This window comes from Vicia villosa, linkage group LG5 (assembly GCF_029867415.1).
Source record: "Vicia villosa cultivar HV-30 ecotype Madison, WI linkage group LG5, Vvil1.0, whole genome shotgun sequence".
Lineage (NCBI taxonomy): Eukaryota > Viridiplantae > Streptophyta > Magnoliopsida > Fabales > Fabaceae > Vicia > Vicia villosa.
Window position 1 is genome coordinate 138,674,626 of NC_081184.1, and position 72,089 is coordinate 138,746,714.

The 72,089-nt window shown below is 32.9% G+C and overlaps 3 protein-coding genes, 1 long non-coding RNA gene and 2 pseudogenes across 8 annotated transcripts in view; 5 read left to right on the forward strand and 1 right to left on the reverse strand.

Moving 5' to 3' along the window:
• The first annotated feature begins 9,830 nt into the window (after positions 1-9,830).
• LOC131607512 (uncharacterized) lies at positions 9,831-10,391 on the forward strand. The gene is made up of 3 exons (XR_009285325.1): positions 9,831-9,959; positions 10,054-10,113; positions 10,210-10,391. It is a non-coding gene; the product is annotated as an uncharacterized LOC131607512 (long non-coding RNA).
• A 5,093-nt stretch (positions 10,392-15,484) lies between these two features.
• Positions 15,485-16,596, forward strand: LOC131605563 (GDSL esterase/lipase At3g27950-like; annotated as a pseudogene).
• Positions 16,597-29,101: 12,505 nt separating this feature from the next.
• LOC131607513 (berberine bridge enzyme-like 17) lies at positions 29,102-30,822 on the forward strand. Its single transcript, XM_058879514.1, has one exon. It carries the CDS (start codon positions 29,152-29,154, stop codon positions 30,721-30,723), a length of 1,572 nt encoding a protein of 523 aa, XP_058735497.1. The 5' UTR covers positions 29,102-29,151; the 3' UTR covers positions 30,724-30,822.
• Positions 30,823-42,539: 11,717 nt separating this feature from the next.
• LOC131602738 (dihydrolipoyllysine-residue acetyltransferase component 1 of pyruvate dehydrogenase complex, mitochondrial-like) lies at positions 42,540-47,698 on the reverse strand. Of its 5 annotated transcripts, none has more exons than XM_058874915.1 (8): positions 47,470-47,698; positions 47,123-47,204; positions 46,278-47,016; positions 44,602-44,648; positions 44,463-44,507; positions 44,256-44,329; positions 43,230-43,299; positions 42,540-43,096 (listed from the first exon to the last, which is right to left on the reverse strand). In XM_058874915.1, exons 4-8 carry the CDS (start codon positions 44,623-44,625, stop codon positions 42,974-42,976), a joined length of 336 nt encoding a protein of 111 aa, XP_058730898.1. In that variant the 5' UTR covers positions 44,626-44,648; positions 46,278-47,016; positions 47,123-47,204; positions 47,470-47,698; the 3' UTR covers positions 42,540-42,973. The 5 variants fall into 5 exon arrangements, with proteins under 5 accessions (XP_058730898.1, XP_058730899.1, XP_058730900.1 ...); XM_058874916.1 differs by having other exon boundaries at positions 46,909-47,016; positions 47,470-47,695; XM_058874914.1 differs by having other exon boundaries at positions 42,542-43,096; positions 46,947-47,016; positions 47,470-47,682.
• A 1,524-nt stretch (positions 47,699-49,222) lies between these two features.
• LOC131607514 (uncharacterized) lies at positions 49,223-52,350 on the forward strand (annotated as a pseudogene).
• An 18,017-nt stretch (positions 52,351-70,367) lies between these two features.
• The window catches only part of LOC131602739 (berberine bridge enzyme-like 17), a 1,806-nt gene continuing 84 nt past the window's right edge, over positions 70,368-72,089 (forward strand). Inside the window, exon 1 of the mRNA XM_058874918.1 lies at positions 70,368-72,089. This exon is cut by the window's right edge and continues 84 nt beyond it. Within this exon, the coding sequence (XP_058730901.1) occupies positions 70,469-72,046 (1,578 nt within the window). The 5' untranslated portion in view covers positions 70,368-70,468 and the 3' untranslated portion in view covers positions 72,047-72,089.

A 72,089-nucleotide genomic window follows, 5' to 3' on the forward strand; every position in this document is an offset into this window, starting at 1 on the left:
AAAAATTGAAATTTTTATGATTTTACTTAATGAAAGTTTTATTCCGTGGTTTCTGATTTGTCAGCTTAAGGTTACAAATAATTTAGGGGTTTTATTCTATGGTTTGATACACACTAATCTATCAGCTTTCATCATATACTAAATTTAAATAAAACTAAAACAAAAATAAAGAAAATGCTTCATATATAAAAATTATAACTTACAGTAAATTATATATTGGAGAACTCCAAGTCTTTCCCATATTCATTTATTATTAAGGACGTTTATACGTTAACCATCCAAAACCCCAAAATTAAAACCTAAAACGACCTTAAGTAATGCTTCTCAACAACAACAACAACAACAACAACTTGCCACAACAACAGTAATGAAGAACAACAATAACAAGAACAAGAATGCAAGTAATGGAGAACAATAGCAACAACAAGATCAACAAGAACAACAACAATGGAGAATAACAAGAACAAGAACAACAAAAATAATAGTAATGAAGAAAAACAAGAACCACAATAAAGGAGAACAACAAGAACAACAATAACAATAATAACATACCGGTGAGAGAGTTTTTTTGTTCTCTATGACTCCTTGGAGAAGAAGTATTCTTTTGTTACGACTCAAAATTTAATGTACGTAGACACTTAAGGAATTAAAAAGATACTGAGTATTTATCTCGGATAATCTAAAAAACTGAGTTAACAAAGCATCTCGTAAAATCTATAAAAAAATAAAGGCGCCTGTTTGGTTGTAGAAAAATAAAAAATAGGGAGTTTTTATCTCAGTTTTACAGAAAATCGAGGAAACATATCCGTCGTAAAATCTAATATAAATAAAGACAAATTTTTGATTTCATATAAAACATTAAATAAAAGAAGTTGGGAATCGAACCTCAAACCCTGATCATATATTTATGTTGGTTTTATTTAAATTTGAGGTAACTGATTTATTATTATTATTTAAATAAAACAAGGTGCTCCTGTTACATGTACCCGCAGTTTTTTTATCGTACATGGTGAAAACTTCGTCATAAAAAGCGTTATTTGTTGTAGTGATTGAAGATTTTTTTGGTCTTCCAATCCATCCCACAAGAATGATGCATATAGGGGTGTAATCGGATCGGTTTGGACCGGTTTTTGGTCAAAAAAATGTCCTAACCAATAATATCTTCATCGGTTTGGTTTGGTTCGGTTTTTAACATTTTTAAAAAATGGAACCGAACCAAACTAATCGGTTTGGTTCGGCTTGGGTTGGTTTGGTTGATCGGTTTTTAATATTTTTTTGAAACATTATATTCATCAATGTATTTTTCAATATTGTATTTTTCGGTATATTTTATGCTATTATTTTTAAAATAATATATTTCATGTCATTTATTTCATGCTCTAATTTTTCAAATAACTTACAAGTTGCACTTAATCCATATATGAAACAATGACATAGTTTCATTGCATAATGAAATAAATTCACTATAAAAGTTGAATCTTGACATCGGAATGTTGGAAATATATTTGAAAGTTTAACAAATAGAACACAAAAAAACACACATCAATTAACATGTTTCCGCCTTAAATACACATAAAAACTATTTTGTAACAAGACTAGAAGGAGTTTTGTTTAAGAAGAAATCAAAAAGGTAAAAACAAATATGAAAAGTAATGAAGAGAAATTGAACCCGAAGAAGGATACCATAACATATCATAGTGGCGATAGTGAGTGCAACATTTGAGGTAGACAATTAGAGAAGTGGTTTAGTGAAAGTTGTAACTTATGATTTTTACTTTATATGTTTTGGAGTTTAGTTCTAAATGCGTGTTTTTCTTAAAGGAAGAAAGTGAAAACAAAGATGGAGAATGATTCGAAAGGTGCAAAGTTTAAGTTTAATGAAGGGTGAAATAAAGGATTTAGAGCGTAATTATTTCCATTGGTCCGATTCATCGGTTTGGCGGTTCCTAAAAACTAAAATCGAGAACTGAACCAAACCACATCAGTTTTTATTGGTTCGGTTCGGTTTTAGAACCGAACCATAAACAATCGGTTTTATTCCGGTTTGGTTTGGTTTGAATTGTCGGTTTAATTGGTTTTTTCTGATCCGCTTACACCCCTAGATGCATATGAGTTTGGAGTGGCTACATATAAGTTAGGTTTAGGATAACATTTGTTTTACGACTGTTTTTATGGTAAAATATGATTATTTTATCCTTCAATTATTAAGGAAATCGAAGGGATAGATTATTTAGTTTACACTTATAATTAAATTAAAGCATAAACTGTAATAGCTAGGATTTAAAGCGTGTCTTGAATTGTTTTTCTTCTCAACGTCATTAAAAATCGAGAAAATATGTTGTTTTTCTTTTTAAAAAAATAAAAAATGGTGTGTCTAGGCGTTATACCTCGATTTTTTTTACTGAGATGAAAGTTTTGTCATGAAATGTATCATTTATAGTAGTGGTAATTGGTCCAATTCCTTTTACTTCTGATTAGTTACAAGATAATATCAATGATAATCTATTGATCAATGTAATCTCCAAGAAATGTTTTGCGAGTAATCTTGTTCTAAAAATTGATTAAGGAAGGATTTTGATACACTCGAAATGTTTCATACAATACGGATGGCTCGAAATGTGTTTTGATTTAATAATTTAGTGGTTTCGTTGCATGTGGCCAAAATTACAATTCATTCGGAAATTGTGACCAATGCAAAAGCTAACGGTTCTACACGCTTTGATAGATCTCTCGATTTTGGTTTTTTCTTTACCCACCTCCCTATGAGGTCACTCCCAGCGAAAATCTCATTTTAGCCCTGCTTTGGAAATGCATTTCCGAAATATTTTTTTTTTTAAATTTTTTCAGACTTCCGAAGTGCATTTCCGAAAAAATCTCAAAAATTGGGATTTTGATTAATTCGGAGATGCATCTCCGAAAAAACAAAAAAAATCTAAAAATTCCAAAAATTAATTTTAGGATATGAATTAATTTATATATTATAAATTTGATATAATTTATGAGTAATAAATAATAATAATTATATATTTTGATATAATTTATTAGTTATGAATAATAATTATTATATATTTCTATTCTGATTCATATTTTAAAATTTAAAATAATTTTAATTAAAAAATTAAAATAATTTCACTTATAAAATGAGTTATAATTTTTTATTTATATATTTATAATAATCATTATGTATTTACAAAAAAAATTTAAAAAATGAGTGTTTTAATTTATATATTTATATAATAATTATAATAATTATTATATATTTATATATTTATATAATAATTATTATATATTAATTATAAATTTATTTATATATTTATATAATAATTATAAAAATTAAAAAATGAGTGTTTTAATTTATAATTATTATTATATATTTATATATTTATATATTAATTATTATATATTTATATATTATATATTTATATATTTCACTTACAAAATTAATAATTATTATTATATATTTATATATTTCTATTCTGATTCATAATTAAAAATGAGATAATTTTTTATTTAGTTTAAAAAATTTAAAAAAAAAATTTGTCTTAATTTTATTTCATGAATAAATTTTATATTTAATTCTATATAATTCAAAATTTACTTATGGAATTAAAATGTTTTTGATTTATATAAGTTAGTAAAATAATTTTTAACTTTCAAATAGTTTAGGATGTTTTGATTCACGTTGATTTTATTGATTCACCTTCATTTTATTGATTCACCTTGATTTTATACCTATTAATTGTATTGATTCACCTTGATTTTAATTTTTTTAATAATTATTAATTATTTCGGAAGTGTATATCCGAAACAGTCCAAGACCAATTTGGTCTTGGAATATTTCGGAAGTTCATTTCTGAATTCCTCCAAGGGGGTGCGTTCGGAGATGAACTTCCGAAAACACCACATTTTCTGAAGAGTAACTTTATTTCGGAGATGCATCTCCGAAATCAATATTTTATATTAAAAAAAACACGTTTTCGAAGATACATTTCCGAAAACACATTTTTTAACAAAAAAAAAATACCTTTTCAGAAATGAACTTCCGAAACAAGGGGTAGTATGGTAAATTCACCAGGGGTGGACAAGAAGGTTAGGAGGTGGGTGAAGAAATTTTCTCGATTTTTCCTAAGCATCGGTTAAATGCCATGAAAAATTCTGTCATTCATTAAGGATAATTTCTTGAAGAATAACTCGGTCTTCAATATTAGTGTTTTTCATAGTTTTATTTTTTATTTTTGCTCTTCGTTTTGTTTGGGATATATAAGTGAGGGTAGGGATAGGTATATAGCTGCTAACATAATTGAGATATTTAGTTATTCTCAATATGTCACAATGTGTTTAATTTAGAAAAAAAAATTATGCTATCAAAGTTATTTTCTGCATATTGATTTTTGAACCCACCTAAAAGAAATTAGATGATTTAAAAAATTAAGTAAAAAATGTAAAAAACTTATGACACATTAATGACACATGTAGCCAATAAATATTCATGTATGAGCCCTCAATGTGAGAAAAACTCCTAAACATCAACAATATGAATATATTCAAAATTGATGACTAAAAAATATAATTGATTAACAGTAAATGTGAATGAGTGGGATCAGACCGATTTGAATGCGCGTCCATGCAATTGGTGATTTGAACGAGCTGCCAAACGCATTGAAACAAATTATTATTTTTCTTAAATTTCAAACAAAAACGGAAGGATAAGGTGTCGATAATTTATAAGTCAAATGAAACGGAAGAATTTGAATGAGTCGCATATATATCAAATTGAAAGAGATGATTTTTTTTCTTCTAAATTTCAAACAAAAACGGAATGATATGGTGTTGATAGTTTATAAGTCAAGTCAAACTGAGGAATATGAATGAACCATACATACGTAGTACATTTTTTTTATCATTCATTGACTTTTTAATCATGCTAGTCGTGTATAGTTTTGTGAGTTAATATAAATTTAATTTTAAAGGAAAAAATTAAAAGATATTAAAATAGTTGATCAAAAATCTATGCTACATTTTTAATTTCCAGTTTTGTCTTTATATGTGAATATTACTCCAATTCTATATTGATATATTCAACATGTAACTGGCGACTTGAATAAGCTACCAAGCGTATTGAAATAAATTATTATTTTTCTTAAATTTCAAACATACACGGAAGGATATGGTGTCGATAATTTATAAGTCAAGTCAGATAGAAGAATTGGAATGAATGAGTATTAATAGAACGGAATTTCCTTAAAAAATAAATAAAAATGAAAACGATATTTTGATTCTAGAAAGTTGAATAAGCCATCATTCCCAATCAATTTCATCGGGACACAAAGCAAAACATCACATATTTTGTAATCGCTTTACATAAAATTTATTTTTGAAATATAATTTTTACAAAAAAATATAATATTGATTATGATGATCATATCATGTGAAAGAAGCATTCATGCTATGTTGATTATAATGGGTCATGAGCGGGAAATATTTATATTGGATCAAACACTCAATTAAAAGTTAAAGACACACTCAAACAAATAAGAAAAATACCACATATTCACTCAAAATATTAAGATAATAGGCACATAAACCCTCACATATAAATAGAAATCTCATTTGTTTTTCCATACAACTCACACTTATTTCTCAACAACCTCCAATTTAAGTATGAGTTAATCCATTATACTTCAATTCAAGCGGAAGTTCTTTTATCCTGATTATTGTTTTTTACCACCGTTGACAAACACCCTTACTCATAGTTGATAGGCACCATCGACAAGCGGAAATTCTAATCAAGCAAAAAAGAGAGAGTAACAAAAACTTGAATCAAGGGAGGAAGAAGACAAAAAGAGTGAAGAGTAATAATTTTATAAATGTGTCTAATCATTATAATTATAATGTTCGTTTTGAAGATGAAGTTGAAGACAAAGTAAAGATATGTAAGACTTCGGATGAAAGGAGGATTTGTTAGGTCAAATATTATATCATCCAAGTTCCACACCAGGTAATAGAAAGAAAATAAAATCTGAGTATTTATATAAATATAGATAGTTAATTTTAATTTTCTACACAACAAGAAAATGCAGTCTTTTTGGTGTGTTGAGATTTGGATAGTTGTGTGTCTAGAGATAGTTTTTTATTTTTCGTTCAAAATTAATTTTCTTAAAGGATTTGCAATTTTTCCATTCAAAAGGTAGCCACGAAAATGCGTTTGCATAGATTTGGATAACTTGACACTGTCAATTGCGGCTTCTGTCCACATGATGAAACCCAACACCTATTTTTTGGATGTGTTGAATTAGGGAATATTTGGCAACAAGTTCTCAATTGGGAAGCACTGCCAGCATACTCTGATGGAGTGGGATAATAAATTTACCTGGATAATAAGGCAATACAATGGAGTAGGATGGAAAACAACTTTGTTTAAGTTGGCCATCTCTGAAACTTTATATGAGATATGGAAAAACCGGAATGGTAACTATTTTGGCACCAATATTTATACTAGGAATATAGTGGACATCATTATATATATTGTTACTAATAGAGGATGGACTATTCCTAAGCTTAAACCACATATAGCTACCTTAATTGGATAGATTTGTCTGGCTGGATCCTAACGATCGCCGTGTATAGCTTGTTTTTTAAATTAATATAATTCATATTTGATTCAAAAATAATAATTTAGTTGAGAGTTTGCAATTCTTGCGTCCAAAAATTGTAATTGAGAGAGGGTTTGCAATTTTTGTACAAAAATAATAGTTGAAAGAGAGTTTTCAGTTTTTCTATTCAAATTTGTAATTTGGAGGATTTGCAAATTTTTCTTAAAAAATTGCAATTGTATGGGAGGGTTTATAATTTTGTCCTCGTAAAAATTACAACGTGAATTGTGTTTTTGTGAGTCTTATTTTTTAAAATTTTTTGTTTTTTGTTTTTTTGTGGGTATGCTTCCTAGTGTGCCAATATTTGTTTATTTATTATTTTTCCAACAAATTATATTTTGATCTTCGATAATATATATTTATGTTATAGGATGTCAAAATTAGTATTTCAGTTTATAAAAAATGAATTTTAAAAAACTTTTAGTATTTTGAAAAATATTTTGATAAAAATAATTTTTGAAAATACATAGAAGATAAAAGAATATCAAAAGATCAAGTCTCAAAAAGAAAGAAAAGTTCTCTTAACATCGAATATCAAGAGATATTTCATAGGATCAAGTATGCACTAAATTATTGGATGACAATGTTAGAAATAGACTTTGATCATGATGCAAAAAGGTACACGATGCAATTTATTTTTGAAGCATTGTTATATGCTTAGAAAAACATATTTCTCTTCATCCCTAAAAATCTCTAAAGCATCCATACATTAATACTTTGCGAGTAAAGTTGTTTTCAAACTCATTTTTCAATTTTCATATCAGTGTAACTTGTTACACTCTCTTGATAATCGTTTACAAGTTTGCTGAAATTCCTTTTGTTTCTCTACATAAACTTTCTCATTGAGATACCCATTCAAGAAGACATTTTTAATATCCATTTAATATAGTCTGAATCTAAAGATGCAGGAGACTCCCAACAATAATTCAATAGACTCAAGACGAGCAACTTGAGTAAATGTCTCATCAAAGTCTACTCATTCTATTTGTGTGTACCCTTGAGTAACTAAACGAGTATTGTTCCTTGTTACATTACCACTTTCATTGGATTTGTTCTTGTAAATCCATTTGGTACCAATGACATTCACATTTTCAGGTCTCGGAAAAAAGTTCCATATTGTGTTTCTTTTGAAATGACACAGTTCCTCTTACATAACATTAATCCAAAATTCATCAGTCAAGGCTTCCCAAATGTTCTTTGGTTCAATCTTGGAAATGAAATAAGAGTTGGAAATCATATATCTGGATCTCGTGGTGACTCTTTCATTCAGATTTCCTATGATATTTTCAATAGGTGATCTTTTTGAATTTTGATAAATGCTCTCTTGTTGATTTGAGGGTTTTCAGCATTTATGCTTCCAGATTCAATTTTAGACACCTTGTGTGGGACATCTGCTAGTACTGTAATCTATTGAGGAAATACATCATTGTCATATTTATCTTTAACTTCTTTACTATCTTCAAGAGTATCATCAATGATAATATTAATTGATTTATCATTATCTTGGTACATTTGTTATATACCATGTATGCTTTACTATTGGTGGAGTAACCTAGGAATATTCCTTCATCACTTTTGGGATCCATTTTTCTTCTTTGTTCCTGGTCTGCCAATTTGTAACACCTACTACCAAAGACATGAAAGTAATTAACATTGTGTTTTCTCCCTTTCTAAAGCTCACATTGAGTTTCTTTGGTTCTAGATCTTATGGTCACATGATTGTGAATGTGACAGGCTATGTTCATGGGTTCAGCCCAAAAATAGTAAGGTAGATTATTGGCATGCAACATAACTCTAGCCGACTCTTGCAAAGTTCTATCTTTGCATTCAATTACTCCATTATGCCAAAGTGTGATAGGTGTTGAGAATTCATGACTAATCCCTTCAAAGGAATAAAAATTAGAGAATTTGAAGTTCTCCAATTCCCTACCATGGTCATTCCTTATTTTTACTATCTCACTCCATTTTTTCAAGATGAAGGCGTACCTCCTTGAACACTTCAAAAGTGTCAAATTTTTCTTTAATAAAGTTGATCCAAGTGTATCTTGAAAAATCATCCACACACTCAAAGACATATCTCTTTCCATCCAGGCTTTCCACTTGCATTGGCCACATGAGGTCCATATGAAGTAAATCTAGAACTTTAGAGGTGGTAAGATGTTGTAGCTTCTCGTGGACGTTTTGGCCTAATTACCTATTTTGAAATCTCCACAGAGTTTGCCTTCTACAATTTTCAGCTTTAGTAATCCCTTCAAAGCTTCTTCATATGTGATATTGTTCATGCTCTTGAGGTTCAGATGAGCAAGTTTTTGGTTCCATAACTTGGTCGTATCTACCTTGGAATGTCCGAATCATTCTTCCCCCATCCCAAAGATCTCCCACAATTATACCACTACATAGTCTCTTAACACTACTAGAAATTTGGCCTACGGCCACGCTAAAATTTTCCACAGCTCAGAAACTGTGGCCACATATATGATTTGGCCATGGTTATCAAAGCGTAGACGTATGTTATAGAATATTGAATCCGAAGTGTAAAACTGTGGCCTGTACTTCAATTGCCACGGTTATATAACGGTAGATATTTTAAGCCGCAACTAAGAAACCGAGGCCTATAATTTTCAGTTCAAACTGTGGCCAAAACCTAAAAAAATATATCCCTCAAAAATTTCCCCCCCTTTTTTTTAATTTCCCTCTCATAATTATTTTCTTTTTAATTTTTTTATATTAAAAACATGTAAACGTTTTATGGTAAAATCCAAATCCCTCTTCTTAATTTTTTAGGGTTCCTGAGCACCGCTCTCAATTTCACAAACCCAAACCCAAACCTTAGCAGCTTCACATTTCTTCACATTTCCTGACCACTTTCAACCCTCACAATATTGAAAATGAAAAATAAGAGGGATTTAGGGTAAGAGTACTTGTGACTATCGGGCTTCACGTTCCCTCTTCTTCTTCTTCAACATGAACGGCGGCTGCCTACCACTCCGATCAAATCTCGCCGCTGTGATTCGTTCGCATATCGATTCCTCCGTCTCAGTCGATCCCTCTCTGTTCTCTCAATCTCAAAGCCTCTGATCTCATCCCCGATTCTGTTCTCGACATCACTCGCTCCTCATCTCTGCTTGCTCTCTCATCATGAACGGCTCGCGGCGGAGAAATTGTTGGTGAGTTAGTTAGATGGAGGTTTGAAATCGTTGAAATCGTTTAACCTAAATCCTCTTTTTCAATCATTCAGTTCTAGCGAGTAGGTTTCTTTCCGAATTCGCAGACGCTAATGGCGAAGCCAAGTACCTCAACATCCTGGTTAGTTAGTTAGTATATTCTTCATTTCGATTCATCTGTACTAAACCGACTGTTAACCCTAATTCATGTTTTTTTGTTCATTACGTTTTTTCAGCAAGATGTTGCGAACCACAAAGCTCGATCTGTTGAAATTGATCTCGACGACTTAATGAACGTTAGTTTTATTGACATTTTCACTGTATTGTAATTGTTAGTTTCTAAGGTTTAGCTATAGTTGGTGATTTTAAGTGATGTGTTTGTTGTTTTTCAGTATAAGGATCTAGATGAGGATTTTTTGACGCGAGTTACTGAGAATACGAGAAGATATGTAGGGATTTTTGCTGATGCGATCGACGAGCTCATGCCGGAGCCTACTGAGACGTTTGTGGATGATGATCATGATATTTTGATGACTCAGAGATCTGATGAAGGAACTGAAGGTGCTGATGGTTCTGACCCGCACCCGCACCGGAAGATGCCTCCTGAAATCAAACGCTTCTTGTAAGACTTCATGTTTTTTCGGGATATTCAAATTCTAGGGTTTTGTAATATTCTATGATTTTGTACTAATTTGTTACATTTTATTAGGGTTGATTTTTGGCTTTGGATTTTATATGTGTGACTTAATGATATATATGTGTGGGTTGTTTTTGCAGTGAGGTTTATATTAAGGCATCTTTAAAAGGACGACCATTTACAATTAGAGAGGTGAAGGATTCAAACATTGGCCAGCTTGTAAGATTAGCTGGTATAGTGTTGAATGCAGTATAGGGCAAGCAACGAAAAAAGATTTGGAAATATTGATCCGGGAATTATCGTCCTCAGAGATGGAGAGATGCCATTCAACAGTTTCTACGGTTTCGAGCTCGGGATTGAATGAGCAAAAAGTAAACAAAGATATAGACAGTAAAAGAATAAACACATTCTTAGAAGAGAAATAACTTATCAGGAATGTAAATATATTCACTCTTCACAAACATACACTTACCAACTCGTTATACTCAACCTACGATATTCATCTATGTCATCACATATCTCTCACATAAGCGTCCATCTCTGGAGCACAAATGAGATCATCTCACAACTAAGGTTATCTCTAACGCAAAGTCACGAGAACATCCGTATTCTCGCGTCGGCGATCTCTCGCGCGCCGCTCAAACACGAAAGCATTAAGAACAGATACAAACAGTGAATGCTAGCTCTAAATCCATCTCTAGAGTTCAGAGCCAACAGATTATCATCCTAGATAAGGATTCAAGAAGTTTATCTCTAAAGCACCCCAAATCCCCAGCATAGAGCAAAAATCCAGGATAACATCAACACAGATTTGTAAAGCAAGTTAAACATAACATTATAATCGGTAAATATACATAAGATTCAAGTAAATATACAAACAAAACCCAACCAAAGAGAAATACACAAAGAAGAAGAGAAATGAACCGAAAATCTCCCGGTTTGTCAGCTCCGTTCGACGCTCAATCCACCCCCGATCATCCAAATGCAACCTCCGAAGTTGTTTTCTAAGCTAATCTACCCTAAGAATGAAGGTTTGATGATTTGGGAACAATTACCCCAAAACATAACCTAAAAATGTGATTTTTACCCCTATTTAACGAGCTGCTATCTGTCATGGTCGCTCAGCGGAGGTACTCCCGCTTAGCGGCTGACAGCAAAAGTGAAATCTTGTTTTCGCCATAAGTTGTGAACCGTAACTCCGAATTACGCCCGGTTCGAAGCGTTGGAAAGCTTATTCAATGCTCTATCCAATAATGAATGAATGGAAACCAAAATGATGATTTTTATCATCCTTATTTTGAGCCTTATTCTTTGATGAATTGGTAGAATTTGCATTCTTGAAGCTTAGCCTTTGGTCTTTATTACTCAATGCTCCAAAGATGCATGAATACCTATAAAATGAATGGAAAACTATTAATTGGTATAAAAATGAATCAAAAACACAAGTATGCACATATTTACACAAAAGTTATGATTTTATTATAAAAATCATAAGAATAGAATCGATAAGTGCCACAAATATATACTCAAAATATCGACATTTTGTCACTTATCAAACTCTCCCCAACTTGAAACTTTGTTTGTCCTCAAACAATGTCAAATAAATCAAAGAATCAAAAGTAATAAACCAAAGAATTGTGAATCAATAAGTTTTGAAAACCAAAAGCAAATGTATGGCTCAATACAAAAACGTATAAACAAAGTAAATACTTACCACTATCCTACAACGACAACATGTAAACGAAACGCATCTTAAGTACAAAAAGCATACAAAACATTCTAACACAATACATGCTCACTTCATGAATCACACCTAGCAAAAATCCATCAATGGATGAAGAACACACAAAGGTGAGGGACTTTTAACACTCATCCAACAATCTCGCAAACAAAAGATTAAATTATGCATTCATCCAAAAATCACATTGAAGATACAAAAGCAAGAATCACAAGGACTTTTCAAGGTTGTAATGTGGCTTGGTTAACAAACAAGGGATAAGTCCTAAGGCTAATCGAAACAAAAACTTGCCTAAACCTAAGGGAGTGATCAATCCACCAAAGTCCTAAGCAACAAAATCTCGATTAAACTTCTTCCTTAACCACAAGTTTCTCAAGCCAATCACAATACTTATTAGCACAATTATTCGCTTTTCTTTTCTTTTTCTTTTTCAAAACTTTTTTTTTCTTTTTCTTTCTTTTCAACCTCATAGCAACAACCAAATAAGTAGAAACCATTTTCTCCCCAACTTGAATTCAACCACATCATCATGTGAATACTCCCTACTTTCTAAGGCAAGGTAAAAATTCATACCAAAAATCATGGTTGAGGGTTCAAGAAAACAAAGAATCAATCATCCATGCAAAAATGAGAACTAAACACTCAAAGATAAGCATTTAGCAAAAACAACATGGATATTGACAAAAAGGCTCAAAAGGGTTAACAAATGATCACACACACTCACAAGGTGAATTGACTATTTGGTTTTGGTAGTTATGCTCAAAATGAAACAAAATGCCTTGATCCTTTTCATGCTTTCATAAAATCAACATAAACAAAAGATTAAGCATAATAAAATCCAGTTAAAACAACGATTGTGGCATCCAGCATATGTAAACAATGGAAAGCTTCCTCACATTTATGGTTTGGGAACTAAAGTGATTCAATCAACAAGCAAGTAATGCCAAAGAATGAATGGTATGATAATTGTACAAATGAAAAGTTTCATAAACATGCTATGCTATAGAAAGCGATAAATGAGTACCTTGAATGATACGACTTCAAAAATAATATCCTACCATACATTCGCAAGTTGAAACACTCAAGCTTTGGAAAATCACCTCAAAAATCTTCGAATTACCGAACAAAATTTGAGTACAAACAATCACAAAAGAATTAGAAAAACAAAACTATTATATACTACTAATTAGCCTTGGTGAGAGTGGGAAAAAGGAGTGAACCAAGTGGAATAGGAACCCCACGGGTACAAAGCAAGAAAACCGAATTTTGCTGTCATCGCTTAGCGGAGCTTGGCTCGCTTAGCGGATGACAGAAAAACCACAAAAATCAGAACAGAATTAGGTGTTCCAGCCCTCTCTACTTCACCTAAACACCTCATAAACATAAAAATAACCAAAACTTTACAACCGTTGGGGTGCCTCCCAACAAGCGCTTGTTTTACGTCGTTAGCTCGACGCCTTTATTGGATCGGTGTTTGGAAAGTAGCCTCCTCTCGTCATGCCATGGTGACGTCTCACCGAACAAGCCTAAAGAAAGTGTCCTAACCAACCACTCAACAAACGTTACGGGTACAAATATATACAATGATTAAACGAACATAATGGAAAACACAAGTATGCAAATATGTACATGAACAAACACATATATACAAACATGAAACACTTATAACTATTAACATACACAAAGATTAAGTTGGTGAATGTTGGATGCACGATTTGAAAAGTGAAGATTTGTAAGTAAAGAGCTAATCCGAGATCAACATGTTTCACCAACATTCACCAACAAAAGTATACTTGTATGTAACATATACAAGTAAAACTATATGGTGAACATAAACAAGTAAACATGTACAAGTAAATATATACAAGTGAAACTATACAATATATACGTTATATACAAAGCTCAAAACCATGAAAACTATTGCGATGCAATTCAACAACCATCCCCGGCAACGGCGCCATTTTGTTGAATGCAGTATAGGGCAAGCAACGAAAAAAGATTTGGAAATATTGATCCGGGAATTATCGTCCTCAGAGATGGAGAGATGCCATTCAACAGTTTCTACGGTTTCGAGCTCGGGATTGAATGAGCAAAAAGTAAACAAAGATATAGACAGTAAAAGAATAAACACATTCTTAGAAGAGAAATAACTTATCAGGAATGTAAATATATTCACTCTTCACAAACATACACTTACCAACTCGTTATACTCAACCTACGATATTCATCTATGTCATCACATATCTCTCACATAAGCGTCCATCTCTGGAGCACAAATGAGATCATCTCACAACTAAGGTTATCTCTAACGCAAAGTCACGAGAACATCCGTATTCTCGCGTCGGCGATCTCTCGCGCGCCGCTCAAACACGAAAGCATTAAGAACAGATACAAACAGTGAATGCTAGCTCTAAATCCATCTCTAGAGTTCAGAGCCAACAGATTATCATCCTAGATAAGGATTCAAGAAGTTTATCTCTAAAGCACCCCAAATCCCCAGCATAGAGCAAAAATCCAGGATAACATCAACACAGATTTGTAAAGCAAGTTAAACATAACATTATAATCGGTAAATATACATAAGATTCAAGTAAATATACAAACAAAACCCAACCAAAGAGAAATACACAAAGAAGAAGAGAAATGAACCGAAAATCTCCCGGTTTGTCAGCTCCGTTCGACGCTCAATCCACCCCCGATCATCCAAATGCAACCTCCGAAGTTGTTTTCTAAGCTAATCTACCCTAAGAATGAAGGTTTGATGATTTGGGAACAATTACCCCAAAACATAACCTAAAAATGTGATTTTTACCCCTATTTAACGAACTGCTATCTGTCATGGTCGCTCAGCGGAGGTACTCCCGCTTAGCGGCTGACAGCAAAAGTGAAATCTTGTTTTCGCCATAAGTTGTGAACCGTAACTCCGAATTACGCCCGGTTCGAAGCGTTGGAAAGCTTATTCAATGCTCTATCCAATAATGAATGAATGGAAACCAAAATGATGATTTTTATCATCCTTATTTTGAGCCTTATTCTTTGATGAATTGGTAGAATTTGCATTCTTGAAGCTTAGCCTTTGGTCTTTATTACTCAATGCTCCAAAGATGCATGAATACCTATAAAATGAATGGAAAACTATTAATTGGTATAAAAATGAATCAAAAACACAAGTATGCACATATTTACACAAAAGTTATGATTTTATTATAAAAATCATAAGAATAGAATCGATAAGTGCCACAAATATATACTCAAAATATCGACATTTTGTCACTTATCATATAGTCACACGATGCTCGGATGTCAAACCATTGATGCAGGTTGTTGTGTACACCTGTGAGGATTGTGGCTTTGAAATTTACCAGGTAGTTCATTAGAGTATTGCAAGAACTGCTTTGATTAGATAGGCTTTGAAATTTACCAGGTAGTTGATTAGAGTATTGCAAGAACTACTTTGATTAGATAAGCTTTGAAATTTACCAGGTAGTTGATTAGCGATAGAATTAGAGTTTGGGCTAACTTATTTTTATAAAACCGGCTTGTAAGGTTGGGGTGCCACTCTATATAAATCCTTTGTGGGTAGTGTTGGACTTGGGTTTTTTTCCAATACATGAAGGTGCATCCTTCTTTTACTTTGGTGTTTCAATCTGTATGTAGCATTTACATTCATTCAAGTTTCATCTCAGAATAATATCTATGATTCAAAGAAATGTGTGTACCCTGCAATTTACAATTTTGGTGACTCAAATTCTGATACTGGAGCTGGATATGCAGTATTCACAGGTGTAAAACTTCCTAATGGCATAAGCTTTTTCGGAAGCCTCTCAGGAAGAGCTTCCGATGGTCGTCTCATCATTGATTTTATCAGTAAGTTGAAGCATTATCATCATAGATTCAGATTAGCATATATTAGCTTATTTACTGATTTAAGCACTTGTGTAAGAATGTTAGAGAATGTTGGATCTTTGCAGGTGAAGAATTGAAGCTACCATATCTAAGTGCTTACTTGAACTCAGTTGGATCGAATTACAGACATGGTGCAAACTTTGCAGTAGGAGGCGCGTCCATTCGTCCTGGCGGTTACAGTCCAATCAACCTTGGTATTCAAGTATCTCAGTTTGTTTTGTTCAAATCACACTCCAATATCCTCTTCAATCAACTCTCTAACAACAGTTAGTTTCTCATCACTTTGCATTCCCATTCTTGTTTATTACGTCTATTTTTTTTTGTCGGACAATAAACATACTTTCATTCTGTAGTGTTGATGTTGCAAAACTTACGAGTGAAAATTGAACCTATGCGATGTTATTTATAGGGACAGAACCGCCTTTTAGAAGCGGTCTTCCGAGGAATGAGGATTTAAAACACTTATCTCCTTTATTATTTAGCTTCAACAACTTTTAGCACAATGAAGTATGTATGCAAGATTATTTTCCACCTTTATTATTTGTTTGGTTATAGTTATACTTAAGCTATAAGATCAACCCTTATCCTGTATTTATAGATTTATTAACATTCCCACTCACTGCTACAGATTTTACAATCTGAGCATGTCTGCATCGAGGAACAGCTCTGTTCTGGAGACAATTTATAAATCTAACTCTCTTTCAATAATAATCTTTGTCTAGTATACACTTTACTTGGTTAAGGTAGTTCAAATATATTTGAAGCTTGTTAATTACTTTAAAGTGGATAGAGAGACTATAAATTATTTCTCACTAATAATACATTGTCTAAGTTTATTGTACTTTAGAGTTTATAGTGCCTCTAGGATATAATCATTAGAAGAGTGTTATTATTTACTACTTTCTTTGATCACTTATGCTACTTTTTGATAAAGCTTAGTGTTGAATTTTCTCATTTTCTAATTTCCATTATCAATACCCGTAAGATCTGTTCTAGAATGTCTTACTTATTCTTTCAAGCTAACATAAATTCGTTCAAGTTCGTCCACATGCCAATGAGTTAGATATACTTTTATACTTTACTTTCAATTTGTTCTCTGATTTTCTGTATTAACTATCTTGTGTTAACCTTTAATTTATAGTTTTAAGTTGACCTTTATATTTAGTCTATCCTTTCATAATATTAAGTATTTTATTTTGTTTATTAGTCCAAATTACCACAGGGATAAATACAACAAGGTTAGTTGTTTGTATTTTCTTTCGGCGTGGCACTTTGACGACTTCCATTTTTCAATCATACTTGTCTCACACTGTTCATTATTTTTCATCTTCCAGGATGATAATCGATATAATGCTGGAAGAGGTGAAATCGTCAGATGGATATTTCCCCCGTCTGCCATCTAGTAAAACAATCGGAGTCTTGCCAGAGGTAAAAATGCACAGAAGTGCAAACATTTAAAATAATTTTTCCAGTATAGGACTTTTCTTGAACTTCTAGTTTGATGTGTCCAACTACTCTGGTGTTATTGTATTTGATTAGATGGATTTTTCACAACTCAGTTGTATTCGGTTTTGCATTAGGAAAGGTATTTTGAGACTCCACGATTTTGTTGCTCGGAGAATTGAGCCTGAGATTAGGACTCACAATCTAGTTGCCATGATTTATACAATGTAAGATGCTACATTAGTTGCCATGATTTACACTGTGATGTTAATATAGTTGCTGAAGCCATAATTCACATTGTATCTGATAATATAAGTATCTTCTTGATGAGTACATCAACAATGGTACTCTAGCATTAAAGTTCTTAAATGATCCTTTTTTAGACATTCTAATTCTATGGTTTCTTTGATTTGCAGCTAACCCTTTTCTCAGGATTTGTCAGCTATCAGATGGTTAGAGATGCATAGTTTTGGTTTAGGTTTATTAGATGTATAATGTACTTAGTCAATCACGATGCTATTGTCATTGATGTGTAGATACTAAAATAATTTGTATTCATACAATTATAGTAATCAAGTTTTAAATTCTTCAAAATTGGTGTAAGTGATTGATATGTTGGTTTGAAAAAGAAAATCAGCCCTTTGGACAAGTTTGGTTTCACTATTGGAGTACTTAGAACTAATTCTAAAAAATTAGTATTATTGTTGAAATCATATATATATATATATATATATATATATATATATATATATATAATGACATTTATGTAATTGTACAGAAATAAACCGTGGCAAGATAAATGGTTTAGAATGCATAACATATAACAACGGTTTTAAATATGTGGTCATAACCAAACCGTGGCTATATCTTGAACCAAAACTGTATCGTAAACGTTAAATTGAAACCGTGGCTTTACCATATAGCCACAGTTCTGCAGTCATGGCAAATACAAACCGCGGCCTTAATCAAGCTACCTAAACCGTGGCCTAAAAAAGCCACGGTTGTAAAAAAGGCGTGGTCTATACCAAAAAACCGTGGACTTTACTTTAGGCCACGACCGTATACTCCACAGTTGGATTTCCGTGGCCAAACCGTGGCCTCAGCGTTACGCCACGGTTATTTTGCATATAGCCTCGGTTTTCTGGGCGTGGCAGGAGGCCTTTTTTTCTGTAGTGTAAGTACGAGAAATTGAAGAGATATAAGTGGTTTGAACCCTAGCATACCTCTAGACCTTTTTTAGGAGTTTCATCGAGGAATTTATCCCTATCTTTCGGTCGTGAGGTTTCAAATGATCTTTATTGGTGAGGATTAGCTAAAAATCCTATAATGAGACTTTTTTTTCCGTCCTTAGACGATTCTTTGTTGAGTTCTTCAGACGAGACTTTGTTGAGTCTCTTAAGGAAGACTTCGTTGAATATTTTCTTAACTATTTTACTTATATCCTCTGCCCATGCAAATTGTCAAATAAATCATTTAATAGAAAAAATAGAGCACGTGGTGAAGAGGAGAATTAAAATTTGACCAACCCTTGTCCTTCCATATCACCCAACCGATCAGGTTTCAAAAGAGATTTCAAAATGCATCGAGGATCGCCCTATCTTTGATGAACCTCCCTCTAAGATTTGCAGACAAGGGGAAAGCTTTTCTCAAGTTAATGGACATGGACAATTAACGAGAACTCAAGAAAATAGGACTATATGTGAGGCTCAATTAAGTGGGGATGGTTTCCACTCTTTATCATCCTTCTAGTGAGACTCTCTATTTGATTCGATCAAGTTTACTCATAGACGCCTCCCCATTCTAGAGGATTTCCCATCAATTATCAAAACCTTCATAGTAAATCATCTAAGGAGTTATCAAATGCAACATAGACACATTTGTTAAGGATTCTCCTAATTTTACGGGATCAACATGAGAACCATCCCAAATCTATAAAGGACTTGAATTCCAATTTACCAAGGATCAAGAAACCATTATTCAATGCCAAGAGACAGTAAAGAAATTGGTGAAAGAGAGAGATAATATGAAGGTCTCTTTGAATGACGCCCTCTGTCTATTAAGAAGTCTAAAGAAGAAGTATTTACTCTCAAAGACGACTTAGTGGAGATTATGATCTATACTTTGAGCAGGCGAAAGAACACGTGGCTTTTCTCTTTCTGGGCCTAGACTTAAGCCGAATGGATTTATTTAAGGTAGCTCGCACTACGCCAAATTTAAGCTGTAGCAGCGCAGCTACTAAAGCGCTTTTAGCAAAAGCGCTCTCGTAGGGCTCGCTAAAAACAAAATTAATAAACAAGGGAAAATGATGCAAAAAAAGCGCTCTGGTAGGGGGGGTTATGAGAGCGCTTTCAAAAAGCGCTCTGGTAGGGGGGGTATGAGAGCGCTTTTAAAAAGCGCTCTGGTAGGGGGGTTATGAAAGCGCTTTTAAAAGCGCTCTTATAGGGTGTGTGCTACGAAAGCGCTTTTGGGATAAAAGCGCTCTGGTAGGGGGTGTTATTAAAGCGCTTTTGAAAAGCGCTCTGGTAGCCCATTTAAAAAATTATATATTTTACAAACACACGCGTTTTGTTTCAGATCCAAAACACGCGAACCTTCTTCTTCCTTTCGTTGCTCCGCCGTCCTCACTCCCTCTCCAGCCTTCAACCGACTCCGCCGCCGCCTTCCTCACTCCATCTCCACCCTTCAACCGTCTCTTCTCTGTTCAGGTTAGGGTTTTGTGCCGGAAATTTTCCTTTTTTTCATTGTTTGCTTTCAAAAATACAAAATTTTATTTAGGGTTATAGTTAATATTATTGGGGCTTTTTTAATTTATCAGTGATTTAGGTTTTATCAGTGTGATTTAGAGTATTGAAGACAAAGTTTGTTAGGTTTTTATCAGTGATTTAGAGTATTAAAGACATGTATCAAGTAAGTAGAAGATGTTATTGATAATGAGACCTACAAGGGATTATATTTATTAGTGTGATTTAGAGTATTGAAGACAAAGTTTGTTAGGTTTTTATGCAGAAAAAAAAAAACTCAAGTAATTTGTTTTTGGAATAAAAGTTTCATTAGATCCGTGAAGTTAGTATTTACATCTATAGATGTATTATCTATAGTTTTATACACTTTTTAATTTAGTATGAATTGATTTAAAGGGCCTCCAGGATTGATCGCTTTTTACATGATCTTTTCTGGACATAAAGCATAGGACTTTTTGTTTTATTAGCCACTATTACGAGTTCCAATGTGGAACGTGTTGAGAACATTCATTTCTAGGGAACTTTTGAACTCTTTTAGCTTTCACATTCTAATTTTTTTTTCAATATAATGTATCTGGAAATTAACATTCTACTTTTAACTAGCCATAGATGACAATCATAAAATAAACTGAGCTATTAAACTTTTATAAATGACAAACTAATCATTTTAAATGACAATCTGAGCTATTAAACTTTTATAAAGCGCTTTTGTTAGGTTTTTATCAGTGATTTAGAGTATTGAAGACATGTATCAAGTAAGTAGAAGATGTTATTGATAATGAGACCTACAAGGGATATCTGTTTCATCAACTTTTACATGATTCAAGATTTTCTATATGTAGTTAGTAATAATCACGTTTTTCTATTGTAGGTTGAGCTTCAAACAGTGGATGGACTGGTAAAGGATAGAACACAATGTGCCCCTGCCGATTATGTTCCACAGAATATGAATCAAGTAATGTACCCCGAAGTCTTCTGTGGCAGGATCCTTCGGGGTACAGTTATTTGATTCATATTCTGTGACACAATACAACTTGGATAGAAATGAGGCGATGCAGGTTAAGTCCAACAAAACCTTCAAATTTCTAGTCCAACAACCCCTTCTCATTATTGCAACATTTATTGATTGAGTAAACATACACCCCTAGCTTACACCAACACCGTAATTTTCTACATACAAGGTATACAATTCATTTTTTATTAATTTATTCTATCTTAATTTCTGTGCACAAGTATCTATCTGTGTTAAAATATACGGTGTAATATACAAGTGTAGGAAAATAAGTGTAGATATAGCATAGCTCAAAGATGAAGGAAAACGCTGAAGGGTAAGTAGTAGTAACTAGTTGTCATGTATTATTTGTCATAGAAATTAATATTCAACTTTTATTTGTGTCTAATTTTTCCTGTCAATTGGTTGTGAACTTTACATTAATTGTTGTTGCAGAGAAACTTCTTATATTGCTAAGAGATAGTAGAAAGCTCACAAGGATACTGGGCTCTTTTGATCAATTTGGTAACAACTTCTCAAATTCTGTAATTGTTTGACATGCTGTTGGTTGAGTTTCTAATAGTGTTCCTATCAATAACATGTAGCTAATGTTGTTCTTGAGGGTGTCTGTGACAGGATTATTGTTAGTGATCTATATTGCTTTATCCCTCTGGGCTATATGACGTGGTTGTGTTAAATTTAAGGTAAACTTTATGTACAAAATTTGTTGAACTAATTTACAATAAATGATATTCCATTCCATGTATTCAAGTTAGATATATAAAGTCCTAAATATTAATAAATTAATTTGTATTTATTGATATATTTAATTTGATTATTCTTTTTACACGACATATATATATATATATATATATATATATATATATATATATATATATATATATACTCGTTCTACTCTTTACCTTCTTATTTTAGAGCCTTTATATAATAATAATCTTATTTTGATTATATTATTTTTATTTTGCAGATTGTGAAGATTTTCAGTCATTTGAAGATGTTCAGACTTTGCAGGACTAGGACCGATTTAGTTGATTTAGTTGTTTAGGGATGATTTTCTTATTGTTATAATGTCATGTGAATTGGTTTAGTTGTTTTCATGTTAGAAATATGTGAATCGGTGTATATATATTTTGGATTAATTACAATGGTATAATTATAATGCATGTTTAGTATATAATCGAAATCGCTTCTTTGTTGAAATAATGAGATTACTGAAATAATGGGATTACGATTGTAAATTATAGGTTTATGGGATAACAATGGTAAATTACAGGTTCATGAAATAATGCTGCCATAAATGCAGGTTTAGAAATTATAAAAATAATAGGTTTATAAAAAAAAGCATAAAAAATAAAATAAAAAACGCAACCTACGAAAGCGCTTTTGGAAAAGCGCTCTTATAGGGGGGCTATCAGAGCGCTTTTTCCAGAAAAGCGCTCTAATAGGGGGGGATACCAGAGCGCTTTTTCCAGAAAAACGCTCTTATAGGGGGGGTCTACCAGAGCGCTTTTAGAAGCGCTTTTGTTACCTATGCCAGCGCTGGCTTTCACAGCGCTTTAAAGCGCTTTTAAAGCCCAAAATAAGCGCTTTCGTAGGCCTTCCGTGTTGTAGTGTCGAGGAGGCCAGTTGGTGGATGAGGAGTACGTTCCGCCATATGGACCCTAGGAAAACAACACTCTCTTCCTTGGCGATCCTCTAGAGGACTAACGAATTTTGGATCTCATCCTTTTTTTTTATAATTTTTGTAATCTATTTCCCACATGTAGTTTCTATTTACTTGTACTCTCATAATTTGTTTACTCTATTATCTTATAAAAAATCTATCAATGTTTATTTTTTTCCCTATATGGGCGAAGGCCCCCTTTTGGAGATGACTTAATTATTTAGGAGGTGTCTGAGGGTTTCCCTCAAGCGGCTATGCTTGTTGTGTATGCTCCCTCGTATGTGTTGAAGCATTTTTACCAGCAAAAATCTTGTATGGGGCAATTGTTTTTCATAAGCTTTTGGATTTTTTTGTATGGGTTTAGAGATGGAAGGTTTCAATTTTCTTGTGCTTCTACTCTTTACAGAAACATGAAACTAGCCATATTTAAAATCACATTCCTTTACCAATTTAAACATAGGTATTTGGAGTAAATGAGAGTCTTTAATCCTAATTAAGGACCACAAGTCTACAACCGCTTTGGATCTAAACTCAACCCTTTAAAAAAATAAGGGACAAAGATTAGGCAAATTATACTGACTTAGGTAATGACTTGGTCTAAATATCACCATGGGTTGGTGTTCTTTTGTTTAAATTGTACTGATGTGATTGGATTTGATTTAGATGTATAATAATCTGCTTTGTTGTTTTGGACTGCATTGGTGCATAGTTTCCTTTTGCAAGTGTGCATGGCCATTCATGAATTATGGATATATGAGCTGATGCATAGTGCACTAAACTGATTTGGTTTTGGTGTGTCAATTGTGAGTTTTGTTTATAACTGAATAGAACTAATCTAGAACTGAACCGAACTAGTGTTGGTGTTAACTTGAAATCAAATTGTGTTTGATAGATTCTATATTGTGCATCTTGAGAATTTCCCTATTAAGTTTTAATTAATTGGTTGTTCAAATATATTTGGAGTCTAGTTTCATTTGTCACTCAATTCTAATTATAACAAGTGACATTATTCCACCAAATAATTGATGCTAAGTTTCATTTTGCAGGAGGATGAGGAAGATGATGCTGATGCTAATGATGATGCTCATGATCAGTAGCGTTAATTTATGTCTAGATTGTCTTATGTCTAGTTTGACTTATAAGTATATTTATTTTGGTACACCTTGGCATGTATAAGTAAACTCATTTGATTATATGACTGTGTTATCAGTATTGATGTATCACTATGAAGACTTATCAGTATTGTATCACTATGAAGACTTATTAATATTGTATCACTATGAAGACTTATCAGTATTGTATGACTATGGAGATTTATGAGTATTGTATCATATTTTGCATTTTATTGATTTTATTTTATAATAATGGTTAAATTATGTGGTTTGAAAAAAATAGTTTATGTGTTGTAACATGATTTTATTGTATCATGTTTTTATAAAGTATAGGTGTAAATAAAAGCAAGTTTCAATAAATAGGATAAAAAAAATTAGCGTCATCTATTTTAAAGGGACGTTAAGGCAATGGTTTTGAACGTCATACAATCATAAGCGAACACATGGCACACTGTAGCGATGCTAAAAGCTGGTGCTACAGGACACTCTAATATTTATGTGTGAAGGGGAAACTCAATCACATAATGCCACTTGTCAGCCATTAGAGTTGCTAAAAGTCAACGCTAAATTTATATTAGCATAGACCTATGGATCATGGGTAGTGTCTCTTTAGTGTTTACTAAGGCCGACACTAGATTAGCGTCGGCTTCACGCTACTGTTAGCTTCGAGGTTTGGAGAGACCGCCCCGACACCGACACCAGGCCGACACTAAAACCTGTTAGTGTCAGTTTTTTTGTTGTTACTGAGGGCTTCCGGCTGACGCTAAAATGCTGTTTTCTTTTAATGAAAGAATCTAGCCTATTCACTTCCTTTCTCAACATATTCATGTGAGAGTCAAGATTACCAAAAACCTCTTTATTATAAGATTTCAGGACTAATTTGAGGTCTGAGAGATTCTCAATAAAAACAAAAATATTTTCAACCATGAATCTCAAAATCACTACAGAAAAAAGCCACTAACTCAGAAAGACTATAATATGATAACCAATGGTTACTGAATCTAAAAGGTTTAGGGCCCCACAACTGATTGGAATACTTAGAGTGTGTTTGGATGAAGTACTTTAATGAGGGAAAGTAATTTTTTGAGGGAATTGAAAATGACTTAACCAAAATCCATTATTTGAATGAAAAATATGGAGAATTGTTAAAATGATGTAAATTTATAATGCATTTTATTTAAGTTAAATTTAAGGAATTTCAAATGACACCCAAAAGTAAATAATTTGAAATTGCTCCTTCACTCTATAATGCAAATGTTAAATTATTTATTATTACTTTTTCAAAATTTAAAAAATAGTCCTCATATTTTATAAAAATTTCAAATTCACCAACAAAAATTGCAAATAATCCCTTAATGATTTTCAACTTTTACAAATGAGTCCTTTCAAATTTTCAAAAATTGCAAATTGGTCCCTATTTTTTAATTTTTTTAATTTAGCCAATTTTTTTTAAAATTAATGAAAATGATCCTAAAAATTTATCAATGAATCATTTTAATATTTCATTCAAACAAATGAATTTAAAAATGAATGAATTTCAATTGAATCATTTGAATGACTCAAAATTTTGAATTCCTTAAAATTTCTCAATTACCTCATCCAAACACATTATTAAGGATGATTGGACAATAATCAGTGACATTCTACAGGAGAGCCCATTAAGATACCTCACCCTAGTGGTCCCACCATCCGGGTGCAGTTACCGTGCATAGATAAAAATCTATGCACCATGTATAGATTATTATGGACCCTTGGATCATTGGATCAAATTCTAGACATCAATTGTTATTACTCAATACTCACCACTCAATACTCAATATTCAATACTCAATACTGAATTAAAAACATGATCCAATGACTTATGTAGGCTTATGCATGGTGCATAAGTAAAATCCTTATGCATATTAGCCAAAGCCCCACCATCCTATAGAAATATGAATATGGTCAATCCTTCTAGCCCCCTATCATTAGGTTGGAACCAATTAAACTTCCCACCCTCCCGAAGAGAGGTAGGTCTTAAAGCTCCATTTTAAGAGATAAAATGTGAAAAATCTAAGTAATTCAATCTCCCTTATGCATTAGAAGAAACTCTAATGCCAACAAGAGAACACATGGAATACACATATTACAAAAATACACAAAATCAGTAGAACCCTACACCAAACAAAAACCTAAGAACGAAGGAAAATAAAGATCTTTCTTTCGAATTACACCATATCGAAGAAGACATCCACTACTCCCAATAGACAGACATAAACTTCACTCACAAAAAGAATTACCCCATAGGGTATATCCAAAGAATGGGATATCTCAATAAGCATAGTTTATTATATAGCTATAAAATTTTAAGAATTAGACATAATAAGATCCCCCGCCTTACTCTTCTTGTTCCACCTCCCTAGAGCCTCTACAATTAAAAATACGAACTAACATCACCGATAATTCCTTAACGTCCAAACTCGCGTCTGAGTCCTATCACACTTTTCTAAAGCAAGTAACATCTTAATCTTAATTTCTAATTCATCACTCTAAAATAATAATAATGTACACCGTAATGGTTTGGTCATCAACCATATCTAGATGTCACTCTTCTCTCTAAAACATCAGGAATCCCTACTAATAATGAAACTAGAGTCACAAAAAGAGGAAACATCAAAAATTAAGTGCCTTTAATACAAACTGATAAAGAAAAATCTCGTAAGCTCAAGCCACCATCCAATAAAAAGCGTAGGAGCGATATCTTGCAAAGAAAAATCAATAGAGGTACTAGGTTCAACAATGGCTAGTTTACGAATTTCTAATTATAATTCAATAAGATGTATCTAAATTTCGTGTAAAATAATTATGAAATAATCATTAATAATAACAATAATAATAATATACTTTTTTTGCAATTTAAAATTTATTGTTTGTAGTATTGTTGCCCAAACATTTTTATTATTAATACATCCATACACTACACTAGAGCTAGACATTGCATTATTGTGATTGATTTTGGCAAATTAGAATTTTAATTTTAACATTAAAGTATTTTTTTTATAGTAACATTAAGGGTGCGTTTGATTTGCAAAATGAAAAGTACTGGACAGAACAGTACTAGACAGTACAGAACAGTACAAGACAGTTTTATGTATTGTACTGTGTTTGATGATTAATGCACTAGACAATTTTTTTCTCAATTTTTCTTAATATGTTTATGCATCAGAGAAAATAATATGATTTTTACTATAATATTATTTATTGATATATAAAATATTAATATTTATGAATCAAAATATTAAATTATAAAAAGGAGGAAAAAAGAGATAAACGTTTTTACTTTGTTGTTTTAATATATTTATGAAGCAGATAAAATAATTTAATTTTTAACTATAATACTTTTTATTGTTATATAAAATATTGATATTTATGAATCAAAATATTAAATATTGAGAACGAAAGAAAAATGACAAATAATTTTTTTCTCTACTTTGTTTGATATGTCGATGAACGGAATAAAAATAATATAATGTTATTATAACAATATTGATTTATAAAATATTAATATTATATTTATGAATTAAAATATTAAATAATGAGAAAGAGGGTGAAAAAATATATGATATTTTGATATTTTTTTTAATAATCTGTACCTGGGACAAAAAGTTGTCCCATGGTTTAGTGAGGGAAAAGAAATCATAGTTTTGTCCTGTCCCTTATCATTTATTTTGTCCAGTACCATAATTAATTTATGCATCAAACAAGGTACAAAGAAAGTTGTCCTGTCCAATACCATATTTATTAACAAATCAAACGCACCTTAAGTGGTTAAATATTCAATAATTTATGTTTTTTAACTATAGAACTAGTATTGTACTCTTTCATACAATACTTAATGTTACATTTTGAAATTGTCGCATACACCCTTAGAGTGTGTTTGGATGGGGTAATTTAAAATTTTAAAGGAATTTAAATTTTAAAGTAAATCAAATGATTCAATTGAAATTCATTCATTTTTAAATTATTTTGTTTGGATGGAGTATAGAGATATTTCATTGTTAGATTTTTAGATTTTTTTTTATAAAATTTAAATTTTTGGATCATATTAAAAAGTTAAAAAATAGGGACCAATTTGCAATTTTTAAAAAATTGAAGGATCAAATTGTAAATTTTAAAAATTATTAAGGATCAATTTGTAATTTTTTGAAAATTTTTAGGGTCAATTTTATTATTTTTGAAAATATGAGAATCAAATTGTAAAATTTGAAAAAATAATAGTAACAAATACATTCTATAGAGTATTAGAAGAATTTCAAATTCTTTGGTTTTTGATGTCATTTTAAAGTAATTAAATTTATGATGTAAGGCCTGTTTGGCTTATAGTCTGTTCTGGTTTTCCTTGTTCAGCTGGATCGATAGATCACTTTGCTTTGTAATTGTTTTTTTAATTAATGAAATTCATTTTGATTCAAAAAAAATAATTAAATTTAACTTAAATAAAATACTCCATAAATTTCCATCATTTTAACAATTCTTCATTTTTGTATCCAAAACAATAAATTTTGTACAAATCATTTTAAATTTTCTCAAAATACTATATTACTTCGTTAAAATGATTTATCCAAACACACTCATATTTTTAATGTGTTACAATTAGTTTAAAACATTTAAAACATTAAACAGTTTTAAGAAAATCTGTACTAGCATCGACCATTTTTAAATTGCATTATTTTCATTTCTATATTGTGAAATTTGTTTGACGGTCACAAAAACTAGAATTTAGTATTTGACTGATTCTCATTCCAGCCGCGTTTATCATTCCACCCGCCTAATAATGATAACAATAGATGAATTTGTCAAAATAACTTGAATTAAAATCAACAATTATTTTCCTGCTCTTATTAATTTACAAAATTAAAAATATAAGTCAATACAAATAAATTTGAAGCTTCCTTGTAAAAGGACTCAATCATATTTATTTCAATATAATATTAAGATCATCACGTTAGAATAGCAGACGATTTATCAATATAAATAGAGTACAAGGATGCACAAAGAGAGGCACACCAAAATAGCAAACACAATTAATATACCATTGCAATAATGAAGAAATCATCTTTTCTCTTGACAGCCTTAACAATTCTCATGTCTATTTCAACTGCAATATCACAATCTCCAACTCAAAATTTTCTCACTTGTTTTTCTCATAATTCCCATGCTTCTAATGTTACTTACACACCAAACAACACCTCATTTTTAACCATCCTCAACAAGAAAATGTTTCACAAGAAATTTCAAACACCAACAACACCAAAACCTTTGGCAATTATAACCGCAAAAGATGCTTCTCATGTCCAAGCAACAGTCATTTGTGCCAAAAGTAACAATATTCAAATCAGAATCCGAAGCGGAGGCCATGACTATGAAGGATACTCATATGTATCAGACGTGCCTTTTGTTATACTCGACTTGTTTAATATCAATTCAGTTGATATCAATTTACAAGAAGAAACGGCATGGGTTGATTCGGGTGCAACAGTGGGTAAGATTTATTACAACATTGCAAAGAAAAGCAAATTTCTTGCTTTCCCAGCTGGGGTTTGTTTTTCTTTAGGTGCTGGTGGCCATTTTTCTGGTGGTGGCTATGGAAATTTGATGAGAAAATATGGTCTTTCTGTTGATAATATCATTGATGCAATAATAGTTGATGCCAATGGTAACATTTTTGATAGAAAATCAATGGGAGAAGATCTCTTTTGGGCTATAAGAGGTGGGGGTGGAGCTAGTTTTGGTGTTATTCTTTCATGGAAACTCAAATTAGTTCAAGTACCATCACAAATTACTGTTTTCAATGTGAAAAGGAATGTGAATGAAGGTGCAACTGATGTTGTTTACAAATGGCAACTAGTTGCACCAAAATTGCATAGAGATCTTTTCATTAGAGTGCAACCTAATGTTGTCCAAATTGCTAATGGGACAAAAAATACAGTGCAAGTTAGTTTTATTGGTCAATTTTCGGGAACAACCGAAAGGCTTTTACGTTTGATTAGTAAAAGTTTTCCTGAATTAGGTTTGAAAAAAAGTGATTGTTTTTCAATGCCTTGGATTAATAGCACTCTTTTTGCGTATGGTCGACCAATCGGTACTCCCCTAGAAGCATTGTTGGAGGAACCCCAAGCAGGTTATTCCAAAGGTCAATCAGATTATGTGAAGAGGCCAATTCCAAAGGTAGCTCTAGAATCTATGTGGAAAAAAATGATCGAAGGTGAGACTTTGTTTATGCAATGGAATCCTTATGGTGGAAGAATGGGAGAGATATTGTCATCGCAAACTCCATTTCCTCATAGAGCTGGAAACTTGTTCAAGATACAGTATTTTAATAGTTGGACAGATGGATCTCCTCAATCTATTGAACGTCACGTGAATTTTTCAAGGTCGTTTTATAAATTAATGACACCCTATGTTTCAAATTCTCCTAGGGAGGCATTTCTTAACTATAGGGATGCTGATATTGGTGCCAATCATCCAAGTAATACAACCAAATTTGACATTGCTAGAACTTATGGAAGCAAGTATTTCAAAGGAAATTTCGAAAGATTGGTGAGTGTGAAAACCAAGGTTGATCCAGAGAATTTTTTCAGATATGAACAAAGTATACCTACTAGGACATATTGAGGTGATAAAATGTTGTGTTGTATTATGAATTTATAAAAATAATTTTATGAAATAAATATTAAGAAATAAATGGGAAAAATAAAAAATTGTATTAAGTCACATACTTTCTTAGCGTTGCAACCCATTATAAGTTATTGAATTGTTGTAATTTCTTTATTATGTTTCTTTATTTAAGTTATTTTAATTTAAATTATAGTCAAGAAATTTATAGTTGTATGTTATTTGGTAATATTGTTGCTTTAGTTAATGGTTGAATGAGGTTTAAGCAAGGGTCCCTCTTTTAATTTTTAGATTCTTTTCCTTGTTGCTAGATATAAGTATTATTAATCTCACTTTTAATTTTTAGATTCTTTTCCTTGTTGTTAGATATAAGTATTTTTTTCCATTTGGAAATATTTTTTCTGTTCTTTTCGTTATCTTCTTCATCATAAGCAAGTCTTTTCAGCTTGTTGCTGCAATTTTCCAAATAGAGTACGTGTGTCCATAACCTTAAAAATTTTTAATTCACAAATTGTAGTGAGTTTTGTTTGCCAGTTGTGATTTAAGCATCTAAGAATTGTTATGACTTATTCTTCATTTGAGAATGTTTTCTCCAAAGTTCTTATATGGCTCATGATATGAGTGAACCGTGTTTGCATTTGATTTATGTTCTCTTTAGGTTTCATTCTCAAAAGTTCATACTCATGGGTTAATGCGCCCAACCTTGCCCTGTTCACGTCAACAATACCTTCCTGGGTGATTCGGAGGATGTCTCGCATTTCTTTAGCAGTTTCGCAGTGAGAAACTCGTAAGTATTCATCAAGACCATGTGCGGTGGTGATGATGTTCTTAGCTTTCAACCATTTTGCACATTCTCTTTATCCTCTTTGGACCAATCCTTTTCGGGTTTGTTTACTACAACACTATTAACTTTGTGTATAGGAACAAATGGTCCATCTTTCACAATTTTCCAAATACCACAATCCATTCCTTATATGAAGAACTTCATTTTCTCTTTCCATAACCCATATCCTTCCCCATTAAAGCATGGAGGTTTGGTTAGTGAATAGCTTGAAGTCATCCTTCCACCTTAGATGATTAGTCCTTAATAAGTGTTAGACTCTAATTTCACTTGTTGAACAATTGACCTCAAGCACAAGAGGGGGTGATTTGTAGTTTTAGAAAAGTATGGATATTTTTCCCTTTCCCAATTAAGATCATGTTAGTAATGTTTTTTAGTATTAAAGCCTAACGAAAATAACATAAATAAATTATATTGCAGAAAATTAAAGAGGATAAGGATAGAAAGATTGCACCAGAGAGTTATCCAGGTTAGAAAAAATGTTGGCTTAGTCCTGTCTCCAAGAGTTCTTCTAGAGATTTTCCACTATAGACTTGTAAGGTTTTATCGGTTATGCCCACAAACCTTAATACAATATGACCTTTTGAATTTGAACAAACTTGTTCTCAACCTATGGACAACTTTCACCCAAGATCAAAGCTTTTCATCGGCTAAGCTTCATAAACCAACAACAGATATCTATGGTTGATCTCAAAGACCAAAATTTAATTTCTTAAAGCTATTATACCCTTAATACTATCAAAGACCAGCATAACCACTTACATAAAATTCTCCTCACAAATAATATTTCACCCCAAAGCACTAAGGCAACCAAAAGTGAAGAAAGAAAATTTGAAGAGAGAGAATGAGAGAACATAGAGAGAAAAATTCCAAACATATATGAAAACGTTGGAAAGTGGCGTAATTTCATGTGAGGGAAACCTCCCTTTATATAGTAGTTGGAATCACTAAAAAAGAAAATAATTTGTAGGCCACGTTAATCATTTAATCGATTAAATTAAATGAATTGGTCGTTGTGATTCTCAAAATGGAAGATTGTGATATAGATCTGTTGTCATCGTTTAGCAGTTAAAAAATGTTTTTGGGCGTAAGTTTGATCTTTTCTAATTGACTACATTAGACAAAATTTCCCTTCTAGTCATTTCTAGAGCTCCTAAGTTATATGATACAATTTCCAAGACATTTTTAAATATTTTTCTGTTAGGAAAAGTGTTTTTAGTGTGTGTGTGTGTGTGTGTGTGAGTTGCCTTAGTACTTTTAAGCTACTACCTTATTTATACGGTACTCAATTCACTCAAACAGACCGGCAGACAAGATTTGAAGAGCTTTCACACCTTTCCCCACATAGGCTTCAAGACTTCTTGGTTGATAGTATCTGTTTATATAGGCACTTGGATCTTGAGTCCTCTTCTGCTAGCTCATATGGATCCTCATGCATTGTCTTCATCAAAACTTTAGATGGTGATCTTTATTAAAGGTCTATTCCCTGCAAAACAAGGTTCCACACGTGTGAACAGTAGCGGTATAATGTACATTCCTTTATCCATATCACCAAGATAGTGGATAAGATATTGTAATATAGTCACATGATGATGTACTTTAATAATATTTTCACACATAGTCCCTTTACATCTAACTCACTTTATATTATCACAAAGAAATAGGAGTCATAGCAATTTTATGTGTGCCCCGTGTAAATATCGTCATGTCATTCCATCCTTAATAAGTGATATCATTATTAAACTTCCAAGGTCTACCAAGTTAAATATGACAAACATCCATATCTAGAGCATCACAAAGTACCTCTTATCTGTAATGTTTTTCGATGGAGATAAGAACTCTGCAAGCTAGTGCTACTCAAACTTGAGAGGCCTTGCGTACCCAAATGAGGATGTGTGGCTTCTCATGAAGTTATGTGGACAAATTTAAATAAACTATCAATTTCTATGACACCAGATTCTCCGTGCTTCCATTAGCCAAGATCAGATAACACACTTTGTTCTTGATAGAACAATGTGTTTTGAACAAATTCTTGCACCGTCCTTCGTCTTTGGATGCTAGTAACATTATTTGCAACATAAATTTTAACCTCTAATCAGATTCTTCCTCTGCAAAGTTAATATCGACATATTCATCATTCTTAACTGCATGATCTTCTCTTTCCTTGTCTTCCTCCCTTTCTTCAACAACGGTAATGACTTTCCTTGTTGGACAAACATTCTCTTTAAAGCATGTTTAAGAATAAATTTCTCAATATTTTTAGCCAAGGAAAGCTATGTTATTTTCTTTTATTGACAAAATAGCAAGATTATTCCAAAAATATAATGACAACAACATCAACAATATTATGTGAGATAGACTTCAGGGGCAGAAAAAATATTTGGTTCAAGATTAAATAACATTCACTACTACAAAAATCACATCTAACGTCGGACGTGAAATGTGTTTGACATCAGATACGGAAGCAAGGTAACGTAGGTCGTCATGAAAAGTTACTCCTTATCACCTCGGTTATTAAAACGCCAAAGGGAAAAGATAAATGCACGTTGGTTCGATTCCCAGCATCAACATTTTTATTATTTTTAGAACTGGATGGAGAACCACAACAACACGAACAATAATGGAGAACAACAACAAGAACAAAATTAACAAGAACAAGAGTAACATCAGTGGCACAATTTATTAGGAATCTAAAATGTACACTTAATTACATCAAATTATGTGTAAGAAGGAGTGGAAGGAATATCAAAGAAGGGAAAAAGAAATTGAAAAAGAAAAAGAGATGTAATCATTCAACAACTCAAGGTAGCTAGTCTAATGTTGAATAGTATTTTCAAGGCAAATACTTTTTGTATCGTATTCACAGAGATTGGGTGATATTACCGCCGTTCTATAGTTACTATCGCTTTAAGTTCAAATTGTAACAAAGTTGGTTTGAATTGAGTTTCTATTTTTCTAATCAAAACAATTATAAAACAATAAACTAAAATTTGTTTCAATAATAAAAGAATGACAAGATTGGTTTTGGTTTCACTTTTCCTATCTTCTATGTGACTTTAACAACTAATGTATAACTTCAATAGCAATGACAATGTTCTAGTATCCTCTCAACAATGTTTATGTCTAAACAAAGTTGTGAAAGTTAACATATTAATCTTTAGATGATCTCTCACTCTAACTATCAATATATTAATCTTGATTGTTTGATACAAATAGAAAAATGGCAAATAAATCTATCTCTAGCATTTATTCACTACTTGATAAAATGTTGTAGACCAATACTTGAAATATATTTCTCAATCATAAATCAAATCTAAATATAAAAGATAAAACAACAACATTCATCCATTTCAATACTAATGAAGTTCATACAAAGTGCTAGAGAAAATACATAGTTAACAAGGATAGCTACTACCTCCAATCTTGTCAAAGTGGGATTTAGCTACTCATCACCATGGTTGACAGCAAGAAGAATGAAGAAGAAGCTAAGAACATCAATCTCTCACAAAGTTGTTCTTTTCTCTCCCAAAACCCTAGCCTCAATGTTTGGTTCACAATGAATAGAATATTCAATTTCCCTTTTTTTATCCCCTAAATAACCCCCAATTCGTAATAACTTTTCATCTTCAAAAGATAAGCCCCTTTCTCATGACAAGTGGCAACAAAGTAAAAGAACAAATTCTGCAGCGCAGTGTTTGCGGGGCAAACTGGCTTCACCAGCACTTCTTTTGCTATTCCAAGTCTTCATGTAATTCCTCTTCATTTCCATGATCTTCAAACCTTTTCAAAACACTACAAAACTAACAAACATGTGAAATAACAATTCAAATGACCTAAAACTAACAAAATTGCAAATTTACTAAATTGTACGAATAAAAGTGTGATTATTGAATAAAAAGTAGTTAAAGGGACCAAAAAAAATATATGAAAATTAGTACTATTTGGTCCCTAACATCTACCAGAAGATCTTTTCAACTTCCAAGGTAAGAAAACGAGGATAATTAAAAAGCAATAATTAGAAGCAATTACTAGTAATTGACATGCGTGGAATCTTTTGACTTTTAGACTTCCAAAGATCAGAGAAGAGGAAGAATCTGAAAACTTAATATAAAAATGAAATAACTCCATCCCGAGAAATCAGAGAAGAGGAAGAATCAAAATGGATACTTCTGCTGAAAATTTATCCAAAGAAATCAAAGAATATGTCCAAATCATGAAAGAACCAAAACAGAAACTAAGTACTTCATCCAATATTGAGAAAACATAAGCTGATGTGGATGTAGAGGTCCAAGTCGTTGAAAAAGACCATGCTGCTATCGAACCTTTGAGACTAAGGAGAGCTCTCAGGAAGAAGAGATAAAAAAGAAGAAAGGTAAAAAGGCTAGTCATCATTGATTCTGATGATGATGAAGCAGATTATATTTGGTCATACTTTCTGTCAGCCAGAGAATTAGATATGATTAATAAAAAATTGAACTTTTTATGATTTTACTTAATGAAAGTTTTAATCTGTGGGTTCTGATTTGTCAGCTTAAGGTTACAAATAATTTAGGGGTTTCATACTATGGTTTGATACACACTAATCTATCAACTTTCATCATATACTAAATTTAAATAAAACTAAAACAAAAATAAAGAAAATGCTTCATATATAAAAATTATAACTTACAGTAAATTATATATTGGAGAGGTCCAAGTCTTTCCCATATTCATTGATTATTGAGGAAGTTTTTACGTTAACCATCCAAAACACCAAAATCAAAACCAAAAACGACCTTAAGTAATGCTTCTTAACAACAACAAAATGCCACAAGAACAGTAATGAAGAACAACAACAACAACAACAGCAACAAGAATGCCAGTAATGGAGAACAACAACAACAACAAGATCAACAAGAACAACAGCAATGGAGAATAACAAGAACAAGAACAACAACCATAACAGTAATGAAGAACAACAAGAACCACAATATTGGAGAGCAACAAGAACAATAGTAACAATAATAACATACCGGTCAGAGAGTTTTTTTGTTCGCTATGACTCCTTGGAGAAGAAGTGTTCTTTTGTTACGACTCAAAATTTAATGTACGTAGACACTTAAGGAATTAAAAATATACAGAGTATTTATCTCGGATAATCTAAAAAATTGAGTTAACAAACCATCTCGTAAAATCTATAAAAAAAAATAAGGGCGCCTTTTTTGTTGCAGAAAAATAAAAAATAGGAAGTGTTTATCTCAGTTTTACAGAAAACCGAGGAAACATATCCGTCATAAAATCTAATAAAAATAAAGACACATTTTTTGTTTCATATAAAACATTAAATAAAAGAAGTTGGGAATCGAACCTCAAACCATAATCATATATTTATGTCGATTTTATTTAAATTTGAGGTAACTAGTTTATTATTATTATTATTATTATTATTATTTAAATAAAACAAGGTTCTCCTGAACATGTACCCGCATTTTTTTTATATGTAAGCTTAAGGTTACAAATAATTTAGGGGTTTCATTCTATGGTTTGATACACACTAATCTATCAGCTTTCATCATATACTAAATATAAATAAAACTAAAACAAAAATAACGAAAATGCTTCATATATAAAAATTAGGGAAAATACCCTTTTTCGTCCTTTAACTTTGCCTCGGGGTCCATTCTGGTCCTTTAACTTTTAAAAAGTGCAAATCAATCCTTTAAGTCTTAAAAACGGAGCACGTTTGTCCTTCCGTCTGTCTCTGTTAGTGAGCGTTCAAATTAAGTGCATATGTGGCCTTTTGATTGTCTTACGTGGCATTTAAATGTTATATTCTTAACATTTGGGAACAAAACACCTCATTCTGGGAACATTTGAAGAACTTACCCTTTGTGAAGAAAAAACTCGTGTATCGAAGAACGTTGATGGCAAACATTGTCGTGCAGTGAGGAACGTTGAAGGCCAACCTAAAAGCATTTGCATATGGTTAGAAAATTTATGATATGTGCCTTGCCTGATTGTGATAGAAATAAGGGTTTTTGCATGTTTTCAGTCTTAGAATTTAGGGTGTTTTTGCTAAATCCGTCAAATCCATGTTTTTGCTTCTGATGAATTAGGGTTTCATTGTAAATCGTTTGTTTGAATGTATTTAATCTGAGTAATTAGGGTTCTGCATATTTATGATGTTAGGTGAAATGGACGATTATATCGTACTCACAATTCACCATAGTGGTGAATTTGTTGATGGTGATCTTAAGGTTTATGAAGGAGGGGAAGTTTCTGAGTTGAAAATAGATGTTGACACATGGAGTTACTTTGAGCTGACAGGTTCACTCAAGTGTTTAGGGTATAGGGATTTTGAGAAAATCTATTACAAAGACCCAAAATTTGGGATGCAAGAACTTAATAATGATGCAGGAGCATTAGAAATAGCCGATCTGTATAAGGTTCACTTAGGTGTAGAAATTTTTATTATACACACAATTGGGCAGCCTGAGTTTGTAAATCCAATAGAGTTAGAAAATGTTGTAGTTGAGGAGCATGGTGTCACTGAGGAGCATGTAAGAAATGAGGAAGAGGATGTAGTTGAAGAAATGCTTTCTAAGTTGCATGAAGAAGCAATCAATGAAAATGGTAACTCTAATGAAGCTGAGTTGGAGGCTGAGAAGATTGTGTTGGAGGCTGAGAAGGTTGTGTTAGAGGCTGAGAAGGTTGTGTTGGAGGCTGAACATGTTGAACATGTTGTTTTGGAGAATGAGAAAGATGACAGTGTTGATAGTGTTGAAGTGGATGATTCCATAAGTAGTGATGATAGTGAATACAAATATGACAGTGCTCTTGATGTTGATTTTAATGATTCTTTTGATGGTTATGAAGATATAGATGAAGATGAATTGGACAATCTAGTTGAACAACATGAAGACAGAGATGGGGGTGTTAAAATTGGGAGTGGTAGTGAGAGTGAAGGTTTGGTGAGTGGGTGTGACAGTGATGACAGTCATGGTGTGCAAAAAAAACATATCCCTATGTTTTAGATTCAAAAGAATATGGCTGATTTCAAATGGGAGGTGGGTTCCTACTTTAGTTCAAAGGATGATATAAAAGAAGCAATCACATCATTTTGTGTAATGGTCTTAACTCATATTTGGAATCATCTAATGTTATGCTTATGTATCTTAGTTTGAATTGATGTCATTTTGTGTACTGGTTATGAAAGTCATGTAGAACAAGTTTATCTTAAGTGTTGCTTATTTTCATGTTGAAAGTCAATTTGTGTACTAGTATTTTGTGTTACTTTTGCAATGTTAAGGCACTATTGACTGAAATTAAGTGTGTTACTTTTGTGTTACTTTAACAATTCTTCTTTTTTGTTACTTTTGCAATGTTAATACACGATTAAACTGAAATTAAGTGTTGCAATGTTACAACAATTAGATTGAACTTAACTATTCTTCTAATAAAATTGAACTCATTTAATTGACAACTAAAATTAACAAAAACTCCCACTTTATTATAACTTAAACATTACATTACAATAGTTTCCAATTACAATACAATAGTTTCCAACTGAAATTAAGCATTTCATTTCATCATGAACAAAATTGCAAATGTTGCACCTAAAATAACAAATAACATCCAGAATTTTTTCAACTTCATAATCTTGTTTATCTTCTTCCTTAATTTTTCATTTGTCAGCTTTACTTTTTCAATCTCCATTGTTGCATCATCCAATTTTTATGATAAATTTTCCAATCAGGACATTATAATTTTCCCTTTGTCATCTTGAACATCCTCATAAAACCATTCAAAAAATCCACACCCAGGTTGCCTTGTTCCCTGCATTTTACAAAAGACAGTTGGACATGAACAATGGAGATAAAAAGTTTGTACAAATTACAAACATACCTTAAAATGAGAACAACCCCAAAAATATTTTACATGGCTCTTCGCCGTTGAAGACCTGCGAAGAATAGTTGTATCTCCATAGTGACAACTTGGTTTCCATGGAAGATTCCGCCCCCCCCCCCCCCCCCCCCCCCCCCGTAAAAGAACTGGATTTCATACTTTCTTCACTTTTCTGTTTCATGGAGGACGAATTGAAATTTGATTTCATGGAGGAAGAAGGAAGAAAACTACTCTTCAATTTTGGGAAATTAATCGATGTTAACCCTAAATCAAATTCTTAACGCGGTTAGGTCAAATTTTGGAGGAAAAGGGAAAATGAAATAGATGATCCATTTCATCTGCCACGTATGCAGATTCAAACGGTCGTTTGCACTAAATGGTTGTAAGGGACCAACGTGCTCCGTTTTTAAGACTTAAAGGATTGATTTGTACTTTTTAAAAGTTAAGGGACCAGAATGGACCCCGAGGCAAAGTTAAAGGACGAAAAAGGGTATTTTCCCTAAAAATTATAACTTACAGTAAATTATATATTGGAGAGGTCCAAGTCTTTCACATATTCATTGATTATTGAGGAAGTTTATACGTTAACCATCCAAAACACCAAAATCAAAACCTAAAACGGCCTTTAGTAATGCTTCTTAACAACAACAAAATGCCACAACAACAGTAATGAAGAACAATAACAACAACAAGAATGCCAATAATGGAGAACAACAGCAACAACAAGATCAACAAGAACAACAGCAATGGAGAATAACAAGAACAAGAACAAGAACAACAACAATAACAGTAATGAAGAACAACAAGAACCACAATATTGGAGAACAACAGTAACAATAATAGCATACCGCTGAGAGAATTTTTTTGTACGCTATGACTCCTTGGAGAAGAAGTGTTCTTTTGTGACGACTCAAAATTTAATTTACATAGACACTTAAGGAATTAAAAAGATACAGAGTATTTATCTCGGGTAATCTAAAAAACTGAGTTAGCAAACCATCTCGTAAAATCTATAAAAAAAAGGCGCCTTTTTGTTTGCAGAAAAATGAAAATTAAGGAGTTTTTATCTCAGTTTTACAGAAAACCGAGGAAACATATCCGTCGTAAAATCTAATAAAAATAAAGACAATATTTTGGTTTCATATAAAACATTAAATAAAAGAAGTTAGGAATCGAACCTGAAACTCTGATCATATATTTATATCGGTTTTATTTAAATCCGAGGTAACTGATTTATTATTATTATTATTTAAATAAAACAGGGTGCTCCTGTTACATGTACCCGCGGTTTTTTTATCATACATGGTGAAAATGTCGTCATAAAAAGTGTTATTTGTTGTAGTGATTGAAGATATTTTTTGGTCTTCCAATCCATCCCACAATAATGATGCATATGAGTTTGGGGTGACTACATATAAGTTAGGTTTAGGATAACATCTATTTAACGAGTGTTTTTATGGTAACATATGATTATTTTATCCTTCGGTTATTAAGGAAATCGAAGGGATAGATTATTTAGTTTACACTTATAATTAAATTAAAACATAAACGGTAATAGATAGGATTTGAAGCGTGTCTTGAATTGTTTTTCTCCTCAACGTCATTAAAAATTGAGAAAATATGTTGTTTTTCTTTTTAAGAAAATGAAAAATGGTGTGTCTAGGCGTTATACCTCGATTTTTTTACTGAGATGAAAGTTTTGTCATGAAATGTATCATTTACAGTGGTGGTAATTGGTCCGATTCTTTTTACTTCTGATTAGTTACAAGATAATATCAATGATAATCTATTGATCCTGAATCCAAAGTCCTTGGGGGCAAATGAGTATAAGAGTTTCACCAATATTCCACTTGCAAATTTCCAAATCAAAATTATCATGAAAATATGACGATTAGTAAAGGTGGCAACCAAGATTATTTCTCTACAACAATGGGCTTTATATTTGAGTGAAATATATCTGGTTGTGTGATAGTAACTTCTAAATCCATCAATGTAATCTCCAAGAAATGTTTTGCGAGTAATCTTGTTCTAAAAATTGATTAAGGAAGAATTTTGATACACTCGAAATGTGTTTTGATTTAATAATTTAGTGGTTTCGTTGCATGCGGCCAAAATTACAATTCATTCGAAAATTGTGACCAATGCAAAGCTAACAGTTCATTTTTCAATGTGAATGAGTGGGATCAGACCGATTGAATGCGCGTCCATGCAATTGGTGATTTGAACGAGCTGCCAAACGCATTGAAAGAAATTATTATTTTTCTTAAATTTCAAACAAAATAGAAGGATAAGGTGTCAATAATTTATAAGTCAAATGAAACTGAAGAATTTGAATGAGTCACATATATATCAAATTGAAAGAGATGATTATTTTTCTAAATTTCAAACAAAAACGGAATAATATGGTGTTGATAGTTTATAAGTCAAGTCAAACCGAAGAATATGAATGAACCAAATATACGTAGTACATTTTTTTTATCATTCATTGACTTTTTAATCATGCTAATCGTGTATAGTTTTGTAAAACATATGATTAATATTAAATTTAATTTAAAGGAAAAAATTAAAACATGGAGTTTTAAAATAGTTGATCAAAAATCTATGCTACATTTTTAATTTCCAGTTTTGTCTTTATATGTGGATATTACTCCAATTCTATATTGATAATTCCAACATGTAACTGGCGACTTCAATAAGCTACCAAGCGTATAAATTATTATTTTTCTTAAATTTCAAACAAAAACGGAAGGATATGGTGTCCACTACTAGAAATACACGTATTTCCTGCGGAATTACCTGCGGATTTTTGTTAAATTTCCGCAGGAAACGTGTTTCCTGCGGATTTTCCTGCGGTTTAATGTCCCCAGCTAAAACCTTCGTGGGTAATATTATTCGCAGGTAATTCCGCAGGTATTTCCGCAGCTAAATCCGCAGGAAATAATTCCGCAGGTAAATCCGCAGCTAATTCCGCAGGAAAATTTGCAGGAAATGTATATCCGCAGGTAAATCCGCAGGAAATTTCTTTCTGAGATTAAATAATTTTTTTATTTTAATAAACTTTTGAACCATTATATATATTTAAATAACTATAATATAAAATAAAATTATAATTTTCAATTTAAATTAAACTTGAATTCATAGAACATAATTGGTATGAAGTACTTACATAGTCATTACTAAAAATGATTCAAAAAATCAAGTTATTACTAATCATTTGTTTGACAAGTTAAAAAGATAATACAATCCAAAAACTAAGTCAAAATGAAAAAAAAGTACAAATCAAAATTCATTACTAAGGTCTTCTTCATCTGTTTCATCGACGATCTTCATTTGTGTGATCACTTTCATTAGTGGGTTGTGGTGGATGAGAAGAAGACCCAACAAATCCTAAATGATTCATTAAAAATGAAATTTTATTATTCGCTTCGGCCATCTTTTCTTCTTGTCGATGCAATTGTTGCCTCATCACCATCTTCTCTTGTTCTTGTCTTTGCAACGATGCATTTAAAGCATGGACTTGACTTCTCAAAACATCAACCTCTTGAGAGTCACTTGAAAGACTTGAGGGTTTCTTTGATACAGAAACCAAAGTCTTAGATGCGGTTCCAAGACCAAATACCCTATTCCCTTTCTTCTTTCCAACCGACTCTACCCATATATCCAAATCAGGTGGCATTTCATTAGTTGGTTGACTATGTCGGAAGCTAACATTATTTCGTCCATATAACATTAACAAATAACATTAATACAAGAGTTGGAACAAAATGGTGGTTTGGCTTACTGTTATTGCAATCGGTTGTCCAACCGGCACATCCTTTGAACCATCAGGCACCAATATCTTAGCCAGAAATCTGCATGAACCATCCAATCACTATAACACATTTTAACTGGGCACTAAAACTTGTAGGTTTTATATGATATAACTCTAGGGTTAAAATTAGTTCAATTATAGTAAACCAGATATAAAAGAAGGCCCACATAGGCTTAACAAATAACAATGAGAAGCAAAAAAAGAGAAAGAAATCAGATACACTATTTTGTCTATAACAGACACATCCATGTCTACTGCATATAAAGTACCGAAGACGGTCGTGTGGAAAAACAATGAATGGCTACAATTCATCGATGGTTTTCTCCATGGTCATTCTTATCTGTTAGATGAGTATTGTGAAGGTCATATATTATCATGTAATCTTAAAGTTTGATTTTCGCCACCGACTATAATGTTTTAGTTTCATCTAATGCTACCAACTAGGAGTTTCGTATTAGACTATTAGTATAAATAAGTGTTAGTGTTTAGTCTTTTGAATCATAATATCAAAACATTATAACAATTCAAAGTCTTTATTCTCTCTCTACTCTCTTCCTTTAGCCATAAACTTTTTTTGTTTCTATAAGCTAAAAATAGATGAAAATAAGTTCCAGCTGGCACGAGTATTATAAACTTTTTTGTGTTTTAGCTTTTTCAATTTTTTTCTTTTTGGACTTCAAAACAACTTCAGAGAAACCCTAATCCCGTAGATATAATCTATGACAAGAATCAATCATGTCACCATTATCAATTGTACAACAAAGAAGACCTAAGATACGCATATTATGAGCAACCTTTGAGTTGCTAAAATGCCCAGCCGAGAGAAGTTGAACTGTTTCTTTTATTGACGGATATGTTGAACTGATATTTTATTGGCGGATATGCTGAACTTAAAAAGAACTAACATTCAAGTTGCTTTACCATTTAAACAGTAAGAAATTGGAGTTTATAAATTTTAAATTAAAGGTCATCCAGAACTTTGGAAGAAAAAAATACCCTTCTTCAAGACTTTCAAATTCAAGCGTAGCTTTGTCAGTTTCAATTTCACAAAGTATATCACCCACTGCTATCTGTAAGATTAAATAGTAGCAATGCGAAAATGATTAATTCATTAAAAGATATCAATTTCCAAAATAAAAGTATCAAAGCAAACAGAGTTGTGATCGGCAACAATCAAAACATAAGAATTTCGAACTGACCTACCTTATCCCCTTCTTTTTTCCTCCATTTCGCAATATTACCTTGGGTCTGAAACCAAAAGAAGAAGTCAAAATTCCATGAGAGCCATAAAAGAAAAGAGATCAGAAGAGGGAGAAAAAACTGTCTGTTTCCCCAAGCTCACCATTGTAGGAGATAAAGCTGGCATGCTAAGGACTTCATGTGGAAAGTCTATCAAATGAAAGGAAAATGATCAGAATATAACTAGATGCACATGACTTAATTTGCAGTTAACCTCTTTTAATCATAACATTAAGTTAAGACGGTAAAATTAACAATCCGCTTTTTATGCAAAAGGTGACTTATATTGATATGAAGAATGTGGATTACAAAGAGAATGGAGGACAAGAAATTCTCCAAAAAAGACAACCAAGAAAATGAGAAAAAACAGTGTATCAAAGCTTCCCAAACCTCAAATATCAGTAAGTGAAATTTCATCAAAAAAGTCGTGACGTTGCCACAAAGATGACAAATGACTTATCTTTTCCAAATTAAGTGATGTGCCAAATAATTCTCCTTAAAATATGAAAGTTGCACTGCAACCAAATGTTCCTTACTAAAGAAGAGGTTGACTATTGCCACAAAAAATGGCGTCTTTACTTATGCAAATGCATTAATGAAATGAAACTAACCATCAATAATTGATCTGCGTACCAGGCACACCAGACCAAACATTCACCAAAAATGCTGAACTGAACAAATAGGAGTGCCATAAAAAGATTGCGACAAAACAATCAAACCTTATCCCACTAAGTAGAGTCGGCAACATAGATCCATAGTATTCTACCATAAATCATACCTATCCCAAAACCATTGATCTCTAAGTTTTTCTCAATAGTTTCACTTCCTATAGCTTTTCGTGCCCTTCCTCTGCCTCTAATTATTGGGCTACCGCCTACCGATCACCTGATCTACCTTATTTACTACGGAATCTATACGCCTCCTCTACAAAAGCCAAAACCATTCAAGTTAAGATTCAACCATATTTCTACAATAGGTGCTACCTCAGCTCTTTCCAATGCTACCATTCTCAATTCTATCTAAGCTAGTATTCCCAATCATCTAGTGAAGTATTCTAAATTTGGGTATCTTAACGGTTTGTAATATAGGGACCTAAATGCAAACTTTTAATCTAAGGATGTCATTACAAGCATTCAAAATAAAGGACTTAATTTCCCCAAATAGTATAGACACCTAAAGATTGATTTTAAACCTTTGTTGGTAAATCAGATAAACAGGGTACTATGGTTTCCAAAACAACCTTAATGAAGGTCAAAGAAAAATTCAAGAATACTTATAGAGAATAGACATCGGTATTTCACAGGCAGCATCTTGTTCACCCATGAAAAAGAGATTATCAATGTTCCTTGTCCTTGTATATCGACATCAGATTATAATAAAAAACCACAGACAGTTATGGTTAAAAGTTAACAATGTTAATTTCAATCATTCATTCTTTCCGAAATATTATATCAAAGGTAACGAAACGACAGAGAATCACTTGTGTACCCTTTACATTTACAATGGGGTACACCTTGGACTAAGACATATTTTCACATATAGGTATCTAAGAGGATACATTCCTAGCAAAAAAAAAAAAAAAAAGCATGCACTTTCTTGGGTTGGATTGCATCCAAAGCTGCAATTCATATGACCAAATGGGAAAATAGAAAAACATATAGGTTTCCTAAGACAACCCTAGAAGGCCTTTTAATTTCTCCAGTTCTTTACTCAAGATAAAAAGACATTAAACAACCTTATCAAAACCTTGTAAGGAAAAAAATTAGAGGTATAATATACCAAGACTGCCCAATCTCTTTGCAAATCATAGATCGTAATTCTCTTGAAGGAGCAATGACTAACACCCGTGGAATCAACTTCCAGTTGCACCCCAACTAAATATCCAACATTCATCTATTCTGTATAAACAAATTACCATAGTCTCTTTACTTTTCTAAACATAAGGCTCTCTAGTATTAAATTTTGTAAAGATGCTAAAGCATAAATGAGAAGGCTGGAAGTTGCTAAACATGATGCTACTTCTTAGAATGCAATGATATGTCTATGATAAGATTATCATGTCCCAACAAACAAAAATAAGTTATCACAAGTCACAACCACCACAGGCAGTGTTATCAATAGTGGAATGCCAAAAAAACCACTATGTGAAATAGCTCATAAAAAGGAATGTCGTATGTGAATAAAAATGAGTCACTATGCAGCCAACATGCCCACTCTTTAACATCAAATTCGTGAGCTTTGGCACTGTCCATATAGTTTTGTTTCTTTAGTAATTTAAAAAACCAAACAAGACATTCAACCAATTGAACGTTGAACCAGCCTTTACTATAAACTCTAGCCATTAACTGCCAACTCAGTGTGACTGAGGCATAGCCGACATTTCAATAACAATTCTAACTGATATTCATACCAATTTCCAGCTGATTCAACTCAGTATTGTTAAGTTACCAGCAAAATTATCTGGTACGAGGATGTAACTATCTTGTTCTGAGCAACTTTTCCTCGTTTTTGTCAGAGTCTTGAGTGAGTCCCACAAAGATTAAAAAAAAAACTTATTCACTTTCAGCATGAAAAAAAAGGTGAAATTAATGAAACTAAACTCAAACAAAAGAATAGAGTTTCACCTTTATCACTGTCGTCTGAAGAAATTTTTTCAGAATTATTCTTTGCACTAAGCCAGCTCCTAATAGCTAATTTCGACCATGACTGCAATACCAAAAGAATAGAAATAAATTTTAATAGCTTATATTATAAGTGCTTATATTGATTAAGATATTTATCCAAACACGATAGTGTGAAGATGAAGAAGGTTCACGTTCCTGGCAACAACCCCATAAATCGACATATATTATCATCTCAAGACAGTACCACTATGATTTTACCCACAATTATCATCAGAACAAGCAACATGAGCAAGAAAGTCGAATGGAAAAGCAAGCAAAACGACATTAGTAGGAACACAGATGAATACCTGAATTGAAGTGTGAAGATGAAGAAGACGACGGCGCTAGGGTTCGCGAAATCGTGCTCCGGCGAGGTTGCGGCAACAGAAATCGGCTTACGGTATCGGCGCTAGCGTTTAACAAGTGTCAATTGGCTTTTTAGGTTTTCCAATTTTGTTTGAAGGAGCAGGGTTTATCACGGCTTAGTGGTTTAACAATTAGTTTAAAATATAACATTACTAAAACAAAATTAAAACAAAATTTAGTGTCTTAGGGTAGAGACTTGAAGTCATTTGTGTCAAAACTGTGGTTCGATTCCTGGCCAAACCAATTTCAACAATTTTATAACTTTACTCGTTATCTAATTTTTTTTAATCTTTATCAGATTTTTTTTATAATCTTATTTTTAATCTTTATCAGATTTTTTTTATAATCTTATTTTTTAAAACTGTTATAGCTACTATTAAAATATAAATTGAAAAATTAAATAAATAAATAAATATATATATATATATATATCAAAATTTCATACAATTTATTTTATTAAAAACAAAGATTAAATTTAAAAATTAGTTAAAATACAACATAAAAATAATTAATAATGTAGATAAAATAAGCATTAAAAATTAAAATTAAACTAAATAAAAAACATAAAATTAAAATTATGCTAAAAAAAATTGATTATGTCTAATCTGCAGCAAAATCCGCAGGAAATTTTCCTGCGGAATTACCTACGGATTTCGTATTGTTGTTTAGTTTTATAAAAATATATTTTCGCAGCAAAATCCGCAGAAAACTTTCCTGCGAAATTACCTGCGGATTTTCTCTTGTAGTTAAATGTTTTGGTTGAAATATATATTCCGCAGCAATATCCGCAGGTATTCCTGCGGAATTTTCTGCAAAATCCTTATCCGCAGCAGAATTTATTTTATTTAATAAAGTGGCAGGAAAATCCGCAGGTAAATCTGCGGAAAAAATTCCGCAGGAAATTCCGCAGGTAATCCGTGTATTTCTAGTAGTGGTCGATAATTTATAAGTCAAGTCAGATAGAAGAATCGGAATGAATAATGTTAATAGAATGGAATTTCCTTCAAAAATAAATGAAAATGAAAACGATATTTTGGTTCTAGAAAGTTGAATGAGCCATCATTCCCAATCAATTTCATCGGGACATAAAGTAAAACATCACATTTTTTGTAATTGCTTTATATGAAATTTATTTTTGAAATATAACTTTAGAAAAAATTATGATATTGATTATGATGGATCATCATTAGAAAGATGCATTCATGCTATGTTGATTATATGCGTCATCATGAGAGAGAAACATTTATATTAGGTCAAACATTCTACTAAAAGTCAAAGACACACTCAGACCATTTACAATGAGGGTGTTGAATAATTTATTCAATAGTTGAATAGCTACAATGGTGTGTTGAATCATGTGTTTAATGTGATGTTGATTAATTGGTGTTGAATACTTTCAACATGTTGAATAAGAAAAGAGTGGGGGTCACCTAAAATATATGACAAAATATTATTGGTTGTTGTGTATGTTTAGATTTTTATTTCATAATAATTATTTAATGTAAATTATTTTTTAGTAAATCAATTTTTTTATTTATTTTTATTTTCACCAAAATTCATCATTTTTTTTGTCTATAAATAGAGACTTGTTTCATTTGATTTGGACACACACAAAAATTCACTTTTTTCTCTCAATTTTTTTTATTTAGCCTTCAAAAAATTCTTGTTTGTAGCTCTAGACATCTTTGTAGTGAAATGGATCCCAACAATAATCATTTTAACACCCAAAATTCTACTAATTATCCTTTCAACTACCCAAATTTCAACAACTATATATTTCAAAATCAATCTTCCAACCAACAAGGTCCCCAAAATATACCAAATTATGGATTTCCTCCAAATTTCATAATGTCGTCATCTAATCCAAATTATCGGCCATGTTATGGATCAATGATGTCATATTCATCTCAATTACCCCCTGATTATTCTTCTACTCCAATGGGAAATGAAAATGTTCCTGAATTTTCTACACAAATGGCTATTGGTGCCATGAGAGGTGGTCAAGGAGCCACTCCAAATGCAGATGATTCAACTCCTGTACGCCGGAAAAGCCCCAAATGGACCACTGATCAAAATTTGGTTCTAATTAGTGGGTGGATTAAATATGGAACAAACAGTATTGTTAGGAGAAACCAAAATACTTAATCAAAATTTGGTTCTAATTAGTGGGTGGATTAAATATGGAGCTGCATGCAGAAATCATTACTACTACATGAGCAAAATACTTAATAAAAGGACTGGTGCTTATGATAACGCTAAGCGTATGCAACAAAGCGAGTGGTCGGAGAATGATGTATTGGCAAAAGCGTATGAATTATATTCAAGTGGTAAGAATGGACATTTTCTTTTAATGTCAGAATGGCTCGCTGTCTGTGATCAACCACGTTACGGTAGTCAGGTGGGAGGAAATACTGGATCTGGAAGTAGTGGATCTAAGAGAGTCCATGAGAGTGATGTAAGTGATTCCAACTCTGTAGGATCAGGTGCTCGCCCAATAGGGCGGGATGCAGCTAAAAAAAAGGGTAAAAAAAAAAGCAAGGGTGCAACCTTGGAACCGGTCAATGAAGAGTGGAGTGAATTCAAACAATTTAAGGAGAAAGAGTTGGAACGATTGGACAAAATAGCCATGAGGCAAGAGGAGGCTAACCATTTGTTGAATGAAAATACTGAGGCTAAGAAGATGAAGATGTTTATGAAGCTAAGTTCAAAGGAGCATCTCGATGACCGGAGCAAAGAGTTGTTAGAAAAGTTGGGTCGTGATCTATTTGGAAATTAAGTGTTGTCAAGTCGTTGTTTGTAGTTTGTATTTTGATTTCTATTTTGTCACGTTATTTGGTCTTCCTATTTTGTCAAGTCGTTATTTATAATTTGTATTTTGATTTCCTCATTCTTATATATGACAAATGAACCATTTATCAATGCATGTGAGTTTACCATCAATGCATGTGAACTCCTATTTTGTCACATTATTTGTTTGTATTTTGATTCTTATTTTGTCACATTATTTGGTCACATTATTTTGTCACATACAACATTGAAGTTTGTATTTTGATTCTTATTTTGTCACATTATTTGGTCACATTATTTTGTCATAAACAACATTGAAGTTTGTATTTTGATTCTTATTTTGTCACATTATTTTGTCATAAACAACATTGAAGTTTGTATTTTGATTCTTATTTGGTCACATTATTTTGTCACATACAACATTGAAGTTTGTATTTTGATTCTTATTTTGTCACATTATTTGGTCACATTATTTTGTCATAAACAACATTGAAGTCTGTATTTTGATTCTTATTTTGTCACATTATTTTGTCATAAACAACATTGAAGTTTGTATTTTGATTCTTATTTTGTCACATTATTTGGTCACATTATTTTTTCATAAACAACATTGAAGTTTGTATTTTGATTCTTATTTTGTCACATTATTTGGTCACATTATTTTGATTCCTTATAAATAGGGGCTTATTCTTCTATTGATATACCAATACCAAAAATCTCATATTACTAAAAAAATATTAATGGATCCTTCAGAATTTCCTTTTGATATTGAAGCTTACAAAAGGCAGTCTGAAATCGAAGAGAGGTATATCATCAACCGGTTTAAGGAGCGATAAAACCAAATAGAGGGAGGATATATACATCGTGTCAAGAGAAAATATCTCAACAGAGATCATACAACGGCAAACCAAAGATTAATTGACGACTACTTTGCAGACCAACCTAGATACGACAATGCAACATTTCGTCGACGATTCCGGATGTGAAAACATTTGTTCCTTCGGATCGTTGGGGACCTATCTAGCAGTGATAACTACTTCACCCAAAGAGTTGACGCAACTAAAAAAGAAGGTATATCTCCATTAGCAAAATGTACCACGACCATGCGAATGTTAGCATATGGTGTGACGACTGATGCGGTCGATGAATACATCAAAATAGGAGGTACTACAACATTGGAGTGCTTGCGTGGATTCTGTAAAGGAATCATACAATTGTATGAGCCAGTGTATCTCAGAGCCCCAACTCAAGATGACTTGCAAAGAATACTGCATGTTAGTGAAATGCGGGGGTTCCTGGGGATGATTGGCAGTATTGATTGCATGCACTAGGAATGGAAAAATTGTCCTACGGCATGGGAAGGTCAATTTACTCGGGGAGATAAGGGAACCACCACTGTTATTCTTGAAGCAATTGCAACTTATGATCTATGGATTTGGCATGCCTTTTTTGGATGTCCGGGCACATTGAACGATATAAACATTCTAGACCGTTCACCCGTGTTCGATGATGTTGAACAAGGAAATACTCCAAGAGTGAACTTCTTTGTGAATCAACGTCCGTATAATATGGAATATTATCTTGCTGACGGTATCTACCCTTCTTATCCAACTTTCATCAAATCAATTAGACTTCCTCAAAGTGAACCAGATAAGTTATTTGCAAAATATCAGGAGGGATGTCAGAAGGACATCGAACGTGCATTTGGAGTGTTACAAGCTCGATTTAAAATCATTCGCGAACCTGCCCGTTTGTGGGACATAACTGATTTGGCTCTCATCATGAGGTCATGTATCATATTACATAATATGATTGTTGAGGATGAACGAGATACATATTCTCAACATTGGACAGATTATGATCAATCTGAGGCAAGTGAGTCTAGTACACCAGAGTCATTCTCGACCGAGGTGCTACCTGCATTTGCGAATCATGTGCGTGCTAGATCTGTGATGCATGATTCAAATGTACATCACGAATTGCAAGCAGATCTAGTCAAACACATATGGACAAAGTTCGGAATGTTTCATGATTAAATAAATTGTTTGTGAGTTGAGTCTATTGTGTGAAAACAAGATTACACTCAAAGATGTTTTTGATTCATGGCAAACTCAAATAAGCATTCAAACAACAAGGCGGAAGCAGAAAACTCAAAGAAAAGCAAGCATTGATCACTCATGATAGTACAGGATGATCTATTATGCTTATAGGTTGACTCAACACAAGCAAAACAAGAAGAATGCAGAAAAGCAGCAGTTAGGTCGACCTACTGTCAACCTAGGTCGACCTAAAATGAAGAAAAATCCATATACCTCTGCTAGGTCGACCTACACAACAACTAGGTCGACCTAATCTGAGAAAATGTCCCCAGAATGCATTTGAAGAAGATTCTGGTCGACCTAATCCTTAAACAGGTCGACCTAACTGGGAGCAAAATTCTGCAAGCTCTGCTAGGTCGACCTAAGCACTACAAGAGGTCGACCTAACTGATCAAGAATGCCAAAAATTCTGTTTCTCTCATCTCCAACTGTTAAGCTATCATATATATTGTCAAAGGCTCATTTATTCAATGCAACACCAACGACTGAAAGATACACAAACGCTTCTCATCTTCGTTCTTCATCATCTCCAACACAATTACACATAATCATTCTTGCGTTGCGGGTTAGTGATGAGTTCGATAACGTCCATGGAGCGGAATTGAAGATTCCTAGTGGGTGAAGGTTTGTGGGGTTTGTTGGTGAATAAAATCTGCGGGTTTTGTCCTCCACGACGGGTGGTTCTTGGGGGTTTTTATCAAGAGGCGTTCATTGAGGATTCGGCTGAGTGTAACGATTGAGGAACGGGGAGTTCAAGGAATCAAGACACTGCAGAAGGGAATCAAAGTGAAGCTCTTGGATAACCTTGATCTTGCTCAAGATTAAGGGGGAAGAAGATTCAAAGGATCGACATAATTGGTTTATCGTTTATCGCTTTGTTATCTTCTTTGTATATACTACTTTCAACATTAATGAAAGATTACCCAATTTCAATTTGGAATTGGGGGCAGACGTAGTCGTAGCGAGGACGATCGACGAACTGCCTAAACAAATATCGTGTTCTTGTCGCTTTTACTTTTTCATTTACATTCTGTTCATATTTGGTTATAATAGCAAATTGATCAACGATTCGAGTGTTAAGATTGTGAATTAAGAACTTACATAAACATCACAATCCACCACACATTGAATTACCTTCAATTTGATCATTATCACCAAGTGTTTGTATATTTGTTTTTATCACTCTTACTGCATTGCAAACATTGTCCATCATACAAAAAGTTAATCTGATTTTCAATAAGAGCAACGCTTTGATTCTGCAACATATACTCTTATCACTTACCTCAAGTCTTTGACTGGTTTTTAAACACATATATAATCGTTTCGATAGTGGTTCGGAATAGACGCGAGTCGATTCAGAATCACTTCCGCTGAAAAGTCGTTTAAATCCGTAAAACTGTGAACGATCTATTCACCCCCCTCTAGATCCTAAGGCCAGCGTCTAACAAGTGGCATCAAGAGCTCTGGTTTATTCCGTGCTACGTGAAACACTTATTGGAAAGATGGCTTCCGGACCTAAAGGGGCTCACAATAGAGCTCCAGTTTTCAACGGTGAAAACTATGGCTATTGGAAGGATTGTATGTGTGTCCACATCAATGCAATTGATAGGAACATCTGGACAGCTATTGTCAATGGTCCCTTTCAGATCACCATGACAAATGCAGCTGGTGCAGTTGTTCCAAAACCAGAAAATACTTGGGATGCTGAAGATGAAAAGAGATATGCATACGATTGGAAAGCGAGAAACATTCTAATCTCAGCTCTAGGAGTTGATGAATACTATCGCGTTTCCCATTGTAGATCAGCTAAAGCTATGTGGGACACACTGCAAGTTGCCCACGAGGGAACGGATGATGTCAAACTAGCTAGGATCAATACGTTAACTCAAGAGTTCGAACTCTTCCACATGGAAGATGGTGAATCCATCGAAAACATGCAGAAGAGATTCGTTCATCTGAAAAATCGGTTAAATTCTCTTGATAGACCTGTTTCCAATGCAGTTGCTACTAACAAAATCTTAAGATGTTTGAACAGGGAATGGCAACCCAAAGTTACAGCAATAAAGGAAGCAAATGATCTAAACACTTTAGACATCACAACTCTATTTGGTAAACTAGAGGAACATGAACAACACCTTAAATGCCTTGACATGCATGAGAAAAGGACAAAGAAAGAAAAGAACATGGAGAAAGAGGTAGAGAAGAAGTCAATAGCTCTAAAAGCTTCGAGCTCCAAGACCTCAAAACGAGAGCCAAAGGATAGTGACACAAGTGATGACGAAGACTCCGATGATGAGGAAATGGGACTGTTTGTGCGAAGATACAACAAATATCTAAAGAAAAATGGAGCAAAACATTCTGACAAAGGCTTGATCAACTATAGAAAGCAATCAAATATGTTCAAATAAGATGACGACAACAAGGGAAAAATCAAAGGTCTTTGCTTTAATTGTGGGAAAGCCGGTCACTACAAACCGGATTGTCCATACCTTAAGAAAGAAAAGGAGAAGAACCAAAGCAAAGGTCATAACAAATCTAAAAGAGCCTACATAGCATGGGAAAGTGATTCATCTAGTGAAAGCTCATCAAGCGATGAAGAAGAATCAGCAAACCTATGTTTCATGGCTCATCAAAACAAGAAAAAGAAAGCTGTAAGTCATCTTAAACCTGAACTCGTAGATAAGGTATCTCATTCTCAACTAAAACTTGCTTTTGAAGAATTACATAGAGATGCAATTAAAGCTTTCAAACTTTTGGCCTCAAATAAGAAAATATTTTCATATCTTGAATCAAAAGTTGAGAAAACCGAAAAGGATATGGAAGCTTTAAAACAATCTATGCTAGACATTCAAAAGGATAAAGTTGAAATAGATCCTACATCATGGTTTGGATGTGAGACATGTCACATTTGGCAAAAAGAAGTAAGAGATCTAAAAGCCAAGTTAGACAAGGCTCTACAACCAAAAGTGACTTTTGCGGTTGATCCAAACAAGTTCAAAAGATCGTATACTCCTTTATATAGTAAATACACTTTTGTACCAAAAGTATCAACTAGCAAAACTCCATATTCTCATCATATTACCTGTCATTATTGTTGCAAAAAGGGACATACCATTGAAAAATGCAAATTTAGGAGAATTTTAGTTCCTAAAGGAGTATTTCAATGGTTGCCTAAGTGCAACAAATTGTGTACTCACCATCCAGGACCCAATGAAGATTGGGGACCTTCCACTCTAATTTAATTTTGCAGGAAAAGTGTCTTGACATCGCCGAAAGGTGGTGGTTCCTTGACAGCTGGTGCTCAAGACACATAAAGGAAGACATACCACTCTTGGTATGTCATCTATAAAGACAGATTAAAGAACCATACTTGGCAGAGGAAATGTAGGTGACCTGGCCATCACAAATGTATAAGATACATCACAAATACAGTTAACCCGAAAAACACAAAGGACGCATTACTTGATGTGCAAATTGGCAAGTTGCGTTGCAAAGAGATTTTAAACCTATTCTTAGCAGAATATTGTTTGGGACCATGTCCCGCATCCGGGAGAACATCAAGTAATCGATACTAGATGAGTTTTTCGCAAAAATCAAGCAAATCAAGCTGTGAAACATTCCATCAAAACAATTCATCATCAAATCTAGGAGTACGACACACTAACAAGAAGACTCCACACAATGATGACAAAACACCTACATATTGAGAAAGCGGTAACATGTTTATTGTTCACTTCCAAAAATTTTATTGATGCTATAATATGCTATCAATTAACATGCTTATAGTGACTTCATGTGTTCTTATCTACTCCTCTCAATTACATATGTATATGTGTTCATCATTTTCATTCATAACATACAATGTTTGGGCATTCAAGCAAATGACAAAACAAAAATACATCATATAGAAACATTTCTAAGGCATTTTCATCATTTAAGGAAACTTAAGTCGACCTACTCTGTATTTGAGTCGACCTACAGAAGAATTTTCTTTACAGAAACTAAAAAGGTCCAGTTGCGTCGACCTACTCATAATTTAGGTCGACCTAAATTGGTCATTTTTCATGTTGCTTCTGTTAGGTCGACCCAGCCTCACTTTAGGTCGACCTACTGCTGTCATTTTTCCAGATTTGGGTCTGTTGGGTCGGCCCGGCCCATTCTCATTCATTCAAAACATTCCATTCTTTCATTCCCTCTCATTCTCATCACATTTGGTACGGCTAACCCTAATTCCTCAAACTCAAAATTGTCCAAAAATCATCCCTCTCACACAAATCATCTCCAACCATGCCTCCAAAATCAAGAAAAGGAAAGGAAATTGCTTCTAGTTCATCATCTCAACCGGTAAGTGCTCTTGTTCATCCTGATTGTAGGGAAAATTTTGAGAAGTGGCAGATGAAAAGAAAAATTGTTAAGCAATATACCTATGATCCAAATCTTGTCGAAAACATGCATATCCCTGATGTCGCTGCTTTGATTGAACATCAAAATATTCATCCCTTAGTGCAATGTGATACTCCGTACTGTGAAAATACCGTTAGGGCTTTCTATGCAGGATTTACAAAAGGGGATGGTTGTAATTTCCGTTTCAAAATGGGCTCTAGGTCGCATGTTGTTGACAAACGGGCTTGGATTAGTATCTTTGGTCTGAAAATTGTAGGTGATGAATTCTGTATGGTAGACGGGGATGTACCGGGAAACTATGACCATGAGGCCTACATGAAGACTATCCTCAAAGACCCTTCCGTATTTGACAGACCTAATGAAACAATAACAGCCGGTCATCTGAAGCGAGATCCTAGGCTCTTAAATTGGGTAATCTCAAGAATCATTCGACCAAGGGCAGGAGGGTATTCAAGAATTGAAAGGAATGAAGTGGTGCTCATGTATCTGCTGCAAAATAGAACGCGTTTACATTGGCCTCACTTCCTAGCTGCTAAGTTTCATGAGGTCCAACAGAAAACTACAGCCCTGTGTTATGGATCAATCATTCAAACAATTGTCAATCACTTCGGTATGCGACTTGATCACTTACACTACACTCGCATACATCAATCTCAAGAATTCTCACAAACCACCTTGACTCTTATGGGATACCATTGGAATCCTTTTAGGAAAACCTATTATCTCATTCAAAAGGGAACAGGGAAGGTTATCTACAACTATGATGATCCCACGGAGTTTGGAAACAATGTAGGAAATGAGGAAGAGGGAAATGATCAAGAAATAGCAAATGATGAGGATCAAACCATGGAAGACATAGCTCATAACACGGATCCAAATTGGCAATATGTTCCGTCCCAAGAGGAAGAAATTCCTTGGGGATACACTGCTCCACCTCCTCCTGATCAATCCAACATAGTATCTATGCTTGAAGCTATGCAACTTCAACAACAGCAGAACTTTGAAACACAGCAGCTTCAGTTCCAAACCATGCAGCAGCTTCAACAAGATAGGTATGATGAACAACAACGTCAATATCAATCGCTATATAGTTTGGTTCAAGACCACAAAAGCGATTTTGAGACTTTTGCCTCCAACTCTACTCTAAGACAGAATCAGTTTGAGGAAACGGCATTGCATCGTCATGCAAACATAAGTCAAAGCTTCAATACTCTTAACATGTCTGTGCTGGATCTGTTGGAACAAGTTGAAGAAGATCGGCCTCACACATTTCAAAGAGGAAGAGGAAGAAGGGGCAGGCGTTAGGATGGATTCTTCATCATATCATCATTTCATTGCATTTCATTTCATTAAGCATTATGTTAAAATTCTATATGATGTAGTACTTTTTGTGTTATTTTCTATAAATCTCTTGGACTACTATGTATGTTGTGGTGTTTCTTTAAAACATGATTGGCTCTTATTGGTTCAATATCTACATGTTATCTATTACTATGAATGCCGATATCTTCTTTATATTTCTCTTGTTACTCTCCTATTCTGTCTCTTTGTTTCTCTTTTTGATGTTGTCAAAGGGGGAGATAGATGCAATAGATGTTGAGTGTACGGCGGAGCTTTGTGAAGAGATTGCTTGGTTGAGAGATAGATGCTGAATGTACGGGGGAGCTTTGGTGAGTCCTTATCACTTATCACCAAAGCTTCGACGAATGGTTTGCCATCATCAAAAAGGGGGAGTATGTGAAAACAAGATTACACTCAAAGATGTTTTTGATTCATGGCAAACTCAAATAAGCATTCAAACAACAAGGCGGAAGCAGAAAACTCAAAGAAAAGCAAGCATTGATCACTCATGATAGTACAGGATGATCTATTATGCTTATAGGTTGACTCAACACAAGCAAAACAAGAAGAATGCAGAAAAGCAGCAGTTAGGTCGACCTACTGTCAACCTAGGTCGACCTAAAATGAAGAAAAATCCATATACCTCTGCTAGGTCGACCTACACAACAACTAGGTCGACCTAATCTGAGAAAATGTCCCCAGAATGCATTTGAAGAAGATTCTGGTCGACCTAATCCTTAAACAGGTCGACCTAACTGGGAGCAAAATTCTGCAAGCTCTGCTAGGTCGACCTAAGCACTACAAGAGGTCGACCTAACTGATCAAGAATGCCAAAAATTCTGTTTCTCTCATCTCCAACTGTTAAGCTATCATATATATTGTCAAAGGCTCATTTATTCAATGCAACACCAACGACTGAAAGATACACAAACGCTTCTCATCTTCGTTCTTCATCATCTCCAACACAATTACACATAATCATTCTTGCGTTGCGGGTTAGTGATGAGTTCGATAACGTCCATGGAACGGAATTGAAGATTCCTAGTGGGTGAAGGTTTGTGGGGTTTGTTGGTGAATAAAATCTGCGGGTTTTGTCCTCCACGACGGGTGGTTCTTGGGGGTTTTTATCAAGAGGCGTTCATTGAGGATTCGGCTGAGTGTAACGATTGAGGAACGGGGAGTTCAAGGAATCAAGACACTGCAGAAGGGAATCAAAGTGAAGCTCTTGGATAACCTTGATCTTGCTCAAGATTAAGGGGGAAGAAGATTCAAAGGATCGACATAATTGGTTTATCGTTTATCGCTTTGTTATCTTCTTTGTATATACTACTTTCAACATTAATGAAAGATTACCCAATTTCAATTTGGAATTGGGGGCAGACGTAGTCGTAGCGAGGACGATCGACGAACTGCCTAAACAAATATCGTGTTCTTGTCGCTTTTACTTTTTCATTTACATTCTGTTCATATTTGGTTATAATAGCAAATTGATCAACGATTCGAGTGTTAAGATTGTGAATTAAGAACTTACATAAACATCACAATCCACCACACATTGAATTACCTTCAATTTGATCATTATCACCAAGTGTTTGTATATTTGTTTCTATCACTCTTACTGCATTGCAAACATTGTCCATCATACAAAAAGTTAATCTGATTTTCAATAAGAGCAACGCTTTGATTCTGCAACATATACTCTTATCACTTACCTCAAGTCTTTGACTGGTTTTTAAACACATATATAATCGTTTCGATAGTGGTTCGGAATAGACGCGAGTCGATTCAGAATCACTTCCGCTGAAAAGTCGTTTAAATCCGTAAAACTGTGAACGATCTATTCACCCCCCCTCTAGATCCTAAGGCCAGCGTCTAACATATTGTACTAATTAAATTATGTGTGTTTCATTTTAAGTGTGTTGTGTGTTTAGTATATTGTATTATATTTTTAGTTTTTTTTGTAATTTTATCTGTTTTAATAATAACTATTTCTACATCTCTTATTTATTACTTGCAAGAAAAAAAATTAAAAATATAAAATTGGAAAGAAAAAAATTAAATAAATTACTAAATTAGAAAAAAATTAAAATAAAAATATTTAAATCTTAATTATTTTAATTTAGTTTCAATTGATAATTGAGATGTAAAAATATATAATCATAAAAACAAATATATAAAAGAAAATAAGAATAAGAAATGAATGTAGTGGGGTAGGGTGTTGAATTTTATTAAACAAAACCATTGTACTGAGTCCTCACTTTTATTCACTCAAAATATTAAGATAATAGGCGCATGAGTCCTCACTTTTAAATAGAAATTTCACTTGTTTCTCCACATAATTCACTTATTTCTCAACAATCTTCCATTCAAGTATGAGTTCATCCATTATACTCCACCTCAAGCGGAAGTTCTTTCATCCTAATTATTGTTTTTTATCACCGTTGACAAACACCCTTACTCATCGTTGATAGACACTGTTGATATAGAAATTCTGATCAAGCAGAAAAGGAAGAGTAACAAAAACTCGAATCAAGGGAGGAAGAAGACAAAAAGTTTGAAGAGTAACAATTTTATAAATGTGGCTAATCATGATAATTATAATGTTCGTTTTGAAGATAAAGTTGAAGACAAAGTGAAGATATGTTAGACTTTGGATGAAGGGTGGATTTGATGGGTCGAATATTATATCATCCAAGTTCCACACCAGGTAGTATGAAAAAAATAAAATTTGAGTATTAATATAAATATAGATAGTTAGTTTTAGTTTTCTACACAACAAGAAAATATAGTCTTTTTTGTGTGTTGGGATTTGGGTAGTTGTGTGTCTAGAGAGAATTTTCTATTTTCCGTTCAAAAATAGTTTGTTGAAAGGATTTTCAATTTTTCCATCCAAAAGGTAGCCACAAACATTCGTTTTCATAGGTTTGGGTTACTTGACACTATCAAATGTTGTTTATGTCCAAATGATGAAACCTTCCAGCACCTGTTTTTTTGGATGTGTTGAATTAAAGAATATTTGGCAACAAGTTCTCAATTGGATGCACTGTCGGCATACTCCAATGGAGTGGGATGATGAATTTACCTCGATACTAAGGCAATGCAATGGAGTAGGATGGAAAACAGTTTTGTTTAAGTTGGCCCTCTCTGAAACTATATATGAGATATGGTAATACCATAATGGTAACTGTTTTGGCATCAACGTTCATACTAGGAATATAGTGGACATCATTATAGATATTACTACTAATAAAGGGTGGACTAGTTCTAAGCTTAGATCACATATAGCTTACTTGATCCTACCTTAATTGGATAGATTGTCAACTTGTCTGGCTGGATCTAGCGATTGTCGTGTATAGCTTGTTTTTTGAATTAATATAATTCGTATTTGATTTTAAAAAACATTAGTTGAGAGAGTTTGCAATTCTTGCGTCCAAAAATTATAATTGTGAGAAGGTTTGTAATTTTTCATTCCAAAAATAATAGTTGAAAGAGAGTTTTCAGTTTTTCCATTCAAATTTTTAATTTTGAGGATTTGCAATTTTCTCGTTAAAAATTATAATTGTATGGGAGGGTTTGTAATTTTGTCCTCATAAAAAATTACAACCTGAATTATAGTTTTAAACACTTCGCCTTTTAAAGAAAAATCCTCGTGCTTGAGGGACAATGTAGTATCATATTTGGAAATTCCAGCTTAGGACGCCCTCGCCAAACAGGTGGGTTGCCCCGGCAGAATCTAAGGGAAAATCCTTAATAGATGGGAAAATTATATGATAGCATTGAAAGTGGCTCATTTTCATGTTTTTGTGAAGGTAACTCTTGTGCTAATTAATAGGGACACACAGTTATTTGATTACCTCGTTAATATGGTGGAATTAGCGGTGGCGAAACGGGCATTCTGCTGCGTCTTATGCCCGCTAAAAAAAGACCGGGGCGGACAAGCTAGCCAAGTGGAAATAGGCAAAAAAATCTAGCCCGCTCTACCAAGGTGGCGGACTGGCGGGCTTGCCCGTCTATTATAATTTTTTTTAATAGATTAATTGAATTTTTTTATCTTTCAATTAAATTTTTCACTTTTTTTAGAACAATTTTTTATAAAGTATATTTTAAACAAATTTTACTTAAAAAAATTACATATATTCACAAATAAGTGTATAAATTAAACTATAAAAAATTGAAATTACTAGAATTGACTAAAAAAAGAGTGGGTTTAAGGCGAGACGCACTTTGGCAGGCGACGAGTTTTGGCAGGACAGACCTTAGAGAGCCACGGACCCAAAATCCCAAACCAACCCACCATTTTCTGTTTTGCCACCCCTAAATAAAGTACATTTCATTATTCATGAAAGAAAAGTTCTTTAGGGATAAATCTATTCTTCCTTATTAATGTTTTTCGTAGTTTTCTTTTTGCTCTTCGTTTGGTTTGGGGTTTCAGTATATTGTGTGAGGTTTAGGTATAGTCTCATATGTACGTAGTTTTTATTTTCTTTTATTCAATTAAAAGACATTAATGACAAATATAAACAATTAATATTCATGTTCTAGACTAGTTAAATTATCTTTTTTTTAATCGGCAAAATATCTATTAAAACAGAGAGAAGGGATACTCAATCCAATGCTACAAGACGGAAAACCTCTACTTTCCAAAACAAAGTAGAGGTAGAGTATTCCAAGTGTAAAAATTACAACTATTTAATAAAGAACAACAAGATGAAAGCCATATCCACGGTCTAAAAACAATGGCTGACATATAATCATCAAAAGTAGGGACAACCTGATTGAAAATGAAATCGTTTCTCAATAACTAAATGCTCCATATCGAAACTAAACAAATCACAACTACTATTTTCCTCTTCACAACATTCTTTAGTTTCTCAACATGAAAGAAAAAGGACTTATACTCCTCCAAAGTCAATTCCTCAATAGGACCTAACTAAATTAACACTCATCGTCAAGTATAATCCACAAAAGAACAAGATCCAAAAATATGAGCAATGGTTTCTTCTTGCGACAAACAAAACACACAAAAAGAACAAGATCCGTAATAATGTTGCATTTGAGAAGATGATCTTTAGTGGCTATTCTATTAAGTAGAACTCTCCACCCAAAAAATAACAATTTAGGTGGAGCTTCAATCTTCCATAAATAATTCAAGGCCTTCACAGTCTTAACTTGACAAAGAAAACATGCAGTAGCCACTGTTAAGAACAATGCATAGTAGCATTGAACCGTAAAACAACATTCTCCCGTCAGCGTCCAAACATAACCATCGTCAACATCCCTGCACATTGAAACCTTGGTCAACAACTCCAAAACATCGTCTCTATGCAATTGGAACATCGGATCAACATCATCCATAACAGCCTCCAAGTTCCAGGACCGGTCTGCTCTGCTCCAAATGACAGCTTCAGCCACACTACACGACTTGTTTGTAGAATCAGCGAAAGCCTCTGGAAAAGCTTCCTTTAAAGTTTGGTTTCCCAGCCACTTCGACTGCCAGAAAGCAGTCCCCCGTCCGTTAATCACCTTAGATGAAATAACACCTGTAAAAAGATTGTCATTAGCATAAACGAAGTTATCAGACAAAATCAAGTCTCGCCACCATATGGTATTGCATTCAACACCGAGTTAATCATCAACATAACATGACCCGCCATATTCAAATGTCTTTATTTCCAAGTAGCCAATCTAGATTTCAACCGATTAATTAAATCTTTCCACATTGAAACCTTTCTCGGACTATCACTAACTTTAACCCCTAGATATTTGAACGGTAAGTAATCAATATCACAGTTCAAGAAATTTGAAGCTGCTTCCATAAGCCGATCACTAACGTAAAATCCCTTATAAGTGAGAAACGACTAGTTTTTCGTCCTCGCCAATGGCTAGTTTTATCCAACGCTAGTTTTCCGTCCACACCAACGGCTAGTTTCTTTTGCCCGGATGTACCAAGATCTGATCAACGGTTTTCTATATTTTGGGCCCTGTAATTACGCCCAGGCCCACGAATATAGCTTGACCTAGTCCAATACCAAAGAGAACTATATAAATAGCCCTCTACACCTAGAGGGCGAGGTACTTCAAACTTTGGTCAAAACTTCATATTTCCTGTTGTACCTTTGTTCTCTTTCTTACTTTGGCATCAGAGTGTCTTACACGTACAACCCCATTTTTCTCAACCATCCACGAAAATCACGCAGTCGTTATTGGCCATATATTCTGATTCATCCCCAACCATTCATGTATCAACCCTCTATGTGAAAAAAGAAACTCAAAAAAATAAATACGAATATATTTAAATATTATGACTACAAAATATAATTGAGTATATATAATTGCAGTAAACTTAAAAATAAATGTTTACCGGTGGGATCAGACGATTTGAATGCGCGTCCATGCAATTGGCGATGTTAATTATTTTATTTTAAATTTCAAACAAAAGCGGAATATGGTGTTGATAGTTTATAAGGCAAGTCAAACTGAAGAATTTGAATGCACCACATCATATATATATATATATATATATATATATATATATATATATATATATATATATATATATATATATATATATATATATATATATATATATATATATATATATATATATATATATATATATATATATATATATATATATATCAATGAAAAAGATTTTTTTTCCATTAAATTTCAAACAAAAACAGAATAATATGGTGTTGATAGTTTATAAGTCAAGTCAAACTGAAGAATTTGAATCCACCACATATATATCAAATGACTAATGAATAAAATTAATAGAATGGAATTTCCGTAAACAAATAAATTAAAATGAAAACGATATTTTGGTTCTAGAAAAATGAATGAGCTAGCCATCATTTGGATATACGACATAGTCGTGCATAATTTTTTAAGACATGATTAATTTTAAATATAATTTAAAAAAATTAAAAGATATTAAAATATATCGTCAACTATGTTACATTGCTTTCATTCTCCAATCTTGTCTTTACATGTAAATATTACTATAATTCTACATTGACGATTCTAACTTGTAATAATAATTGGATTATTTATACCCTACACTTCTTTATGTATGAACACATAATCATAAAATAAAAAATTGGATTCATTTTCAACTTATAATAACTAATAAACATTGGATGTAAAATGTCTCTAGAAGTGAACAAGTTGAAAAAAAGATGAAGATAAAAATGTTGAAAAAAAAATAACACATCATGGAATGTAGTCGAGCGGGGTGGGGCAGAATAGTATATATAAGAGTGAAAGTTAATAAAAAATAAAAATGATTTATTTTTACATATACTAAAGAGAAATTTATTTTGAAACATAAAAAATCAAATGAGACACTTATTATAAAATTGAGAGAGTATAAAAGATAAATTACATAATTGAAAAAAAAGAGAATAATAAATATAAAACGATTTATAATAAAAAAGGGGAAGTTGATGGAGGAATTCCTTAGCATATCGGGGACGGCTAAAAACCAGAACAATAATGCTTTATCGGAGTCTGAGGATTCGGTAGCTGACGCCGGCGCAAAGGGGGCATTCGCGGCGGAGTTTCAGGATGGTGTCGACTGGCCGGAGTTAGAAGGGGGAGTTCGCGGGGAAGGGAAGGGACCGTTTGGTCTTGGGAAGGAGATTTTGTTAAAAAGGTGATGGGGACGTTATAGGAGAGGAGGCGGATTTCAGAATGAGGCAGTCTTTTGACCAGGCTATCGAGGCAAAAAAAAAACAACGTGTCAGGAGGGAGGTATGAGTTCAGAAAAAAGAAATCAAGTGGAAGAGGTGAGAGGGGATAGCATGGATATTATTGGAAGGGATTTGGTCCAATCTCACACTGTTTCAAGAGTACATGGCAGTTGTGACAATTTTTTGTCCTTGGTGGGCCACACTAGTGTGGGTAATAAAACGGTTATTAAAAAGGTAAAATTTAAAAAGATGGAGGTTTTTGGTGAGCCATTCAAAATGGGCAGCAGAAGGCCCAAGTCCAAAAATCATTCGTTACGGACTAAAAAAACAAGGACGAGCGATACTGCAATTTCTGATCCAATTGCAATGTCCAGTTTTTCTGTATTGGTGGCTAATATTCCAGTTCCTCAAAATCAGACCCCGTCGAATTATGGAAGGCAACCAGAAGACTCAGATATTTTGAGAAGCAACAGAAGGATCATGAAGAATTTAAATTCTAATGTGGGAAAGAAATTGTGGAATCTAAAGATTAAAGAAAATATGTTGATTCAAAAATCTAGATTGAATTGGTTGAATGATGGAGATTCTAACTCTAAGTTTTTTCATAGAGTTATGAAAGCTAGGAGATATATAAATCATATTGGTTCGATTGTTTCGGATAGTGGTGTGGCGGAGTCGATGGAGGAGTTTAAGGAGGAGGTCTTCAATCACTTTCAAATGAAATTCTTGGGTGTGGAGGTTAGTAGACAAAGGTTGGAAGGGTTGAATTTCACCATTTTGAGTCATGAGGAGCACCTTTCTCTTGAGTGCCCCTTCTCAGAAATTGAGATCAAAGAAGCGATTTGGAATTGTGAGGGATCAAAAAGTCCGCAACCCGATGGTTACTCTTTCCTCTTTATCAAGAAGTGTTGGGAGATTTTAAAGGTGGATTTTTATAATTGCTTCATGTGTTTTCACCGTGGGAAGTTTTTTGAAGTGGTGTAGTTTTCGCAACTCCAAGAAGGTGAAACCCGGTAGAGAAGGAACTATTTGGTTGGCTATTTGTTGGTTGATATGGAAGCTTAGAAATGAGATCATTTTTCGGAATGATTCGTGGAGTGTTTCCGACACCGTTTGGAGTATAAAGGCCCTCGTTCGGATGTGGTCTTTCATATGGAAAATTACTCGCACCAATTATAATTTCTTTGACTTTAGCAATGATCATTTGCTTTATCTTTTTTGGGATGTATTTAGTTAAGTAATTTTCTTTGTATTTGAGCTAGTCTTGCTCTTTTGTAGAACTTTTGGTTCTTATAATATATCTTGATTAAAAAAAAAAATAATAATAAAAAAGGGAAAGTATTACATAAAATTAAAAAAAAAAAAAACAGTTAAAATTTCATCAATCTATACTACAATACTTTCATTTATTAAAAGTTCATTACATTGCTTTCATTCTCCAATCTTTTCTTTATATTATTACTCAAACTTTAAATTAAACATATATTATATCTCATCTACACCTTATATCTACGGTTGTTAGCTGTGAAAAAAAATTGAGCCAAACCATAATAAATTATTATATAAAGTCTTTCGAACTAAACCGAACCGTTTCAATTTTTCTAAAATCGAATTGAACAAAAAGTTTTGGTTTGGTATAACGGTTATGAATTTCAAATCATTAAAAGACAAATTTTTCCAAACTAAGCTATTTGTTAAATAACCAAACCGTTATATTTGGTTTTGATATGTCTGATAAAAAAATTATTAAATATTTTTTTCCAAAATTTTTTGTTTTTTGATAAAAAATTGAATTTTTTTTGAAAAAAACCGACTTTATTTATTTTTACAAAAATTCGATTTTTTTCGGAAAAATAAATTTTTTAATTAAAAAAAACAGACTTTTCGAATTTCGGAAAAATCCGGCTTTTTTATTTTCAAAAAAAAAATTGACTTTTCGAATTTACGAAAACAAATAACTTTTTTATTTTTGAAAAAATCGTCTTTTTTTTACTCTTTCTCAAAAAAATCAATTTTTTTATTTTTGAAAAAAATATCGACTTTTATAATTTACGGAAAATTCGACTTTTATTTTATTTTCGAAAAAAATTGAGTTTTCTTATTTTGGGAAAAAGTCGATTTTATTTTTTTGAAGAATGGACTTTTTTATTTTTTAAAAAAATCAATTTTATTTTCTTCGGAAAAGTTGATTTTTTTTGTTATTTTTAAAAATCGACTTTTCTAATTTTTTGAAAAAAATCAACGCTTTTATTTTTGGAGAAATTGACTTCTTTATTTTTAGTAAAATTTTGACTTTTTTATTTTTGTAAAAAATTGATTTTATTTTCTTCAAGAACGTTTTTGCATTCCTCTTCCCAAAGGAGTGATCAAAAGGCTGGAGGCGTTGTGTAGAACGTTTTTGTGGACGGGTAAAGATACAGTCACCAGGAAGTCGCCCATAGCATGGAGTAAAGTCTGTGAGCCCATGAAGTTTGGCGGAATGAATGTTATAAATCTGCAGATTTGGAAATGCGTGTACGGCGAAACTGTTGTGGAACTTGTCTAGGAAAACGGATAGCCTATGGGTTCGGTGGATGCATACGTATTACATAAAAAAGACGAATGTCATGACAATGCCTATAAGAAATACCTGCTCTTGGATTCTCCAAAATGTTATCAAAATGCGAGAAAAGGTGCAAGGCCTGGGACTGTGGCAGCAGATACAAGGAAATGGAAAGTATAAAACTAAAAATATGTATTACGAGATGATTGATCGGGATCAACCGCTTCAGTGGAGGAAGATTATGTACAATAATGAAGCAAGACCAAGAGCAATTTTTACTCTTTGGATGACGTGTCACAACCGACTGCCAACGAAAGAGAGACTGATGAAATTTGGTATGATAAATAGTGATGAGTGTGTTTTCTGTCAGAGCAGAGAGAGTATGCAGCACCTATTCTTTGAATGTGAAACTATGAGAAATGTTTGGAAATGAGTGTTGAAATGGCTCAACATTGAGCATAATCCTGGAGGTTGGGCCCAAAAAACAGAGTGGATGACACAGATGAGCAAGAAGAAAAGTTGGAGAGCGAAAATTCTAAAGACGGCATATGCGGAAACCATATACACATGCTGGATGTACAGGAATGAAAAGGTTTATAAAACGAATGATAGTAATTCAATAGATACTCACATGGGTATAAATAGGAAAATTATTGAAATAATTGTCAATAGGATCTGGAGGAAGCCTAAACTCCGTGATCGCATAGCTCAATTGATTACACGTGAGCAGTAATTTTGGTTTATTTGTTTGTCTCTAGCTGGACTCTACGGATCGCTTGTATTAACTGTTTTTGGGAATTAATAAATTCTTATTTCTCCAAAAAAAATCAATTTTATGTTATTTTTAAAAAAATCGACTTTTCCAAATTTTGGGAAAAAACGTCGCTTTTATTTTTGAAAAAACCAACTTTTTATTTTTGGTAAAAAATTGACTTTTTTAAATTTTTGAAAAAAATGAATTTTTTTTTTAATTTGAAAAAAAACTGTTTTATATTAAAAAATTTAATTTACAAACTAAAATAATAAACATTTCTGTTCGGGATTAATTTAATTAATTAATTAATAGTTCGGTTCTTGAACCATTAATAAAATATAAGTTTGATTCACTAACCATTACTAATAATTTGATTATTTTAACTTCATTTCCATAAATTTGGCACTTCAATTTTTTTTTAACAACCCCGGTTATATCCTATCTACACCTCATATTTCTCTTTCCACACTATAGAACAATGTCAACATTTATAAAAATCAACATCAGTGTCTCTCAAATTTTCATTTAAAAGCAACACTAACTTCTACGCGCTATTCATATATTTTGCTTCCTTCTCGAACAACCGATTGATTTAAGCAAACTATGATAATAACTTAATCTATTCAACTAAACACTCAACGTAATGCCACTGATGTTGCGATGATTTACGCAAACAAGGCCAAACTTCTCAATAACTTTCACACAAAAAATCAATATTTTAAGATTCCTTTATTTTGACACCTCGTAACAACTTTCTTTAATAATATAATTTAAATTTTGCTTTTCAAAAAATATATTTTTAAGCTTAAATACAACCCAACAATCTTAGCTGTAGCACACATTATTCTCAATGATCATAACCAAACAACCGCTTCACGTTCTCCTACCAGCACATAGAGTTTGAGAAAAAAAAAAACAAAACCATGCATGCCCCACTTTCCCCATCACGAGAGCATTTATAACAAAAAAAATGTCTCCATCCAACTATTTCACCACCTACTATATTAATAATGCATACTTTCTACCCGAAATTTAATCCACTCTCATGTGGGGAAGGGAAGTACTATATTTAGGTAATAAAACAATCCCACCACATTTATGTCAATAATATTATATTCATTCTATATTGTGTGAAATTTCATCAGCAGTCACCTAAGTTAGACTTTTTTTTTTTTTTTGATTCATTTCTATATTGTAAGAAGCTTCCTCCGCAGTTAACTAAACTAGACTTTTTCATTCTCTATATCAATATAAATAGATTATAAGGACGAACCAAGAGAGACACACCAAAATAGCAAACAAAATTATTTTACCATTGTAACAATGAGGAAATCATGTTTTCTCTTGACAGCCTTAACAATTCTCATGTCTATTTCAACTGCATTATCACTATCACCAGCTCAAAATTTCCTCACTTGTTTTTCTCACAATTCTCATTCTCATGCTTCTAAAGTCATTTACACACCAAACAACACCTCATTTTTGACCATCCTCAACAGGAAAATGTTTCTCAAGAAATTTCAAACAGCATCAACACCGAAACCTTTGGTAATTATAGCTGCAAAAGATGCTTCTCATGTCCAAGCAACAATTTTATGTGCCAAAAAGAACAGTATTCAGATCAGAATCCGAAGCGGAGGCCATGACTATGAAGGTTACTCATATGTATCAGACGTGCCTTTTGTTATACTCGACATGTTTAATATCAATTCGATTGATATCAATTTACAAGACGAAACAGCATGGGTTGATTCTGGTGCAACACTTGGTAAGATTTATTACAACATTGCAAAGAAAAGCAATTCTCTTGGTTTCCCAGCTGGAAGCTGTTTTTCCGTAGGTGCTGGTGGTTTTTTTTCTGGTGGTGGGTATGGAAATATGATGAGAAAATTTGGTCTTTCTGTTGATAATATCATTGATGCGAAAATTGTTGATGCCAATGGTAACATCTTTGATAGAAAATCAATGGGAGAAGATCTATTTTGGGCTATAAGAGGTGGGGGTGGTGCTAGTTTTGGTGTTATTCTTTCATGGAAACTCAAATTGGTTCATGTACCTCCACAACTTACTATGTTCAATGTGACAAGGAATGTGGATGAAGGTGCAACTGATGTTGTTTACAAATGGCAACTAGTTGCACCAAAATTGCATAAAGATCTCTTCATTAGAGCGCAACCTACTGTTGTTCAAATTGGTAATGGGACAAAAAATGTAGTGCAAGTTATATTTTTTGGTCAATTTTTGGGAACCACGAAAAGGCTTTTACCTTTGATAAGTAAAAGTTTTCCTGAATTAGGTTTGAAAAAAAGTGATTGTTTTTCAATGCCTTGGATTAATAGCACTCTTTTTGCGTATAGTCGACCAATCGGTACTCCCCTTGAAGCATTGTTGGAGGAGCCTCAAGCAGGTTATTCCAAAGGTCAATCAGATTTTGTGAAGAAGCCTATTCCAAGAGAAGCTTTAAAATCTATATGGAAAAAAATGATTGAAGGTCCGACTTTGTTTATGCAATGGAGTCCTTATGGTGGAAGAATGGCGGAAATATTGCCATCGCAAACTCCATTTCCTCACAGAGCTGGAAACTTATTCAAGATTCAGTATTTTAATAATTGGACTGATGGATCTCCCGAATCTATTAAACGTCATGTGAGTTTTTCAAGGTCGTTTTATAAATTCATGACACCCTATGTTTCAAATTCTCCGAGGGAGGCATTTCTTAACTATAGAGATGCTGATATTGGGGCCAATCACCCAAGTAATACAACCAAATTTAACATTGCTAGAACTTACGGAAGCAAGTATTTCAAAGGAAATTTCAAAAGATTGGTGAATGTGAAAACTAAGGTTGATCCAGAGAATTTTTTCAGATACGAACAAAGTATACCTATTAGGACATACTAAAGTGATAAAATGTTGTGGGGGTAACAAACAAAAAGTCATAGGA

Excerpts from the sequence above, each read along its gene's own strand:
- LOC131607513 (XM_058879514.1), top strand. The coding sequence starts at position 29,152 with ATGAAGAAATCATCTTTTCTCTTGACAGCCTTAACAATTCTCATGTCT.
- LOC131602738 (XM_058874915.1), bottom strand. The coding sequence starts at position 44,625 with ATGCCAGCTTTATCTCCTACAATG. Across the intron at positions 44,330-44,462 it reads GGAAAAAAGAAGGGGATAAG|ATAGCAGTGGGTGATATACT; the intron begins GTAGGTCAGTTC and ends TTAATCTTACAG. Across the intron at positions 43,300-44,255 it reads TTTGAAAGTCTTGAAGAAGG|ATTTCTGGCTAAGATATTGG; the intron begins GTATTTTTTTCT and ends TGGTTCATGCAG.